The sequence below is a fragment of the Humulus lupulus genome, chromosome 5 (genome assembly GCF_963169125.1).
Source record: "Humulus lupulus chromosome 5, drHumLupu1.1, whole genome shotgun sequence".
NCBI lineage: Eukaryota > Viridiplantae > Streptophyta > Magnoliopsida > Rosales > Cannabaceae > Humulus > Humulus lupulus.
In genome coordinates, this window is record NC_084797.1 from 123,542,702 (window position 1) to 123,614,790 (window position 72,089).

At 40.0% G+C, this 72,089-nt stretch overlaps 1 protein-coding gene and 2 long non-coding RNA genes across 3 annotated transcripts; all 3 read left to right on the forward strand.

Moving 5' to 3' along the window:
- The first annotated feature begins 39,108 nt into the window (after positions 1-39,108).
- LOC133779439 (uncharacterized) lies at positions 39,109-45,529 on the forward strand. The gene is made up of 10 exons (XM_062219399.1): positions 39,109-39,201; positions 42,712-42,793; positions 42,986-43,026; positions 43,283-43,396; positions 43,704-43,818; positions 43,965-44,155; positions 44,244-44,360; positions 45,063-45,143; positions 45,268-45,406; positions 45,507-45,529. The coding sequence occupies exons 1-10, from the start codon at positions 39,109-39,111 to the stop codon at positions 45,527-45,529; spliced, it is 996 nt and encodes a 331-aa protein (XP_062075383.1).
- On the forward strand, positions 45,529-46,302 carry LOC133780594 (uncharacterized). Its single transcript, XR_009869436.1, has 2 exons — positions 45,529-45,905; positions 46,027-46,302. It is a non-coding gene; the product is annotated as an uncharacterized LOC133780594 (long non-coding RNA).
- Positions 46,303-46,509: 207 nt separating this feature from the next.
- On the forward strand, positions 46,510-47,501 carry LOC133780595 (uncharacterized). The gene is made up of 3 exons (XR_009869437.1): positions 46,510-46,571; positions 46,657-46,739; positions 46,890-47,501. It is a non-coding gene; the product is annotated as an uncharacterized LOC133780595 (long non-coding RNA).
- The last annotated feature ends 24,588 nt before the right edge of the window (positions 47,502-72,089 follow it).

Genomic DNA, 72,089 nt, shown 5'->3' on the forward strand with positions numbered 1-72,089 from the left:
CAACTCTGTCAACGTCCTTACTTGAGCCATTCGAGATTTAACTGATGATTCTGAGTCAGAATCGTCGTCAGATGTAATTGTATTTTTACTAGATTGACTTTGTTTGTAAGTTGGAAGAGTGGATTATCGGCGATAGTCATTAATGAGTGGGACGACGATGTCTCAAGATATTGCTTTATGGCTTGTAGTCTTCATTGAGTATCCTCACGAGACATATACACCTAAAATTGTCAAAAGTTTAAAACTAATTAGTAAATTGTTAATTAAATTGAATAATAAAGAGACTTACAATAGTCCTGGGAACAACGCCAAAAATATGATGTGTGTCATATGTCGTACCAAATTTAAATATTTTTATCAATTAATTATACCAGCTACTTTATTATAGCGGTAAATAAGGGTCGAACCTAAGAGGACTACTATTGAGATTATCATTCAAAATAAGAAGATCAAGAATTAAACAAGGGAATTGGTATTTAAGAATATAATAGCATAATATAATATAATATTAAAGAATAAATAACTAAGGATAATACGATTTTAAAGAAATTGTTAAGAATTACTATCCACCTTCGACAATCAATCTATCAACAATAATAAATAATATTCCTTATTCCCGATTAAACTATTAACCCTACAAATAATACTTAAGCAGTTAATTATTACAGTTTCCCTATTATAATTGTTTAAAGCTAAGTGCCTTTAATTAACCCTTTTTACCAAGCAATAAACCCATTAAGCATGCGATATATTGAACCCAGGAAAATAATTACACTCTGTGGAAACTATTTAATCTAGGCAACAAATTCATTAAGCATGTAATTCAATTAACCTAGGTTCTATGTTTCATCAAAATTAAAGTACTTGTCACAATACCTTAATTGCAATTTATCACTATACTTATAATCCTCATCTATTAGGTGAATAGAAATCCTAAGATTATAATAGAATAATGCATTATCCTAATTAGAGACCGTCTAAACAACATTTTACAAGATTCATGACATTCAAACAAAAAAATAGAAACAATTTAATATAAGGGAATATAAGGAATAAAATTTATCAATGCATTCAAGATCTCATGTCTAGGGTTTTGAAATAGCCCTTAACTAAAGAGAAAACTACTCCATAACCAATTTCATATTTATAACATAAATATTCAATGAAAATAAAGAAGTTTTGAGAAGAAATAAAAACTAGATTTATGAATATAAATGTAGATGTATTTTCTCCTGCTCTGTCGCTCTAGACTCTAAAGTTTACAATCCAAAGTTATTATAAGAGTTAACTCTAACCAGTTTTATAGCCCTTTTTGCAGTTAATGAGGCGCCTACAATCGCTGGGCTCTGTTGTTGTGTCTGCAGCCTAGGATGTGGCTGGCTACGACCGTAGCCTTTTTTCTGTTTTTTCGTTATTCTTCAGCTGCAGCCACTGAATGTATTTTAACAATAACTTCCTCGATATAATTTGGAATTGGACGATTTAAAAAGATAAGAAAAAAATTTAAACTTTGTAGTCCTAGAAATATTTCCAAAAGAGTATAGAAAAATTATCAAGATAAAGTATTTCAGACTTATAATTCAGATCTTAACCATTGCTTGTAACACATCCCAAATACATTATTTTTCACCCAAATGTCTTGGAAGTGCTAAAAACACAAAATTATACTTACTAAACATATATAAATAAAAAAGTAAGTGCATAATCGTAGAAGAATAACAAATTAAAAATAGACAAATTTGATACTTATCACTCACTTACACCATAACAACAAAGGACCTTCAACTATAATTGTAAGGTCCCAAATTTGTTAATAAGGCTTAGTGTCTTGATTAGTGTGTTGGGATCGCAATAAATGGTTTACTTGCATTATTGTGTGGTTTAATTACGATATATGTGTATCATTATTTAATTTCCTGAGTTATATTATAATATGTAGATATGCATGGTTAGGTGTATCAAATATGCTTGTTGGTCCGTTCTTATTAATAAGGGCATATTTGTAATTTTTGCATGTGAAAGGCATAAATGTAATTATGTGTGTGTTATGACTGAGACCACATTATTATGTGGGTATATTTGCTATATTGGGCTCGAGGTGGTCCTAGTGAGGGGATTAGCAGAATAGTCACAACGGGTTCAAATACCCGGCTCAAGGTGAGCATAGGGGTATTTTGGGAAACTTATTGTGTATTCGGGATTTACTGGGTAAAGGGTAGTTATTTGGCGATTATTTGGGTATGTTAGAATTAATTTAGGATTTATAGGACTACTCGAGGAATTAGCAAGAAACGTGGCTAATGACCATTTCGCCTTTGGGGGCGTTAAAGAGCAATAGTTGTCCTAGGGGCACTTGGGTCATTTTGGTGCCAAGGGATAATTTAGGAATCCACCAAAAACACTAATGGTACACTTAGTCACAAAATTCAGCTCAACACTTTCTCTCTCTCTCTCTCTCTCTCTCTCTCTCTCTCTCTCGTTGCTCTCTTCTCCTCTTGATAACTTGGTGAGCTTTGATTTTTTTGGAGAGGAAGAAGCTTGAAGATTGGGGACTGTAACAGAGTATGCTTTGAAGTTCGACCAGTTGGCTAAGTTCGTACAGAATTTGGTACCTACTAATATGGCAAGGAGAGGTCGCGTTGTATGGGGGTATAATGTAATGATAGACCGGGATGTCAAGATAACATTGGATCCAAGGACTACAACTTCTGCTCAGGTAGGGGAAAAAGCCCTTACTGCTGAGGGTGCTGAAGATCATATATGGAAGGAAGGCGCTGATAACTCTACAAAATAGAGTTATTTTACCACTTTTTATGTGTTAATTGTTGCTTAATTCTTGAGTTTTTAATTGATTTATTAAGTTTTAAATTAATTTTGAATTAATTGGGCTTATTTTGATTTTATTTATTTTTGTGTATTTTTATAATTATTTTGTTGTAAAATGTGTAGTTAATTATTTGAATTATTATTGTTAAGTTAGGGGTAAAAAATATTGCAATTAAATGTTAAATATAAATTAAGTTATAATTAATATTTTCAAAGAATTAACTTGATTTATTTTATAGTGAAAATATTTTATTATGATTTATTTTATGTTTATTTTGTTAGGGAATTTGGGGTATGTTTGTGTTTGGAAAAATGATAAAAAGCTAAAGAAAGAAAGGAAATATGACATTTTTAAAATGTCACAAGCCTAGGAAAAGGCCCACCACGAAGGCCCAATGAAGACCAATTCAGCCATCACTCTTCAGCATTCATCAACTTGCTTCTCCACGTCGCCACCTGTCCACTCTCCTCAACATTCAGCATATATCATTTCCCTCAAGTGACCATGTGCCTATCACAAGATGCCCCTTCCTTCAGCACATCAACATACACATATGCACATATCACATATGCCCAGCCTTCAGCATATAGTCTTCACGCCTGGCACACCACAATAAGCCCAATTTACCTCTCAAGGCCCAACACCATCCCATGCCTAAAGTAGCTGCCAAATAGCCACCAAAATGCCAAAAATCATATTTTTCATTCCCAATATTTTTCACTCAAATATCAATTCACTCTTCCCTATTTTTCTTACCTAAATAAACATTCCTAATACATTTTTTTACCCTAGCTTTTCACTAACATTTTACCCAACCAAACATTTCATCTTTCCAATACTCTTACACTTACTCTATTTATCCTACCACTTCCCAACACAATTAAATTAATCAATTTATTTATTTTAATTTGATTAATTTAATCTCCATATTTTGCCTATAAATAGAGTATTGTAAGACCATTTGGGGAGCTCTTCTTCTTCATCATCTTTTCAACATCTTCTACACATATTTTTCTCTCTTTTCTCTACCATTTTCATCTCTTGAAGAGCATGTCAAGTATGTTATTTTGTAATTTTTATCTAGTTATGAGCTTCTAATCTTTTTCAAAGGTTATTAAGATGATGATGAAGCAAAATGTAACTAGATAGTATTTTTTGTTGTATGTTGATTTCCCATTTGTACAACATTGTTTATGGATTTTTCTATCAAAGATATGCATTTTTCATCTATTATTGATTGTTAAAGTATATTACACTTAGCTCTTCATTATGCAAAAATATGATATTCTTTGATTAAATGTTTTTCATTAAATTGTTCACATCTAATTCTTAGAGCATAAGTATCATATTTTGCCTAAACATAATCTCTTTGATTTTTTGTAGTTTCATTAGGTTGTAACACAACTAATGCTTAGAAATTATATCTTATAAAAGTGAAGAAAAATCCTACCTTTTTGAAAGAGTAACTTGTGCTTGAATAGAAAATATATAGTGTGATTTATTTCAACTATATTAAAACTTGGGAATCAATATACTTATAAATACTATTGAACTTGCATTTTGTGGATTCTAAAATCTTAATAATCTTATTTTATATATCTCATTTGAAAACAATTTTTTCTATTTAATCTTAAATTTTTTTATTACTTGTGTTTTATTTTTCTAAAACAAAATCTCATCAAATATTTGGAACTAGGTTAGAATATTCTTGCTTTGTTTGAAATAGTTTCTTTTGATGTTAGTCAACTCCCATGGGTTCGACCTCGTACTTACATGAACATTATATTCCGAAACGATTCGTGCACTTGCGAGCTTAAATATTAAAACATCCTCTTTTGGGATCAACAGGCGCCACAAGGCGTGATGCTTGGAGGATGGTGCCTCCCTTCACTGGTTTTGGCCGAGGTAGTGGGTGCAATGAGTAGAAGAGAAAGGCCCCAGATTCTTTTGCTCCTCCTGGCCTAGATAGGAGGGCACTGGGCGCCTTTGGTGGCCGCCAGGGTGGGGGAGAGAATTGGAGAAGCTTCCCAGAGTGTGCATGGTGTAGGCGATGACATCTAGGAGAGTGCAAAGTCAGAGCATGTTTGATTTGTTGGAGTGTCAGTCATTTTAGGAAAGACTATCCACAAGTCAGGAAAGAGGAATCGAAGAGGAGCGACAACCTCACACTAGCCAGAGTGTATACTTTGACCCATACCGAAGCTGAGGCTAGTCCCTCGGTCGTGACAGGTCAGATTTTTAGTGTTGGTTCTTCATTTATTGCATTGATTGATTCAAGGGCTACTCATTCATTTGTATCTGCTAGAGTGATAGACTATTTGTGTAGACCTTGTGATCTGTATGCAAGGGGATTTATAACTTTGTTTCCAACCAGGGAACAGGTAGTCTCTAGGAGGTTGGTTAGAGCATTACTAATAGAGATAGACAGTCAAGTACCGTCTATGGATCTGATTGAACTAGTGATGGATGATTTTGATATGATTTTGTGGATGGACTGGTTAGGAAAGTATGGGGTGATGATTGACTGCAAGCGAAGGATGGTAACTTTTGAGCCCGAAGGAGAGGAACCCTTCATGTTTGGGGGGAAGGTGAGTGGACCACAAGTACCTACGATCTCTGCATTGAGAACTAGAGAACTTTTGTATGAAGGCGGCATAGAATTCCTAGCAAACATAGTAGATACCTATAAGGTTGTTTCAGTTGGACCCGGTGAGACCAGGTTGGTGTTCGACTTTCCTAATGTGTTTTCAAAAGACCTGCTAGGGTTGCAACCACACCGAGAGACCGTAATTGTCATAGAAATGGCACCAGGAGCAGAACCTGTATCGAGGGCACCTTATAGAATGGCTCTAGCAAAGTGAAAGAAACTGAAGATTTAGTTGCAGAAATTACTGGATCTAGGATTCATTAGACCTAGCTTTTCACCGTGGGGTCCTCCAGTGTTGTTTGTGAAGAAGAGGGATGGGTCCTTAAGAATGTGCATCGATTACCAAGAGCTAAATAAGTTGACTATTAAGAATAATTACCCCCTGCCCAAGATTGACGATTTGTTTGATCAGCAACAAGGGAAGACAATATTTTTTAAGATTGACCTTCGGTCTGGCTACCATCAGTTGAGGATTAAGGAGGAGAATATACCAAAGACCATGTTCCGTACGAGGTATGGACATTATGAATTCTTTGTCATGTCCTTTGGGTTAACCAATGCCCCAACAACCTTCATGGATATGATGAATAGGGTATTCATAGATAATTTGGATAAGTTTGTAATTGTATTCATTAATGATATACAGGTGTACTCCCAATCAGAGACAGAACACGAGCAACATCTTTGTTTGGTACTACAGAGGCTGAGAGAGCATAGGTTGTATGCTAAGTTTTGTAAGTGTGAATTTTGGTTACCCCAAGTAACTTTTCTAGGCCATATTGTGAGTAAGAAGGGGATTTTGGTGGACCCAACCAAGATAGAGGTAGTGATAGATTGGCCAAGACCGAGCAGTGTACTAGAGGTTAGAAGCTTCTTGGGATCAGCATGGTACTATTAGCGATTCGTTGAGGGATTCTACATAATAGCAACACCTTTGATTGAGCTAGCGTGTAAGAATACAAAGTACGTCTAGACAGATAGATGTGAGAACAGTTTCAAGGAGTTGAAGCGGCGACTGATTACCGCTCTGGTACTGAGTCTTCCATCAGACAAGGAGAAGATTGTGGTCTACTGTGATGCTTCGAGGTAGGATTTGGGTTGTGTATTGATGCAAGCAGGAACGGTGATAGCCTATTCATCTAAACATCTGAAGGAGTATGACCAGAGGCATCCCACTCGTGATCTAGATCTTGCAGCGGTGGTATTCGCACTGAAGGTATGGAGGCACTACCTGTATGGAGAAAAGTGTGAAATATACACAGACCATAAACATTTGAAGTATTTCTTCATGCAAAATGATTAGAATATCCGCCAAAGGCATTGGCTAGAGTTGGTAATGCATTATGATTGTGAGATTTTGTACTATCCTGGAAAGGCCAATGTGGTGGCCGACACATTGGGTCAGAGGGGTCTAGGGAAATTGTTTAGTTTGAGACAGATATGAGAAAAGCTAGCTGAAGAAATGACGAGAGTGAAAATTGAACTGGTAGTTTGTCAGCTCGCCAACATTACCCTTCAGTCCACACTTATTGAGAGAATTAGAGATGCACAGAAGGAGGATCCTCTATAGATGGAACACAGGGAGAATGTCTCAGCTGGACTGACTAGAGACTTTTCTTTTTCAGAGGCAGATTTGTTGAGATATAAAATTCAGATTTGCGTATTGTTGGATGATAGTATTAGGTGAGAGATTCTGGATGAGTCTCATACCACTCCTTATTCTCTACATCCGGGTACGACGAAGATGTACCAAGATCTAAAAGCTCTGTATTGGTGGCCAGGAATGAAGAAGGACGTGGTGGATTATGTGGCCAAGTGTTTACCCTGTCAACAGGTGAAGGCTGAACACAAAAGGCCAGCAGGGTTGCTGCGGCATTTAGGGATTCCAGAGTGGAAGTGGGAAGATATTACCATGGACTTTGTGGTTGGATTAACGAGAACAATGGGGCAACATGATCTTTTGTGGGTGATTGTGGATAGGTATACCAAATCCGCCCACTTTCTGCCCGCTACAACAAATTATATGGTGGAGCAGTATCCTGAATTGTACGTGAAGGAGATTGTGCGTCTCCACGGGGCTCAAAAATTGATAGTGTCAGACAGGGACCCCACGTTCACCACTAAGTTTTGGGAAATCATGTAGAAGGCTTTGGGCATGCAGTTGAGATTTAGTACAGCCTATCATCCTCAGACGGATGGACAGTCTGAGACGACGATTCAATTAGTAGAGCACATGTTGCGGGCATGTGTGTTAGATTTTGGGGGATCTTGGAGTAAGTATCTCCCTTTAATTGAGTTTTTTTTTATAATAACAGTTATCAGGCAACTATCGGAGTGGATCTGTACGAAATGTTGTATAGGAGGAAATGCAAACCACCCATTCATTGGGATGAGATGGCTAAGACAAATTATTTAGGTCCCGATTCAGTTGAGAGGAATAATGAGGCAAATGAGAATATTAGAGCTCGAATGCTCGTCTCCCAGAGTAGACAAAAGAGTTACAGACTTGAAGCGGAGAAGTGTAGAGTTTCAAGTCAGTGATTGTGTGTTTCTCTGATTTTCTCCTTTGAGAGGAGTGAAATGATTTGGAGTCAAAAGCAAATTAAGTCCTAGTATTGTTGGCCCCTTTGAGATTCGGGAATGAGTTAAAGAGGTGGATTACAGATTAGCCATGCCTTTAGCTTTATCAAGGGTTCACAATGTGTTTCATGTGTCTATGCTCTGAAAATACGAATCAGGTCCTGCACATATGTTGAGTTATGAAAACTAGGAATTGGATCAAGATTTGTCTTATGAGGAGAAAACGGTTCAATTCTTAGACATAAAGGACAAAGTCTTACGAAACAAAACCATTGCCTTAGTGAAAGTGCTGCGGAGAAATAGTAAAGTAGAGGAGGAAACATGGGACCTTGAGTCTGATAAGCGGGATCGGCATCCCGAACTATTCTGGTAAATTTCGAGGACGAAATTTCTGTAAGGAGGGGATAGTTGAAACGTCCCAAATTTGCTAATAAGGCTTAGTGCCTTGATGAGTGTGTCAGGAGGGCAATAAATGGTTTACTCACATTATTGTGTGGTTTAATTATGACATATGTGTATCATTATTTAGTTTCCTGAGTTATATTAAAATAAGAATAGATATGCATGTTTAGGAGTATTAAATATGCATGCGGGTCCATTCTTGTTAATAAGGGCATATTTATAATTGTGAATGTGGGATAATTTCCCAAGAAGAATTTAATGTAGAGATCATCATCGAAGGGTCATATGCTTAGCCATTTGTAAACTATCCCACAAGCCATCGCGACGAAGAATGAAATAGCCTCACTGTATGAGAACCAAGGATACGTAGGTGCTAGGATGCCCTTGGCTCACATAACGAGATCGAAGCCACAGGGGCCGCTATGTTCGGGGTCATGGGCGTAGCCCCTCACCTATGAGAAGCCTTCCAATAGTTGGGCCACAGGGAGGAAGGCTTTGTATATGGAGGCATCACGCTATGTGGAGATTTGCCTTCATAGATGCCTCCAAGTGAGGCCAATGTTATAGAGGGCCTCGCTATGCGAGGCCTAACCTACCTACAGGGCTGAGACGCGAGGGAAGGTTCGCTGCGCGAGGGGCTGAGATGCGAGGGAGGCTCACTGCACGAGGGGCTGAGACACGAGGGAGGCTCGTTGCGCGAGGGGCTGAGAAGCGAGGGAGGCTCGCTGCACGAGGGACCGAGACGTGTGGGGAGTCTCGCTGTGCAAGGGGCCGAAACGCACGGGGAGGCTCGCTATGTGAGGGGTCGAGCCGCAAGGGACAGCCGCACATGCAGTCGATTGCTAAAGGTTTCTTGCTAAGAAGACCCGAAGGAAGGTCTCACTGTGCGAGACCCTCGTAAGGCTCCCCGTGCATCACACGTTGGGATCTTTGGATGAAGGCACCCTTAAGGGCCAACCTAGCTATGCAAGATCTTGGCTAGGCCTCTAGGGCACCAATGTCACATGCCAATTGATTGGCCTGTACACACGTGCATCTCCAATGTTACGAACCCCTCACATGGCATGTTAATTACTCATTAGGTGGATATGATGGTTCGTTTATATATGTACAACGCACACCTATGAGGACATGACATCCACTATATGGCTAAACATCCAGGGGAAACCCATTATACCGTAGAGATGAATTCCTAAGATCAACAACACTTAGCAAAGTGGGAGAATTCTTGGAGAGATGATGTGTCTCTGATATATAAAATGGACCATTTGGTATAAGGTACGTATATGAGTACGAGGTATACAACCCTGAGGAGGACAGGGGCATGGCCCTGACATCCGCGTCTAACAAGTAGTGGTGGTACAAACCTATACAGAGAGTGGAGGAACTACCTGAGCCCCCTCAACCATATGCCAGAGTCAACACCACGATGTCGTGCACCACTACCCTGACAATGTACCTGTGGACGTTCTTGTCCCTAGGGACAACCTTGTATCAAGGGTCAATAGAGCCCATCTATAAATAGGCTTCGACCCCTCAAGTTAAGGGGTTGGAAAATTATTTGTACGCACAGACAATTAAGTATATACGATTTTTGCTCCATTATAGTTATGCATATTTGTTCCTTCAAGTTCTTTCCATTTTCTTCTAAGATATCTTTTGCAACACTGTTTGAGTTTTCTAACCTTATATCGTTGATGAGTTCTCATCGTCAAAAGTTTGGCACCGTCTGTGGGAAGATCAAGCATCAAGTCAACGTTCTTTTATCACTTCCAACAAAGAAAAATGCCAAGGCGTTCAAAATTCTTACGGCAACTACAAGATGTAGAGGTTCACCTGGACGGAGAACAGTTGAGGGACTCCAGGAAAGACCCTCCTCTGCCTGAGCATGGAGATATGCCGAAAGAACATCCTCCCCCAAGGGGAGAGAAGGAGGCCTCATCCCCGGCTGTTCGGCCCGACGGAGGTCGTCCAGAGCCGCCAAGGTACCAACGTTCTGGGCCCTCGGTGGCACCACACTCTGGCCACTGGGACCCAAGTCTCTCGACACGCAGGCCAGGTAAGAGTCCCTGAGTACACTCACTGAGTTCAAGCTCAAGGACACGCCTCTATGAGGATGAGATTCGCGAGTTACAAAAAAATAATTGAAGACTGGAAACCACACTAAAGAACATGCAGGAAGCTTTTAACAGCCTTCTGCAAGGAAAGAGCGTGAAAGAGGGGAAACCAATGTCCCTGTAGATGATGGTAGAACCCAAATTTCAACCAGAAACACCCCCCAGACAAAGTACCATGAGGGACCTAGGCCGACGAAATACCCCCAGGAGCAAAGGCAGAGGGACGACGCTGGTTGTAAGAACGAACCCGAGGTCACCTCTAAGGAGGCGCCACCAGACCTAAGAGAAAAGCTCAATGGGAGGAGGTCAGAAGTAAGGACGACACCTCCTATGGCCCTACCGAGCTGGGGGACTCCTTGCATAGGAGGCGACAGGAGCTAGACACCGAGATGAGGAGCCTTTGGAGCAAGATCGTCATGGTGTCTGGGGGGTAGATTACCGATGAAGAGTTCGACTGTGAATCAACCTTCACGCAAGAAATCCAGTTTGAATGGCTCCCGGTTAACTTTAAAGAACCTCATAGGACCCCATATGAGGGCACCTCAAACCCCAAATACCGCTTGGATGTCTTTAACGATTTAATGAAGCTTAGAGGGATCAATAGCAGAGAAAGGTGTCACTGAAGGGGCCTGCATACAAGTGGTTCAAGAGGCTGAGGCTAGGAACCATTAGGTCATGGAAACAATTTTTCGACGAGTTTCTCCAACAACATCATGCCATACGTGATTATACCCTGCCGGGCACTACCCTCGCTAATATAAAGCAAGGGGAAGGAGAAAGTTTGAAGAGTTACATCCATAGGTTCAACATGGAGGCGGCTAAAGTAGGAAGCCTGACCAGGGGAGAACTCAAGATGGTAATCACGGCTGGATTGCGCCCAGGCAGCAAACTTTGGGATAATATGCTCAACTTAGATGATTTCTACGAATGGGCACGAAGGTACATTTGTGTCGAAGACGGCCACGAGAACCTAAAGGCATCACTTGTCAAGCCCTCAGCCCCTGAAGGTTCGAATTACATAAAAAAGAAAAGGGTGTACAAGGGCCCAAGAGATGACCAACATAAGAAGCACAAATACAGAGGTAAGCCTAGGCAAACATCCCACTCCTTCTGCACTGACCTAACACATACTAGTGAGCATATCTTCATAGCGAATGAGAATCAGGTCCCCTTTTGGAGGCCCCCACCAATGAAGAGGTATCGGTCAAAGAGAGAACCCATAAAGTACTGTCAGTATCATAAAGACATTGGCCACACCACAGCGGAATGCACTCATCTGAAGGTGGAAATTGAGGAACTCATATGCAGGGGGTACTTGGGTAGATACGTCCGAAGAGAAAATGAAAGATCGGATGATAGACCACCCTCGCCGTAAGCACGAGATGTATCCCCAGAGGTGCAAGGAGAGGTGAGGACGATCTTCAGAGGACCAGGATTCGAAGGAGAATCGATAAAGGGGCGAGATAGATACGCGAAGGAAGCCAGAAAAAGTCCACCCCCATGCATGCTAAGCTTAGAACAACGACCCCCAAAAATATTTAAAGAGGAAAACGACTCAATAAACTTTACTGAAGAAGAAGTGCGGGGTGTGCATTTTCCACACAATGACCCCATGGTGTTAAGTGTACATCTAGCCAACATGAAGGTACATCGGGTTCTGGTAGACAATGGAAGCTTTGTAGACATCCTATAACGCCCGGCCTTAGAGAAGATGGGACTGAGCATCAACAACTTAAAACCCTGCAACGCCTTCCTGTATGGGTTCACAGGAGACTCGATACAACCCTTGGGCACAATCGAGTTGGCCCTCACCATGGGTGAGCTGCCTAGTCAGACCACTGTAATGAAATTTTTTGTCGTAGTAAGTTGTTCCTCGGCCATCAACGTGGTATTAGGGAGACCCTCCTTGAGAAAATTGAAGGCTATCACCTCGGTATACCACTTGGCCATAAAATTCCCAACTCCTGGGGGAGTAGCAAGCGTGAAAGGGGAACAGAAAGAAGCAAGGGAATGTTATAACATGTCCTTCTGCACAGTCATAAAGTCACCAAATATGGTGATGGTAGTACATGAGAGCGCAAACCCGCGTGAGTTCAACCCCAAAGTTACTGAGGAGATCAGAACTGATGGGTGGGCATACGTGCCTAGAAGGGAGCATCAGGTAAAGCTCTAGTTTTAGAACGCTAAATCAAAAGGGTTACCATAGTTAGCCCCCCAAAATAATTGCAAGTCCTCCCCTTAAAAGCAGCTATGAATTAGAGGGGTAACCTAGATGCCCTGATATGTAGTAAGAACAATGTTTCCATAGATACTTATGTACTTTGCTTATTTTGAATGAATATGTTTCTTATTGGCATGACACACTCCTCATTTACGTGAGCACATATATAACTCCCATGTACTTATCACCAATTGGAATTATCAAAGTGCAAGAGAAAAATTATCAAAGTGCCTGACGAGATAAATCTTGCCAACCACTTGGGGGGCAGATTATATAGCCAAAAAGGATCTTAAAAGAGACCCTTATAAAAAAAGAAAGGAAATAAGGAAGAAAACCTTGCAAGGCATCTCTTGAGTTCACGAGGATTAGCTACCCTTATGAACATCAAGAGGGTCAAAAGGTCCTACAAAAAGAGCCTCTGAATAAAGGTTGATACCTCCACGAGAGGAAAGGCCTCAGGAAGAGCATCCATCAATAAGCCTAGAGCGGCCACCAAACCGTCTAGCCAAAAAGGGTCCTAAAAGAGACCCTTGTAAAAATAGTACTATGCATAATGACGAGAAGGACTCTTCTCGTATGAAATAACAAGCGCGCATAAAGAGTATGAAAGGACCCTGAGAACCCAATGGGTTAACATGTCCTTACAAGTATAGTCAAGGTGCACCAAAAAGACTATTATCATCAGATCAAGGAAGAGATATGTAATCCACAAATAATAATAATAAGAGGGACTTACCAAAGCCTCTTAAATTTGATAAACAAAAATCAAAAAGAAAGGGGAAATAATATGGGGGATTACATGGCAACAACATATATGTGTACAGATAAGCTGGATGCAGAGGGATCTACAAGTTTCCACCCCGACCCTTCCACTTAGAGATTCTCTCAACTGCATAATCTCCAAATGGAGATAGGTCAACGACGGGGTTGGCCCTCCATACGGCATGCAGCGTACGCTTGACAATGTTGTTCTTGACGTTTACAAGCTGAGCCTCGAGCGTAGTAATCCTCTCATTTAAAGTATGGATGGTGGCTTCCAGCTTGGTGTTGGAGTGAGAAGTCGATGCAGCCTGGGCTAATGCAGCGTCTCTCTGGCGAACTGCCTTGGCCAGTTGGCCCTCCAAGTCACAGACCTGTACGGACAATGTATCCTTCTCTGCCTCGACCATTGAGAGATTCCCTATTGCCTCCTCAAGCATGTGTTGTAGACGTTGGGTTGATGAAAAGCTCGAAGCGATAAGCCGGTGGCCTAGGATAGAAGCCTAAGTAAGTAAAAAAACATAGAATAAAGCCTCGAGGGTCAAGCGATATCAAAACCAAAAAAAAAATATACATCGAATGTTTTGACAAATACCTATAAGGAGGCTTGCATATAAGCCTCTTCCAGCTCAGCTTCGGGAATGTCATGCAGGATCCCCACTCACCTTCGAAAATGTTTCCCTAATAATGGCTCATGGCTTCCCCGTATTGGCTTGCTAGAGGATGGCCTGGAGGAGTAGAAACATAAGCTTGACTGGGGGAAATGTGTGCACCAACCAAGACATGCTTTGACAGGGAAGGGCATAGGCTAGTTTGCATTGAGCTAACAAGTCCAGGATCTTCATTACTCAATCACGAGACGCCTATTTCAAGGTAGGGCTGACAACTCCTACGAGACCTACAATTAAGAGAAAAGAAATTAACGTAGTTAGATAAACCAGAAAAAAGGCAGAGTAAAAGAGAAATCTCTCATATACGAACCCAAGGTGGGAATTTTCTTACTTGAAGTGTTGAAGTGAGTGTGTTCGGTGGACACGCTTTGGGTGAAGAAGTAGTCAGTTTTCCACGAGCCCCTGTTTGAAATAGAGCCTTCCATGAGAGGAGACCTTGTATGGGCCATGGCTTTTTGGAGTTGATAGAAGCTGGGAGTAGATGGATTCGCCCTAAGGGTGTAGAGGTAATGGACCTCACTCATGGAAGGCCCTCTAGAGTGCAACTGTTTATACAACACATATAAGCAGCTAAGCATCACCCAAGAGTTGGGGGATTGTTGTAGAGGCGCCAGATCGAAATAGTTAAGTACTTTGACAAAGAAGGGGTGAAGCAGCAGAGCCCCACCAGATTTGATTATGGAGTCACTGAAGGCCACAAGCCCTTCGAGTAGCTCAGACGCGCGGTCCTCGCGCTTTGGGATTATGAACTTGAGATCTGACAATATCTGATGGGCCGTTAGCATGTTGGCAAGTTTAACACTAGTAAGGGTAGACCTGCTCGCATCTTCAGAAGTTTCAGAAGTCCTCTTCGGTATCTCTGGTACCTGGACAGAGACAGGCAATTTGTGAGCTATAGACTTTCACAAGGCCCTGGAAGATCCCATACGTGTCTTACATCTACCAGCACTCTGCTTGACCCTAGGGTGTAAGACCGAGGACAGAGGAGGAAGTGTGGGTGGGATTATAGAAAGAAAATCTGGTTCAATGGATTCATAGTTAACTCAGGGAGGGGACCCCTATGGCTGGAAGACTCATCAACAAAGAAGGAAAAAGGCTCGGGGGGCAAGTTTTCCTCTAGGCAGGCGATTTCAGAAAGGCAATCCTAAAGTGCTGATTATAGCTGGGAAACATACGTCGCATGCCATGGGGAGATTCCTAAACCCTTGTCACTAGTAATAGATTCTAGTTCCTTCTCCAGGCTGCGTGCCTTCTGTCTGAGGTAGGATAGTCTCTGTAGGTAGAGAATTCGCACACCCCCACGATTAGAGGGTCTGCAAACATCGGCCTAAGAGTCAGAGGATGACAACTCGATGAATTCAACATTGGAGGAATCTTCGGGAGATTACCTAGACGCCATGGGCCAGCTAAGACTCGAGGATGTATGTGGATAATGATAAAACTATATCTACAACATGAGTATGAGGGGTATAAGAAAAGGATCTATGTGTATGTACATGAAGGGCCATAAGAAAAGAGAATGAAAACCTCTAAAGAATGAGTGCATTACAGCCAATGACCCTACCCCCATATAATAGATAAAGGAAACATGTGTATCATTGGAGGAAGAAGGTATACCTGGGTGTGTATGTATGGATCCGCAGGTGTGCGAGGACAGACTTTTAGGGGTGTAAGGACGGCTGAGTGACAAGTGAGGGTAGGTCCTTAGCTGCAAGAGAATGCCTAGCGCCACTACAATGCAAACCTGATATGAAAATAAATAAGTAAAAAAAAGGAGGATGAATAAATGAAAATGGGCGAAAATTACCACAAGAATGCTTCTGTGGAGGATAGAACGTTGGAGCTCTTGGAAATGACTTAGAAGGAATACCACTAGGCTAAACAAGTTTTGGTGTGGAGAAGTGGGATCAAGTCTTGGAGGTATTTATAAGGAAATTCAAGGCATCATAGCCATTAAATCAAATCTACATGAATGGTGGAGATCAAGAGCGTTTGCAACCTTGGGATTCGCATTTGGAAATGGTTGGCCCTTATTCAATCTTAGGGACACACTTGGAACATCACAAAATTTTGTTGGTTTTTGTGTTTCTTTGGACACTGCACGAGGGGCTGAGACCCGAGGGAGGCTCGCTGCACGAGGGGCCGAGACGCTCGGGGAGGCTCGCTGCGCGAGGGTTCAAGTTGCAAGGGACAGCTGTACATGGAGTTAATTTCTAAGGTGTCTTCCTGAGAATGCCCAAAGGAAGGTCTCGCTGTGTACGAGACCCTCGCAAGGCTCCCTGTGTATTGTGTGTTGGGGTCTTTGGATGAAGGCACCCTTAAGGGCCAGTCTGGCTATTCAAGATCTGGGCTAGGCCCCTTGGGCACCAATGTCACCTGCCAATGGATTGGCCTGTACACATGTGCATCTCCATTGTTATGAGCCCCTCACATGGCATGTTAATTACTCACGAGGTGGATATGATGTTTCGTTTATATATGTATAGCACACACCTATGAGGACATGACATCCACTATATGGCTTAACATCCAGGGGAAACCCACTGTACCGTAGAGATGAATTCCCAAGAAATCTTGGAGAGATCATGTGTCTCAGATATATAAAATGGACCATTAGGTACAAGGTATGTATATGAGTACGGGGTGTACAACCCTGAAGAGGATAGGGGCATGGCCCTGACATCCGCGTTTGACAAGTAGTGGCGGTATGAACCCGTACGGAGAGTGGAGGCACTACTTGAGCACCCTCAACCATATGCCAGAGTCGACACCACAATGCCCTGCACCTCTACCATGACAATGTACCTGCGTACGTTCTGGTCCCTGGGGACCACCTTGTATCAAGGGCCAACAAAGCCCATCTATAAATAGGCTTCAACCCTCAGTGTAAGGGGTTGGAAAATTCTTTGTACGCACAGACAATTAAGGAATATACAATTTTTGCTCCATTATAGTTCTGCAAATTTGTTCCTTCAAGTTCTTTCCATCTTCGTCTAAGATATCTTTTGCAATACAGTTTGAGTTTTCTAACGTTATATCGTTGACGAGTTCTCACCGCCAACACTAATTTTGACCCGTGAAGGGAATAAATGTAATTATTTGTGTGTTATGACTGATACCACATTATTATGAGGGTATATTTGCAATATGCGGCTCAAGGTAGTCCTACTGAGTGGACTATCAGAATAGTCACAACATAGTAAAATACCCGGCACGGGGTAAGCCTAGGGGTAGTTTTGGAAACATAGCTTGTATTCAAGATTTATCGGGTAACTGGTAGTAATTTGGAAATTATTTGGGTATGCAAAAATTAATTGAAGATTTATAGGACTATTCAGGGAATTACCGAGAAACATGGATAATGACCATTTTGCCCTTGGGGGCATTAAAGATCAAGAGTTGACCTAGGGGCGCTTGGCTCATTTTGGTGCCAAAGGACAACTTAGGAACCCACCAGAAACACTAAGGGTACACTTAGTCACAAAATTCAGCTCATCATTTTCTCTCCCTCGTTGCTCTCTTCTCCTTTGGATACCTTGGTGAGCTCTGATTTTTTGGGAGAGGAAGAAACATGAAGATTTGGGATTGAAGCTAAGATTAAGTTGGACAACTAAGGAGGATCGAAATTCTCAGTTGATTTTTTTGTTGCTAAGCCTCGGGAATAGGGATCGTGCTTGGGATCGCCTTACACTGTCAGCTCGGGACTCAAGGTAAGAAAATTTTCTGTGCGCATAGAGCAGAGCATGGCCAGATTATCTATGCTTAGTGTTATGTGTAAATGTTAGTAATTTTTATGTCATATATGTGTTTGTGACTGAGCGCAAGGGTCTGGGTCGACAAGGGCTGGGATCGGCAAAGGCCGGAATCAACAATAAACATGCTGAATGCAGGACACCATGGCATGGCCATCTAGGGTGTTGTACTCACCTGCTCGGTTAGGACCGTGAAACTGTTGCCTGGTAATGCACCTTGATTGGCTTAGGTTGTTGTTGTGAATTGTAATGAATGTTTGTGAGATATCTATTGTGTTTGCTTAGTTATGTACTTATTGAAATGAATTGTTATATACTGTGGTGGGGATGTTTTCTTGATGGGCCTTGGCTCACGTGTGCTCTATGGTGCAGGTAAGGGCAAGGGTAAGGCCGACCAAGGCATGGAGAGGTGCGTACATGTTTGGCCTACCTGGCCACCACGGCTACGCTAGTTTTGAGGAACACTATGTAAATGTTTAATTTTGTCGCCTAGGTCACTGTATAATGACTTTTGAGTTGCAAATATGTTTTAGACAATATTTTGGGATCTCAGTGTAACTTTTTCATGATTTTAATGAATTTCCAAACCTTTTATATTGAATTTTCACTAAGTAAATCTTTACTTTAATTTAATCACAAATTTGGGTCTAACACCTTGATTAGCAAGTCAAATGCTCATTTTAAAACAACATAGTAACGACTTTAGGGTAGTAGGGTGCTACAATAATAACTTGCACTACTCTTAAAGTTTCCTATCATCTTTTCTCTCTTTAATTTACTTCTTTGTTTATTTTATTAATGAATTATCCATATGAGGAATTACTTCTAGAGTATTGTAGACCTTCCTGAGCCAAACCGCTTTCTTAGTTTCTTCACAAGCCGGTATATACTCAACTTCCATGGTTGAATCAGTAATAAACGATTGTTTGATACTTCTCCAGAATACAGGTGCTCCACCAAGTGTGAAAATTGAGCAATACATCGATTTATGACTGTCTTTGTCTAAATTAATATCAGAATCAGTGTAGCTTGTAGGGTTTAACTCACCCATTGAATAAACAAGAATATAATCTCTCGTTCTCCGAAGATACTTGAGTATGTGCTCTACTGTGATTTGATTGATAACGACTGACAATTCTCACTACATAGCATATGTCGAGCCTTGTACACAACATAGCATACATCAGACTCCCAACTGCTGAAGCATAGGTGTACTTTTTCATGTCCTCTTTTTCTTGAGGTGTCTTTGGACACTTCTCCTTAGAAGATGAATTCCATGTATGGTCGGTAACTAACCATTCTTGGAATTCTCCATTGAGAACCTTTCCATAATTTTATCTATATAATTTTCTTGAGAAAGTGTCAATAGCTTGTTCTTCCTATCCCTTAGGAATTGGATTCCCATAACAAAGCTGGCTTTGCCCATATCTTTCATTTGGAACTTTTCAGCTAACCACTCTTTACATTTAACAGTGTCTCTACATCATTTCCAATTAGTAGAATGTCATCCACATAAGGAACTAAGAAAAACACTACTCTTTCCTTTGATATATTTATATCTCCAAGATCTAGATGCTTGCTTCAATCCATAAATGGATTTTTTCAATTCACACATCTTATGATCTTCCCCTTCTTCATAAACCCTTATGTTTGTACCATATTGATAGTTTCATCAAGATAGCCATTTAGAAACACTCATACAAAAATAGGCTTTAACTTCGACTTTTTAGCTTGTTATTCTTCAGATCTCGTGGAGATATTAACCGAAGTTAATCCGAGCGAAGTTAAAAGTATTTAAAAACCAAAGTTAAAGGTATTTTTCCCTAAAAAAATATATCTATATTCATTTTATTTGATTATTAATTTGGTTTTTTATAAAATATTTTAATAAGTATTTTTTTAATTCTAATTTGCAATTATTTTAATATTAATAAATATATTTGAACATTCCAATAAACTTAAAATAAAATAAAATTCACAAACTATATAGACTTAATGTACATATATATACACATTCATACAAAAATAAAAGCTAAGTACCACATAAACATTTAAAGTGTTCATACAACTAAACATGTAAAGTTCACCTATGTAATTTTTTGAAATATTGAAAATTCTTAAGCATTAAATATTTTTCAAACAATTTAGCAGAATTTCCCCTATAAATAGGACTACCCAAACCTGTTAACATTCAATTTAAAACTAAAATTTGCAACAGTTCACAGAGCAGATAAGCATAATCATGTCAAGTTTATCAGAAATTGATGGAATACCTCACACCGAAAAGCAAAGCTTAGTCTTCATTTACAATAGAACTCATGTTAATCCATTTTCATCTTGAATGCTTGCCTTGAATTTTGGTGGTATCCATAAGCCCCCTAGTTCAAAGTAACCTTATCTAGTTAAGAGGCACGATAAGGTTACTTCAAATTAGGGACTTATGGTTATCACCACAGCACACAAATTCCCGATATCCTATTCTAAACCTACAGCCAAACCTAAAAAGTTTAAATTATAACTCTATGAATAAATTCTACATATTTAAAAACATGTTCAATTAATAAATACTAAAAAATTGGGTAGAGCTTCTTATGTTTCTATAGCTGTTATCCAGATTTCCGGATAGCGTTTAGATGGATAGCCTCGGGGAAGCAGAATTATCAAAGTTTTTCACGAAGAGTGATCAGGGCTCGCGGATGGACAGAAAGGCTTCGCCTCTCCCGTTTAGTGTCCTTCGGGGAAGGTCCTTCCAGGAGAAGCTCTTCAGGTTACCTTCGCGGATACAGTTCCGTGCCTCGCACGGAAGAAGACCAAGCGGTCGAGTCACGGAGGAGGCATAGTTGGAATGATACTCACCTGACACAGGATCCCGCCTGACAGGTCGAGGCTGCACACATCCCAGCACGCCTAAAAGTGCCTTTTCGCCTACTGTTCCGCTGACAGCCTGGAAAAGACAGCTGCCTTTTGACATTCCCCATATTTTCATGTAATTATACCTACGTAGAGCCTTGTAGCCATGCTACTAGGGTAATTGTATCCCCTATTTACGGCTGGTGTAATTAAGACTCATGGGGGCAGAGTAAAACCCTAATCCAAAACCCTAGCTATAAAGACCTCCTCATTTTACGATAGGAGGGAGGGCCAACAAATTACATAGCAAGAACTCTGCCAAAATCTCTCTAGCTTCATCTTCCTCAAGAGAACCCGAGAGAAACATTGTGAGTTGTGAGGTTCTTGTACACCAGCCATTTTACTGTAATTCTCTACAAGTATAATAACATCGACTCGTGGACTAGGGCTCGTTAACGCCTGAACCACGTAAAAAACCTGTTTATCTATTTATATTTCTGCACTTCTACAGTTCTTATCTTTTTATTATTTTGTTTGTATTCGTTTCCGAAAAACTCGGTAAACATTTTGGTGCTTTCATTGAGAGCTGTAGGGAGTTGTTAGTCAGCTCTTTTTCTGTGTACGTTTTTTGTATTCACTCCGTACTGAAAAGATGGTGACTACGAGAAAATCCGCGATTGACAAGAATGCTAGGGTCAACCCTGATACTATGATGGAAGATACGGTACAAAACGAACCCTCGGCAGCCCAGACCGAAGGAGAAAGTACCCACGACTCGGACTACCAAGGTGAAGACCCGACATCCCGCCAGGATCGGGTCAGTACTGAAGATACGACATACTTAGAAAACGAAGAAGAGTATGTCCGAGACGGTTACTACAAAGACGGCTACTACTACGAGAAGGATCCAGAACTGGTCCAAGTAGCCGAAGAACTGGTGGCCACTAAGGCCAAGCTTGTTGAGCAGGAGCGCGTCTCCGAAAAAATGCAGCGCATGATGGAGCGCCTCCAAAGCAAGTTCGGAGATCTAGGCGACTCGGACGAGGACGCCTCTGTTTTAGGTGGTGCTGATGCCACCATGCCGGATCCAGCCGCTGCTGGACCATCCAAAGCCGCCCCTAACAAGGGCAAAGAAAAAGTTGGGGAGCCTGTGCGCACTAACGCCCCTGCACCTCCTAAAGGCGTGAATCACCAGGCCGACTGCCCCCCCCCCCCCCCCGCGCGCAGAAGGTCTCTGGTGCTCCTAAGCCCAGACGTCCTTCAGCCCCAAGGGGGCACTCTGTGCCTAAAGGGCCCGGTGCTAAGGCACCCAGGCCTAGGGGAAGGAACAACTGCCCCAGTGATTCCGTCAACCAGGACGGTCGGGCTGCGGACACGCACTCCGAAGGTAGCTGGTCCACGGTGGACCTAAGAAGACGGTTGGAGGCCAAGTATGAAAAGGCCAAAGGAGAAAAGGCCCAGCCTCGCGAAGATGACCTGCGAAATCATCTCAACGACAAGCTCTGGGGACGTGACCTCCCGGAGAGTGATACAAAGAGACTCGAGGAACAGATCGCTACCTTGACCAAGCTGGTCCGGAAGCAAAGTGGGGCCCTATCAGACTCTGAGGAGGAAGACCCGGAACCATGTATTCAGAGGATCGCGGAAATGCCCCTCCCGGAGAACTTCAAAATGCCTCATATAGAATTATATGAGGGGAGGACAGACCCACGCACCCATCTAGCTAAATACAACAAGATGATGCAAGTGGCGCGCGTCAGTGAGGATGCCAAATGCATGTGCTTCTCACTCACCCTTACCAAGTCCGCGGAGGACTGGTGGAAAAGATTAGCTCCTGGATCCATCCACAGTTGGAAGGAGCTACAGTCCGCATTTAGGAGGCAGTTCATTGCTGCCTGGGACCACGACATGGAGGTTGGTTCCTTAACCAACATCAAGCAGCTACCCAATGAGAGCCTCAAAGCTTTCATTCAAAGAATGATGGAAGCTGCTGCTAAGACCAAGGTCAGCGATGACATGAAGCTGATCGCCCTTCAATCGGGGCTTACTGTCGGCTCCCTGCTATGGGGAGAAATGCAAAGGAGACGAGCAGAAACTCTGTCCGAATTCATATCAAAAGCTCAGGGAATCATCAACCTTGAGGATGCCTACCAACAGGCCTTTGGAGTTCCCCCAGCTCTGACGCCCTCCGTGATTGCACTGAGCTTTGCTTCGCATGCTCCCGCACCAGCCCTCACGCTTCCAGGAGCCCAGTTCACTCCAAGCGTGTATGGGCCTTCCGCGTCTGCTCAGACGCCGAGTCAAACCCATTTCTCTGGGTACGGAGCTGTACAAACCGGATGTAGTATCGCTCCCGGCCCGTCGCAACCGCAAGCGGAAGGCCCAGAACAAAATCTGAGCCAATCGCGGAATAAACGAGGCGAAAGAAACTCCAACCGGGGAGACCATTCAAAGAAACCCCGGAAGAACTATGAGCCCAAGTTCACGGAGTACACCAGTTTGATAGACTCACGAGAGAATGTCTATCGGGCGACCTGTAATATGGTCAACTACAGGAAGCCCCCGAAAGTGTCTCACGGAGGAAGGCGTCTGCGAGACTCCAATAAGAGGTGTGAGTTCCATGGAGACGTGGGGCACACCACAAACGAATGCCTTCAGCTGAAGGATGAGATTGAGTCCCTGGCAAGAGCGGGACACCTCGGTCAATGGGTGAGGATACCCATAATCTATCCCGGACAGGGAGTAGTTCACGGAGCTGCGTACTCTCCGGGGCAGAGGGGGACCGCTAGCGCTCCTGGAGCCGGTCACCCCCAAGCTCCTGGATCTCAGTTCCCAGCGCTTCCTGCTCCAACCTCTCCGGCACCCATTGCCATGTTGTCTCCAGGACCCGAAAAACCATATCCGCCTGGCCTTGCTCCGCCACCCGTTGACAGACACGTAGCCACCATTTCCGGAGGACCGCGCCTTGCCGGAAGCACCCGCAACTCCCAGAAAAGGTACTTGAGGGAGTTAGAACACACCGGGGAGATGTGCGCCTTGGTTCAGTCACCTGCTCAGCGCCCCCGAATGATGGATCTTCCCATCACCTTCATGGAAGATGACGCCCGACATGTGCACTTCCCCCACAACGATCCCCTCGTCGTGGAAGCTCAGATCGCCAATAAGAAGGTGTCACGGATCCTAGTCGATAATGGAAGCTCCGTAAACATCCTCTTCAAAGCTGCCTTCCACGCAATCGGATTAACCGAGACAGATCTGACCCCATGCCCCATCCAGCTTCAGGGGTTCAATGGGGATGCACTCATGCCGTTAGGCAAAATTCAACTTCCAGTCACCCTCAGAGGAGACCGCGACGCTTGTGCCTTCAAGCACTGCACATTCGTGGTGGTCGACTGCCCCACGGCGTATAATGCCATCCTAGGCCGACCGGTCCTAATCGATGTTGGGGCCATAACCTCGATACGCCACTTATGCTTGAAGTTTCCATGCGACAACGGGCGTATCGGCACCCTCCGGGGAGACCAACGAAGTGCACGAAGCTGTTATAACGTCTCCGTCCGATCCGTCTACACGGTCCAGGAGGCGATTGTTGCCGCACCTTTGGCGGAGGATTTACCAGAAACTGGGGGTGCCCAAGGGGCATACGTTGATGAACTCGACCCTAGAGTGGGGGTCGAGAGGGCGATAGAGCCGATGGAGGAAGTCGAAGAGGTGATCCTCAACTCGGGAGATCCCACCAAAGTCATTCAGGTGGGGAAAAACCTTCCATCGGCCATTCGAGAAAAGATCATGGCCACTGTGAAGAATAATCAGGATATCCTGGCATGGTGCCACGCTGATATGACGGGGATTAATCCTAATGTTGCGTGCCACGCACTCAACATAGACCCATTTGCAACTCCAGTTCGCCAAAAGAGGAGGCCGTTAGACCCAGTGAGGGCCGAAGCAGTCAAAGCTGAAGTGGACAAGCTGATGTCCATAGGCTTTCTCCAGGAGTCACTCTATCTCGTGTGGTTGGCCAACCCGGTTCTGGTCCCGAAACCCAATGGGTCCTGGAGAATGTGTATTGACTTCACGGACCTGAACAAAGCCTGCCCAAAAGACTGCTTCCCTCTTCCGCGAATCGATCAGATGGTAAACGCTACTTCCGGGTATGAACTCTTATCCTTCATGGATGCATACTCCGGATACAACCAGATCAAGATGCATGTCGTGGACCAGGAACACACCAGCTTCCTCACGGACAAGGGTGTCTACTGTTACGTGGTCATGCCTTTCGGTTTGAAGAATGCTGGGGCAACATACTAGCGTCTAGTAAACAAGATGTTCAAGGACCAGATGGGGAGGAACATGGAGGTGTATGTAGACGACATGATGGTGAAATCCAAGACCTCCGGGGACCACAGTGACGACCTTGAGGAAGCTTTCGCCGTGATCCGAAAGTACGGAATGAAACTGAATCCGAAGAAATGTACTTTCGGGGTCTCGTCTGGGAAGTTCCTCGGTTTCATTGTCAGCTCCCGCGGAGTGGAGGCCAACCCTGAGAAAATTAAGGCGTTCATAGATATGCCTTCTCCCCGAAAGCATAAGGATGTCCAAAGCGTTACCGGAAGGATAGCTGCTCTCAGCCACTTCGTATCTAAGGCCACTGACAAATGTGTCCCCTTCTTCAATGTGTTGCGAGGAAACAAGAGGTTCGACTGGACCCCCGAATGCAAAGCAGCCTTCCAACACCTCAAGGAACATCTAACTCGAGCTCCCATTCTGTCCAAACCTGTCGAAGGAGAGGTGTTGTTCTTGTACTTAGCTGTGACAAAGCATGCCGTAAGTGCCGCTCTCGTCCGGGAAGACGGCCGTCTCCAGCTCCCTGTGTATTACGTGAGCAAGAGGTTACTGGACGCCGAGTCCAGATATTCAATGATCGAGAAACTCTCCCACTGCTTGCTAATCGCTTCGCGGAAGCTGAGGCCCTATTTCCAGGCGCACACCATCAGAGTACTCACCAACCACCCTCTCCGGCAAGTTTTGCAGAAGCCCGAGTCTTCTGGCAGATTACTTAAATGGGCCATGGAACTGAGCCAGTTTGACATCCCTTACCAGCCACGTGTTTCCATAAAAGGCCAAGCTCTCGCGGACTTTATTGTGGAATGCTTAGGAATGAATGACCTCCCGGAAGATCCTGTCCCGGAACTTCCCACATGGAAGGTCTATGTAGACGGAGCCTCAAATGAAAAAGGTGCTGGAGAAGGGGTTATCCTAATTTCTCCCCAAGGACATCAGCTCCAGCGCGCCATCCGTTTCACGTTCCCAGCATCCAACAATGAGGCAGAACACGAAGCCATGCTAGCTGGATTACAACTGGCCAGAGAAGTCGGAGCCCAAAAAATCGAAGTATACAGCGACTCCCTACTTGTGGTAAACCAAATATCCGGAGAATACCAGACGAAAGGCGAAAAAATGGCTGCCTACGTGTCTCTCTCCCGTGGCCTCCTGCAGCATTTCAAAGGCTACCAAATCTGCCAGGTCCCCCAGGACCAGAATTCACTCGCAGACACACTGGCCAAGCTTGCAACAGACCCGGAGATTGAACAATATGGCCTAGTGCCCATCGGGCACTTAGAAGCACCTAGTACTGAGACACAGAGGGTAAATGCCATCATCGACCATTCCCATTCCTGAATAGGACCCATCCTCAAGTTTCTCACCACCGGAGAGCTCCCCACTAATAAAGCTGACGCAAGAAAGCTCCAATATCAAGCTCCCCGATACGTGGTTATGGATGGAAAGCTTTACCGCAGGGGGTTGTCCATACCCTTCCTTAGGTGTGTTGCCGGAACCGAAATCAGCACCATCATCCATGAGATTCACGGAGGCTTCTGTGGCGACCATACCTCCGGGCTGAGCCTCTCCAAAAAGATCCTTCGTCAAGGATACTTCTGGCCCACCATGAAGAAGGATTGTGTGGATTATGTCAGAAAATGTGAGCAGTGCCAGAGGTACGCCAAGGTTCCGCGAGTGCCGCCTACAGAAATTACCTTAATGACCAGCCCCTGGCCGTTCGCCGTTTGGGGCATTGACCTAGTAGGTTCCCTTCCAACTGGAAGGGGTGGAGTGAAGTATGCCATAGTTGCGGTAGACTACTTCACCAAATGGGCTGAAGCTGAACCTATGAACACGGTCACGTCTAAGAAAGAACTGGACTTTGTCATCAAGAATATAGTGTGTCGTTTCGGGCGTCCACGTAAAATTGTGTCCGACAACGGGAAACAATTTGATAGTGAGCATTTCACGGACTTCTGTGCTTCGCATGGAATCATCAAAATCTTTTCCGCAGTCGCCAGACCTCAAGCTAATGGGCAAGTGGAAGCAGTGAACAAAATCTTAAAGACCACGTTGAAGAAAAAACTCCAAGCATGCAAGGCTCACTGGCCGGAAGAGCTTCCGCGAGTACTTTGGGCCTATCGCACAACAGAGAGAACTTCGACGGGGCACACACCTTATTCCATGACCTTCGGTTGCGAGGCCGTCATACCAGTAGAAACTATGATCCCCTCTCACAGGCAGGACACCTACGACCCTACCCGGAACCACGCCCTTCTCCAGGAGTCCCTGGACATGATCGAAGAGCTCCGGGAGCAGTCACAGGTCCAACTCAAAATGTACCAAGGCAAGATAGCCCGACACTTCAACACAAGAGTCAAGAGCCGTACATTCGAAGTTGGGGACCTTTTCCTACGGAGAGTATTTCCTGCTACGCAGGATCCGGGAGTGGGAGTCCTCGGACCCAACTGGGAAGGCCCCTATGAAGTCCAAGAAAAAGTGGGCCATGGGTCGTATCACTTAAAGAGACTAGACGGATCTAAAGTTCCGCGCGCCTGGAACGCGGAGCACCTCCGCCGTTACTATCAGTAGGCCCCGGACTATCTAGTCGAAATTCCTTGGTGGACGTAGCAAAAATGTGAAATATGGAGATAATCCTCCCAGCTGTAAAACACATGCCTAACAGGCTAATTTAATAAAACACGGAGAGCTTCACTCCGCTTTTACTGCATTTTTTATCCCTTTGTTCCAAGCTGCGTTTTAACAAGTGACCACGCGGTCCGGAGACGTCCGGACCCCACGCTCACTTGGGGGGGTATACATGGCTAAGGCATAGCCATACGCCCCTTGAACAAAACATAAAGAGAACACCACTTTTGTGCTAGCATTGTGTTTGAAAATTTTAAATTGATTAAGCTTAGGTTGATTTGTTGCCATGAACATATTTGCATTACGTGTCATGTGTGCATTATGTGGTTATGTGAAAATTGCCATGAAAATATCTGCCATTATGCATCATGAAAATTATCTCCTGTGTAGCCCAGCGATGAACAGGACTGGAGGTTGGGGCACATTCAGAGAGCTACGCCGAAACACCCCCAACTTCCTGACAAGTCCTTCGTAGAATACTCCGCGACCGCTGAAAGCTTTTCTTCGCAAGCTTCAGCTCCGGGTCTCATAAAGTAATGCATGGCAAGATCCGCGACCGATGAGAGCTTTGCTTCGCAAGCTCCAGCTCCGGGTCCCGCAAGGCGAAAGATGGCAAGATCCGCGACCGCTGTAAGCTTTGCTTCGCAGGCTTCAGCTCCGGGTCTCACAAAATAATGCATGGCGAGCTCCTCGACCACTGCAAGCTTCGCTTCGCAAGCTTCAGCTCTGGGAGAAAATATAATCGATCCCCCAGTTACAGCAGGCCTTGCTTCGCAAAGCCCCTGCTCCAGTATCGCACATGGTAGGCGTGACGATTTCCTCGACCGCAACGAACTTTGCCTCGCAAGCATTCATGCCAAGTCCCTGAAGTCGGCCACCGTGAGGTCCGCAACGACAGTTAGTTTTGCTTCACAAATATCTAGCCCTAAGTCTAGCGACGCTCACCAAAAGAACTCCCGTTCCGGCACCATCCCGCGGAATCGTATTAAGTGTTGGCCTCGCAAGCTTTGTAAAGATCGCGATGGGAAGATGGAACGGGTCACCTTAGCCATCCCAGCGAATGGTATAACTACAAGTCCCGGGATTGGCTACTTACCATAGGAAAGCTGAGTACGATGAAAGAGGGAGTCTGGCCGTTGGAACCAAGAACCCTCCGTAATCTAGAAACTACGTGGGAAAAGACATAAGCCGTTGGAGCTTCAAGTTAGAAATGCATAGGTTCTGGCCGTTGGAACCTAAACCTCATGCGCCCCTACAGCAGTTTCTATCGTATAAAAGTCTCTACCCTAAGCACAAAATTAAACAAGGAACTCAGCAGAAAAGGAAAGAAGAAGTCTACAATTATTACAATGAAGGCCCTGCGGACCGGGCATCAGTAATGTTCCCGCAATTAAAAAAGAGTACAGGGAGCTTCGCCCCAAAGGAAAATAAAAAAAAAAAATTTATTATATATACACAAAGGATAAGACCCCTTCAAGCACTGGGGGTGGCAGCGGCTTCCACGACCGGGGCCTCGGAGACAGCGGTTTCAACTGGGGCTGGCGGAGTCGGCTCATTGGAAGGTGGAACTTCATCACTGGCAGGTTCGGAGGTCCCCGCCTCTTCGAGATCTTCTGCCTCAGGGGCTCTAGCAGGCTCGTCGATGTTATAAGTCTGGACGTACACCTCTGGGCTTTGATCCCACGCCTGTATCTTTTCCCTCATGGCGGCGGCGTCCTCTCCCAGGTAGCCTACTACCTCCGGGTTTATTTTCCAAAGTTGGTGCATGAGGACCACGTGGGATAGATTAATCGTTCTATTCAGCACCACCTCGGCATATTCCTTCTCCTTCAAGCGCTCCGCCTCAGAGGTCGCCAACTTTTCCTCCGCGACAGCCAATTGAGCCCTCAGTTTTTCCAGCTCGGCCTTGGGTGCATCCCGCTCTCCCTTAAGGGAATCAATCTCCTTGCGCTGCACCTTATTTTGATCCAGCAAGGATTGCTTCTCGGTCACATGCCCCCTGACAGTGAATTGCAAGGCTGCAATCTGTTTATCCTTCTCAGCAAGCCCCAACTCCTGCATAGACGCGAGATCCTTGCTCCTCTTATGATCTTGCTCCTCCTTGTGCAGCCTATTCTGAAGAGTGGCATATTCCTCGTTCCGCTTAAGGAGGAGATCATTTTTCGATTGCAAGCGGGCATCCAGGGTATCCTTCTCCTCCCTGGTCTGGGATAGCTCTTCCTGAAGCTTGGAGTTTTTGGCTTTCAAGTCATCCGACTGCTGCTTGAACTCATTCTCCGCGCTGGCCCGGTACTCTTGATATTTGGCAAGATATTTCTTGTCCGCCTCTTCTTCAGCCTTGCGCTGGGCCTGGTTAATCTTCTCCACAGCCTCCCCCTTTATGCTCTTGACCTGTTGGGTCAGTTTCTGCTTCTCCGCCTCCAAGGCCTGGCAAGCCACCTGGCTCTCCTCCAGCTGAACCAGAACTGCACCCACCTCCGGGAACGAGCGTTCCGCGATGAGAGAGGCCTGCAAGGAAAGACAACATAATGAGTTAAGCAGAACCAAATGTACTAAGACAAATGATCCCAGAACACACCAACTGATAGCTTACCCCAGAAAGTTGCTGCTTTACGGCATGTGTCAGCAACAGCGGGTCCTTACTGCTACTGATGGCCCATTTCTCAGAATTGAGCTCGCACAAGCTCAGGGCCATGTCCTCCATCATCTCCGCTCCGAACGGCGCCAATGCACGTCCGAGCCTAGGCACCAGCCTCTTCTCCAAGGCTGGGCCATCCAAAACCGCTCCAGCCGGGTGAAGGGATCTCACCCCTTCTGCCAGCTCAGCTCTCTTCACGGCAGACAGGTTGTCTGCCCTTCCCCGAATAACAGCCTTCTCGGCCTCCAACCGCCTCTTCAAAAAATTATCAGCCCGTCTTACACCCTCCAGGAGGGCAGCGGGGAAACGGGTTGGTTTCTGAGGGAAGTGGAACTTCAGGCCAGGCTGAGGAAGGCTTGTTTGTTGAGAAAGTGGAAGAGAAGGAGAAGAAGGAGACCCCGAAAGGGTGGACTCCCTTTGGACTGGAGGAGGAAGTAGACGGGGTATTAGGGACGGTAGCGAAGACACTACCGCCCCGGTTTGTTGTTGCTGCTGATGTTGCTGTTGTTTTTGCTGCTGCTGTGGCGGTGTTGGTTGTCTTTGTTGTTGTTGTTGTTGTTGTTGCTTTTGCTGTTGGGGTTGTGGTTGCTGTTGGGTGGGGGTAGTCTGGCGGGGACTGCGCGCAGCCCGGAGGTCTCCATCACCTCCGGGAGAAGATTGTCTAAGGCGTTTCTTCTTGTCGCCCTCAGCCTCTCCTCCGGGGCGCTTGCTCACCCCGGTCATCTTCGCGGGGAACACAAGACCTTCCCCCTCGCTGCTACTACTCGAGACCACCATGTTCTCGGAAGGCCCCTTGACAGGAGGCTTCTCCACCACGGGCACGATTGCCCTCTCCACCACCGGAGACCCTTGCGCCTCGCCACTTGTCTTCTTGGGTGTGGCAGCTTTACCTCCCCTACCAACTCTGGCCTTTCGTCCTTTCCCCTTGGACGGGTCTTGGCTGGTGGCGGCCTTCTTGATAAGTGAGGTAGCTCTCCCCAACATCTTTGCTTCGGGATGTTCTGCAAGAAATGTACGAAGCAAGGTTAACCAACCAGCAAGCGATGTGAAAAAAGATAAGCAGAAAACAAAACAAGCAACAACATAAAAGCACAAACAAGTCCACCAGCAGGGAACAAGAAACAAAAAAAAGAAAAGTTTGAAAGGGACGACCATGCACGAGAAACGTGGATGGCCTTCCCCGAGCAAAACAAGACACCGCTTCCTGCTCCAGGAAGCTCCCGTACTCCTTGAAGTCTGGGAATGACATGCTGGGGGAAGAAGGGTCAACCATGGTGACACCTTCTGGCAGACTACCATCACTCAAACACCCGAGGAGCTCATCTACCCTATCGCAATATCTGTCAAAGGGTATCCTACGCGGATCTAGCCTAAGGAAGCAGGGATCGAACCCCACCTGAGAAGTCCGGGAAACCTTAGACAGGCTGGGGGTGTGGATCAATCAAAAGCTAGTCTTACCTTTCCCGGTGGTACCAGCTCCCGGAGTCCCTTCATTTGGGTAAGCTGCGGCGTGGCGAGCCTCGATTTCTTCTTCCTCCGACTGGGGGTCGGGGAACCTTTCCGCCCAACTGGGGGATAAATTATTCTCGTCCTGGGCCGCCTGGCAGATCGCCTCGGACAGCTTCAGGGCAATCTGCTCCCGGACGTCAGCTGACACCTGACTTTGCCCCCTGCCACTCACTGGCTCAATATTTTGGAAAGAGGCGAGTAGCCCATACTCCCTCAAAGATTCGGTGGTCACAAGTCCTTCCACCTTCAGCTCTTCCTCCGAGAGCCCCTCGTAGAAGTTTGACCTCCTTATCATCTCCGCACAGCGAGGTGTCTGCGGAACGGCTTCTGCAAAATCCAAACACGAGTGTTAGAGATCCTCCCGGAAGGCAAACCAAACGTAAAGAAACAAAGTTAAGAAAGAGAGGAAGGAACACTTACCAGGGACTTTGAAGTCCAAAGATAGAGCTGGCACCCTCTTCAATGGGAAGCCATTCGTCAGGAACCAGTACTCCTGGAGATCTGGAACCCTCGCGGTATGACATGTGGGACACATCACGTCCGGATACCTCTCCAGCCTATAAAACCCCACCTTGTCTACATGACCTCTCATGGGCTGAGACTTCAGCCCATAGAAGTATAGCGCCTCCTCCGGGGTAGGGGCCTCCAGGTCCCGGGACTTGCAAAAGATATACCACCCCGCTAGAAGCTTGTAGCTGGGGGGAATCAACTGGAAGGGGGCAATCCCCGCCTTCACGCAGAAGTTGGCAAAATAATATCTTAGGGGCAAGTGTGCCCCACACACTATGTGTGCCCAGCTCCAGGCACCAAAACCATCGTGACTCTGGCTGGCAGACTCACCCAGCACCGACAGGCGGTGCCACATCAGGCCTGGGATGTTCTTTAGGCCTGCCTCTGAGGAATACAGCTCCAGCATGCCGTAGTTCCTGAACAGGTTCGGCCTCTGGTCCATCTCCCAGATGGAACTGTTGATAGTCGGTGGGCTAGCCGCGGCCACCTTAGCTTTTGCTTTCCCCTTTGCGCCGGCAACAGGGGAACCTTGCTCCTGGGCAGATTCAGCCTCTACCGCAGCGATGATTTGTTCCTTTGAGGTGTTCGTCACTGGGCAAAAGAAACAAAGAAGAAAACACTCCAAGCAGTCAGCACCCTTGTCATACCCTAACAGTATTAAAGGCGTCGGGGAGACCCTCCCCGAAAACTGCTTGGAGAGGCTCCCACCGAGCTTGCCGAGGGGTTGGCACCATGCCGCCCGGAGGACAGCAAGGAACCAGATTCAAACTTCGAGCCTAAGCCCGCCGAGAGAAGTGTTTTCACAGGGGAAGACACCCTAAAGGCGTTCACGCTTATGCCCTAAAATAACAAACCAGAACAGCACAAGCAGACGAGAAACAACTTTCCAAAAGCAAATCGTCAAAGCATGCAAAGAAATGACTTATTGACTCACATCAGTCACATGCCTATCAAAGCCCTATTCATGCATGCATAAAGATGACACCGGCAGAAAACTCAACCCTAACAACTACCAACAATCTGAGGTTTAGAAGGAAAAAGCAAAGTAAAAATACTTACTGGTATTTGAGTAGTTGAAGATTGAGGGAGTAACCGGGTCACTGCACCACACGAACACGTGAAGTAAAGGCTGCAAAGACAAGCAACGATTCAAACCTAGAACTTCGGTGAACAAACCTACTGCCAAATCGAAAGAAAAGTTTCTGGATTCCTTACCAAAAGAAGTGGCGAATTCGAAGGAAAGGGCTTGGAAGCTTGAGAGTTCGAAGATTTGGGAATCTGAGAATCTGAAAGCTCGAGAATTTGAAAGCGTAAAGAGGAAGAAGGGTCCGTTCCCTCGTTTTTATAGCAGGAACGGAGTCATTTCGAATTCCACAAATGGACGGTCCCGATCTTCCCATACCACATGCATCAGATCCGACGGCAGGGGATGAAGTGCCGGTCCCATTTATGACTCCTCGGATGGGAATAAAGTATTTACTTCCCATCATTGTACCATCTTGGGCCCGGTGTACCATTAAATACCGTCAAATCACTACTCAGACGCCTGACGCACGCACACTCAGCCAGTCGCCTCACGCACACGTCTTGGTCACAGAGCCATTCCCTGCATGACGCGTGGCCCTTGCCACACTTGAGTACTTGAGTTCAAACAGAAGAAATTTCCTTTTTTTTTTGTACTAACACTCAGACGGGAAAAAGGAACCCTTCCAGGAACACAGGAGGTGACCCCTCGCCTAATCTAGAGACCAGAACACCCGGAGGACTGTACAAGCTCCCGGACCTCTCAAGCTCCGTAACCTTGGGGGGTAAATGTTATCCAGATTTCCGGATAGCGTTTAGATGGATAGCCTCGGGGAAGCATAATTATCAAAGTCTTTCACGAAGAGTGACCAGGGCTCGCGGATGGACAGAAAGGCTTCGCCTCTCCCGTTTAGTGTCTAGCACACTCTTTCAAGCAACCGCGACCCGGAAGCTCGTCAATTCTCCCGGACTCCAGAAGGGATATCCTTCGGGGAAGGTCCTTCCAGAAGAAGCTCTTCAGGTTACCTTCGCGGATACAGTTCCGTGCCTCGCACAGAAGAAGACCAAGCGGTCGAGTCACGGAGGAGGCATAGTTGGAATGATACTCACCTGACACAGGATCCCGCCTGACAGGTCGAGGCCGCACACATCCCAGCACGCCTAAAAGTGCCTTTTCGCCTACTGTTCCGCTGACAGCCTGGAAAAGACAGCTGCCTTTTGACATTCCCCATATTTTCATGTAATTATACCTACGTAGAGCCTTGTAGCCATGCTACTAGGGTAATTGTATCCCCTATTTATGGCTGGTGTAATTAAGACTCATGGGGGCAGAGTAAAACCCTAATCCAAAACCCTAGCTATAAAGACCTCCTCATTTTACGATAGGAGGGAGGACCAACAAATTACATAGCAAGAACTCTGCCAAAATCTCTCTAGCTTCATCTTCCTCAAGAGAACCCGAGAGAAACATTGTGAGTTGTGAGGTTCTTGTACACCAGCCATTTTACTGTAATTCTATACAAGTATAATAACATCGACTCGTGGACTAGGGCTCGTTAACGCCTGAACCACGTAAAAAACCTATTTGTCTATTTATATTTCTGCACTTCTACAGTTCTTATCTTTTTATTATTTTGTTTGTATTCGTTTCCGAAAAACTCGGTAAACAATAACATTTCCTAATTTCATAAGTACCTATTAATTCAATACAAAGAAAAACAACAATCAACATACATAATTCCATCCTTATACCACCGTAACACACCAATTTTCCAGAACCTACTTCACTAATTTTCTAACTTAATTTGCACTAAATTCAATATGTTTAACTATAATTCTATAAATAAAATAAAAATACTTACTCACCTTCAAATTAATCTTCAAGTGAGTAACTGCAAATTCAAAACCAAAATACCGCCAAAACAATAATCGTCCTAAAAAGTTTAAACAAAAATAAAGTATTAAAATTATTGAGTTTATATATAACTAGTACTAAACATATTTAATATTTAATACAAACAAAAAATTAAAACATATTTATACTAATGACTCTTCAAACAAAATATTAACTTGATTAATACACCAAATAATTATTATAAATAATAATATTAAATTAAGATAAATAAAAAATTTATCATAAAAACATATTTTGAAGAATCATACATTTTAAAATAGTCAAATGCAACTCCAAATTAACATTATTAACCTTAAAAACTTATACATTATCAATATATTATAAAAATTATAATAAATCCGAAATAATAAGTAAAAAAAATATAAAAAATCATACAAAAAAATATTTAACGATCCATACCTATTTCAAAGCTCAAAAACATGTTTGGATGTTGAAAATCCATTCAAAAACCCAAAATAATTGGTGTTTTCGACCACCGCCCATACCCATTATAAAATTAACAATGTTTTCCTCTCAAAACTAAATATAACCAGTTTTCTATAATCTATATGATTTTTTTAGAAAAAATGATGGAAGAAATTGGAAGAAAACAAGAAAAATGATTGAAAACAAGTAAAAACCTCTTCTCTCTCACGATGGTAATGAGGGTTTTCGGGTTTGTTTTGCGTTTCAGAATGAGGAGACGTGTAGGTGGAAAATGGTTTTGAAGACCTTTACCTTTGCTCTTTTTAAAAAAACCAAAGTTAAATGGTACCCTTTAACTTCGGTTATTACTAAAAGACTGAAGTTAGGGTACCTTTAACTTCGGTTATTACGAAAAGACCAAAGTTAAAGGGTACCCTTTAACTTCGGTATTTAAAAAAAAATTGAAGTTAAAAGCTCTGTTGTACTATTCTTCAATAAAAAGGAAATAATAGGTTAATTCCTATGAGTGCTAAACCAAAAGGAGAAGTTAAAATTCTATTAAAAGCTTTAACTTTGCTTTTTATGTATTTCCCAACAATTCTATGTAAAAAAACCGAAGTTAAAACCTAATTTTGTAGTAGTGAAAATTTTTCTTGACGTTTATTTGCCATGTCTCATAATGATAAGTGGCTACTATGGATAAAAGAATATGTATGGATTTTTGCATGGTTATAGGATAAAAAGTCTCTTCATAATCGACACCCTCTTTCTATGTATAGCCTTTGGCTAGAAGCCTTGCCTTGCAAGTCTATACTTTCGCATAAACAGTTCTTTTCTTTTTTAATATCCATTTGCACCAAATGGGCCTGACATCTTCGTATGGGTATACAAGTTCCCAGATAGAATTGGAATACATCTATTCCATTGCTTGGTTCATAGCTTCTTGCCATTTTTCCTTTTTAGAGTCTTCCATTGCCTCTTTAAATGTCAATGGGTCATCATTGTCTGTGTTAGAAACAAGGATGTGTGTTTCATGTTCATAGCGAACAGGTTGTCTCACAACCCTCCCACTACAATTTTTATTATTTAATGATGATGATGATGATGGAATTTAATCAATAGTGAGTTCCTCCAAAACTACTTTGCTCTAAGGTTTATAGTTAGTCATACATTCATGCTTACGGAAGTTTGCATTTATAGAGACAAATACCTTTTGGTCTGTTTGACTATAAAAATAACCACCTCGTGTCTCTGGAGCATAGCCCAAGAAATTATACACTTTGGACCTTTTGAGTCAAGTTTCCCTTACTTAGGTGTAAGAAAATGACCGGGACAACCCCAAATGTAGAATGGCACAAACTAAGTTTGTTGCCTTTCCACAACTCTACCAGTGTCTTGCTTATTGTCTTAGATGGGACTACATTCAAAATGTAAGTCATCGTTAGAAGTGCATAACCCCAAAAATGTGAGAGAAAAAGATGAGTAACTTAGCATAGACCTAACCATGTCTTGTTTTTTCTATCTGAAACACCATTTTCTTGTGTCGTTCTAGGTGTTGTGTGTTGGGATAGAATACCATGCTCAACCATGAAATCTTTAGATATTTACCTATCTACTTCTCAGCTTCAGCTTTGAAGTCTTTCAACTTGCCAAAGGTTTCTAACTTCCTAAGCATTAGGTAAGTATGACAATATCTTGAGTAGTAGTCAATGAAAGTGACAAAAAACTCATAACCACCTCTAGCTTCTACATTAATTGGACCACACACATTGTTGTGTACAATCTCTAATAGTTCTTTGGCTCTATTGCCTTTTGCTGAGAAATGGTATTTAGTCATTTTGTCCTCTATACAAGATTCGCAAACCGGAAGAGTTCCAATAGTTAGTTCCCTCAATTTTCCATCTTTTGTTAATCTATTTATTCTTTCGAGACTAATATGATCTAGTCTTTTATGCCATTGATATGTGTCATCCTCTTTAGAAACTTGTTGTCTTCTGTTACCTTTCGGTTTAGCTACTTTAAACAACTCTCAAATTTTGAAACTATTCTTCAAAATAACAATCACATTATTATCAAAAGGAATATCAACAATTTGCTCATGGAACCTAGATAAAGAAACCAAGATTCTAGTAAATTCAGGAATAAAATAAACATTATGCAAAATAAGAAAATTATTCCCAAAATATAAATAGATTGTTCCTAATGCTCCCATTGACACGAGCGCTCCACTTCCTTCTCGAATAGTCACCTCGCCATCAGCAAGTACCCTTGATGACTCAACTATCTGTATAGAAGAACAAACAGGGTCAGTGGCTCCTGGATCAATGATCCAAGATGACATGTCATCTTCCACTATACAAGTTTGAAGTACAAGTAAATTAGATTTACCTTCCTTTTTCAGCTCAGCGAGATACTTGTTACAGTTCTCTTCTAGTGACCTACAACTCCACAGTGGAAACACTTCCCTTTTGGTTCCTTTTTTTTGGAGTTATTGTCATTCTTGTTCTCCATGGCCTTTGGTGTCTTCTTTCCTTTCTTGGACATATTTCCCTTACTCTTGTCCTTGTCATTGTTCTTCTTCCTATTCTTGGTTTGATCCTCAGAGGATGAATGTTTCTCTTCAGCGACATTTGCCTCTTCCTCTTTAGTTATAATTTTGTTAAGAGACTCAAATGTTTACAGTTCATTCAACAATTGGGTCATGTTGAATTCCAACTTATTCATAATATAGTTGGTAGAGAACACAAAGAAAACACAAGTGAGTGATTCAAGAATGATGCTTACTTGAATACATTCATCAATGACAACCATATGAACTTCTGCTTCATGCATCACGTTGAGCATGCTCTGGCCATGTTCATGCATGGAAACATCTTTTTTCATCTTTGTATTTGTGTAGGTTTTAGTAGCACTACACCAAATACCCATTTCCATAACACATGAATATAATACTAATAAAAAAGTATTATGGTAGTGTATTATATTGGGCAACACGTGAATGGGATATAAAATGAGTTATAGTGTTGGCGAGTGAGTGAATTTATTTAGAGGGAAACTAAAAATATATCTTTATTTTTTTTCTACTTCTCTCTCGTGTTCTCCTCTATCTTTCCCGAATCACTCTCCTCTATCTTGCCCAAATCACTCTCCTCTATCTTTGCCCAAATCACTCTCAGTATAGAGCTCAACAAACGTGCAGTGGCGATGGTGAATCGGAGAATGGCGTGGTTGATTTGACGAGAAGGAAGATACGAAGAGGTCCGAGAGGGAGAGGAAGGAGTTCGAGGAGAGGGAGAAGGCCTGGCTCGAGGCCATGGAGATGAAAAGGAAGAAGATTGAAGAAGAAGAAGAAGAATATGAGGAACAACGAAAGAAGGCACTAGACGAAGAGTCTCGGAAACAGCAGGTACTTTCTTATTTTCTTTACTTTCTCGGAGTATTTTGGTTTTAACAACTGTTTGGTTGCTGGAAAAGAATGAAAAACTAACCAAATTACCACTTCTTTTTGAAATTTTCTGGTTGGAAATTGCTGGATGCTCAACATACATGGGTGAACAAGAGTATGAATATACAGGAATGTAGGGCTAAATGTGTAACGACCCAAAATAGCTAATAAGGCTTAAGGGCCTTGATTAGCGTGCCAGGAGGGCATGATAGGATTTATGTGTGATTTTATGAGTTAAATGCATGGTTATAATTTAAAGCATGTTATATGACTATTTGTTTATCTGAGATGCATGACTATGTATATTAGTATGCATGTAGGCCCGGATCGTGTTAGAAGGGCATAATTGTAATTTTGGCCATGTTGGGCATAACTATATTGATATGTGATGATTGTTGAGACCACAGTGGTATGTGGGTGTATATGTGATTTGTGACTCGAGGCGATCCCAGTGAGCAGGCTAGCGGAAAGTCATGACGGGAATTTATACCCGGCTCGGGGCGAGCCTGGGGGTATGAACAGGAATTCAGTGAATAGATTGAGATTTATTTTGATGATGGGGGATACTTATTTGGTGGTTTATCAGGTGTTGGAAGGTAGCGGGAAAATATTAGAGACACTTGAGGATTAACGGGAATTGGGTAAAATGACTAAAATGGCCCTATTTGGACAAAAGGATTTAGAGTTAATAGGAAGGGCATTTTGGTCATTTGGCTTTTAGAGATTTATTTATGAGGCTTTACACTTAGGGGGGATTTTTAGAGAGTGTTGGCTGTGGAGAGAAAGAAAGAAAAGAAAGAAAAAGGAAAGAAAGAAAAGAAGGAAAACAGAGGGGTTTTCACAAGGGTCGGTTTGTGCATTTTTGCACCATTCTGCTCCATTTTTCTTGGAGCAAAGCTTAGTGGAGAGCAATGGTAGGCTGAGCATCAAGGACCTTGGGTTAGGCTTGAAGATTTGGCAAGAACACATCAACTTTTGAGGTAAGTTCTTGGAGATTTCTGTTTTAGGGTTTTGATGGTTTGAGCTGTGTTTTGAGCTGAGTTGATGGGAATTTTAGGGAATTTCTGGACAAACTTTGATGATGAACAAGCTAAGGAGGCCTAGGGTTGAATCATGGTCGAAATTTCATTAATGGTATGATTTCTAAGACTCTATCTTTGTGGTTTGCATGAATTTCTGGTTTAGGGTTGTTCATGGTAGATTTTGAGTTTTGGGTTGCTTGAGCTTGGGATTGGGTTCTTGGGATGCTTGGGATGAGTGTGAGGTGTTTATAAGCTTGATTTTGGGCTTGGAAAAGGTTTGGACAAGTTTGGGGTTGAATTGGTTGAAGGAAATCGCAGAAAAGCAATTTTGGGTTTTCTGGGCTGCAACTAGCGCTACAGCGCTAGTCAGTGGGCGCTGTAGCGCTAGCCCCTGTTCTTGGGGGGGGCATTCTGCTTGTAGCGCTACAGCGCCCTCTTTAGAGCGCTGTAGCGCTGCATTGTTCACAGAGGTGAATTTTTGGGTTTTGATGAGGGATTTTGACCTAGGGTTCGGGGCTTGATTCCGCCACTTTGTTTTGGGGATTTAGGACTTCCCGGGGGCTCGGGATTGGTCCCGAGGCTAGGTATTCGGAATTGAGGTTCGGTGTTGACTTCGGCCTATGTTTGTGCCTAGGTGTGCTCTAAGGCTCGGGTGGGATCGTGCTCAAGGAGTCAGGTGATCTAAGCTACTGAATGGAAAGGTAAGAAAACTATAACACCCGTAGGATAGGGCATGGGCCCATAGTGTGATTGCGGGGCACGGCCCTATATTGCATGTTGCATGATGAGATGATTGTCGGGCATGGCCCTATATTGCATGACATGTTAGGATGCAGACTTAAATGAATTGATATTTGTTTGAATGTTGTTGTGTTATACTATATGTGTGATTATAATAAACTGAACGGCAAGGGCCGAGAGCGGCGTAGGCCGGGTGCGGCAGCGGGGCCGGAAGTAACACTTAGCACATGGGATGCTATAGTCAGGGCAGGGCCCGGTGGATACATGTGTTATCCTTACGGTGTGAACCGATACCCCAGGCTTCGGTAAGGCTTCTTGGGCGGCATGGCCGTGTTTGCTTAGTCTAATGGTTGACTTGTTTATCTGTGGACTATCTGATATGATTAACTGTATATTTGCATATGTTATGTTCTGCATGAGTTTTCTTGCTGGGCTTCGGCTCACGGGTGCTCCGTGTTGCAGGTAAGGGCAAAGACTGAGTCAACAAACCATGAGTACGGAGAGCGTGAAGCGACGCGTACATGTTTGGCCTGCCCGACTGCTTTGGTTGGGGGTTTATTCGAAAATGGCTGTAATATTCTATGATTTTTTATAACTGATCAATTGTAAACTTATTTTAAGATGTAAATAGTTTTCAAACCTTATTTTGGGATCCCAAATGTTTAATACTAGAAGTTTTATTGAAACAACGCATTTTTCTAAGATTACAGCCTTGACCTTTAATTAGTCACACTTTTGTTTCAAAACCTCGGTTAGCGAGTTCACTGCACACTGTTTTGTCTTAAAACTCACTTAGTAACGGCTCTAAGGAAGTAGGGCGTTACAAAATGTCTGAGCAATTTTTCCTGTACGACTTATACAAACTCAGATATCATAGGTGAAGGCAGTGCCTACGTCATCTGGTTTGGAGATCTTTATGATATTCGACAATTTCCTTCCAGAGGACAAGATCTATTTGATCGACTATCAAAGAGTGAAAGAACTTAATTATCGTGTACTCAAATGCCTAGCAGAACGCACCCTTGCTAATCGGTATCAGGTTATGGTGTCAGGAGGTGATGGTTACGATTGAAGGAGTAAGTCTCAGTTGCTTTCAGCGGTTATGATGTGTTTTTCTTGTATAAGTTTTATCTGTTCTTGAAACTTGATTGTTACATTTCATAGGAAACATCTAAATGAAGACTACAGTCTTTTTTAATGTTTACTCTGGTTTCCTCTATTATACATGGTCATTTGAAGCTTATATCTCTTTGCAATTCTATGAACACCCATTATTTGGTCATTATTTTGGAGTTTTGAGATTTTGGAATAATTAATGAATCTTAATGACTGACAGCAATAAATTGTGAAAGTGAGAGAAATTAGGAACTGCTTCAGGAGAACCTGTTTATTAGTAAACTCCTTTCTTTTGGACCTTTTATGTTTCCACAGTTGTATTGTATTTGTATTAACACTTATTGACTTGTATGATAATCCTAGATGTCTCCTGGTGGTTTCTTGCAATGATTGTGTAGTTTCAGATTGGATGCATGTGATTTTACCTATAGCTATGGAAAGGGGAGTTTGCGTAATCACAAACATGGGTGCAAGTAAGAGTACAAAATGAAATTCTATGCAATAAGCAAACTTGGTTTTTTTAATTAGTCTTATAGATAAATGTTCTTACTATTGTTTCCTTTTCTGGGCAATGGATTCATTTGGTGCATAGGAAAAAGTTGTAGAAATAGCCAGCAGCCTGGGACTGAATGTATCTGTTGGTGCTGCTTATGAGGTTTCTGTTGGCAAAGCAGGTATTTCAAGTTACTTTTAGGAGGTACTTGGTGAATTGTAGATAATACGTTGAAGACTTTATGAACACTAAGTGCTACAAAACATTCAATTAAATCAAGGAATGTTTTATGATTTAATTATGTCTTTATTTTAATTGGATAACAATAAGTACTATATATCTTAACAAAATTTACATTTTGTTGTCTATGTAGGTTCGAGATCACCTCATGAGAAATCACATAGCATGGAAGGTGTAAGGTTCTACTACCTCTAATTATAACTTTGATTGGTAAATAATATTTGCATCTCTAAAGTTTGATATAATTGTGCCAGTTTCTTTCACTATAAAATGTTAGTTGTACCAGTCTATGGAACCCTTTTGCAAATTGGTCATGAAATATCTATTTGCTGTAAATTAAGATTGTGACCCATTAGCAATTTATAGTATTGTCAACTTTATGTGGTCTTTTGAGATGTTGGACCTTACCTTTCTAGTATGATTGATGAAGGGTATTAGCACATATCTTGGAGCAGCTCCCATTGTTGAATGTTTGGAAAAGCACCAACCTAATGTAGTAAAAACTTCTCGTGTTGCTGATGCTGCCTTATTTTTGGCGCCAATGGTATGAATTTTGTTTATTCTCATACAAAATTAATTACTCTTAAGATATTTCCAAGTAAAAAAAAAGGTTTTCTTTATAAAAATATAAAAAGCAGCAATGTTTCTTCCTTTCTTATCCATCTGTGTAAAACTGTTATTGGAAAGGTTGTAATATTGGGTAGTGAGATCATTGAATGGGTAATTTTACCTAAAAGTTTCATCACATCTCTTGATTGTGAGCAACATAACTAGAATTTTTCTTTACTAATTGTGTCATGGTTTGATTTAGATAGGATAATTTCTAAAGGATTCTTCTGTTGTATGAATAGATATATGAACTGGGTTGGAACTGGGACAATTTAGAACTTCTAGCACAGGGGTCTCTGGCTGGCCATCTTCTGGAGTGTGGTTGTCAACTTACTGGGGGATACTTCATGCATCCAGGTGACTTGTAAATTTAGTTTAATCAACGTTAAAAAAGGGGGCTTTGAAGGCAAAAGTGTAGCTTCTTCTTTTTTGTTATTTTTTATACAACAACTCTTCTTATATAAATATATATGGTCATAGTGCTATGTATTTGTTTCTTTTAGGTGACAAATATCGGGACATGTCTATGTCTCAGATCCTTGATTTGTCACATCCTTATGCTGAAATAAGTTATGATGGAAGAGTATGCGTAGCAAAGGCAGAACATAGTGGTGGGGTCTTAAATTTCAATACTTGTGCTCAACAACTTCTGTACGAAATTGGGGACCCCAGTAGCTATGTCACCCCTGATGTGGTAAGTCTGTGTTCGTATAATTCTATTCCGAATGAAATGGGAGAACAATAATTGACTGAGATGGTTATCTATTTGTCCTTAAATGCAGATTATTGGTCTTCAGAATGTTTCATTCTCTCCCTTGTCAAGTTGCAAGGTTCTTTGTGTTAGAGCAAAATCCTCTGCTGGTTTGGTCCCTGAAAAACTCCTGCAATTGATTCCAAAGGTGATGCTTTTAATGTTTCTAGCTAATTCATTATGTAATACATAAGCAGCAAATGGAGGTTTATTCTCTCCGTGTACCATGCTTGTGCTTGAAAGTTTTATTTGGAACTCTGGTGCATATTTAATCAGTAAAGAGAGCTCATCTTTCTATTGCTACCATTGAAATACCTTTATTTCAATAGTCTATGCAAATATGGGAGCCACTCTGATCTTTTATCACTTGCTTTGGTCAAAGACTGCTCATAAGTTCCAAGATCGTTATCCTTTGATGGTACTAATAGCCTGTGTTCTTATAAAATAAGGACTGTTGGTGTCAGTCAATGCAATCGATTCTTGGTTAATTTAGCACTAATACCATATCCAGTGTAATTGGTTACATTTATTGCATCATTGGCCTACATGTTTGGAATGTCTCTGTGCTTGTTTAAATTTAAGTCATTTTAAGTGCTCAAGCTATTGTTTTTTTTTACCATCTTAGCCAGCGTCATATTCCCTAAGATTATGCTATCAGGAAGGAGTTAACCTTTTATCATAGTGTTTGCCTTCACTATTTAAGTATATATTTCTCCTGTGACATGTGATCTTCCCCTCTCCTTTCTTTCAGTCAACAGTTAACATTAACCATATTTTTGCTCTGTATTGAAAACCCTTTTTTGTTTCTTGGTCTGTGGTTATACTAATGTGTTGTTGTCAAAATTTTCAGGACTGTGGTTGGAAAGGATGGGGTGAGATATCTTATGGAGGATATGAATGTGTTAAACGTGCAAAGGCTGCAGAATTCCTGGTGGATAAGTTTTAAGTTTGCCACGGCTATTTATTTATTATATAATAAAACTATTCAAATGAGGGAAAAAAAATGAATTTTTGAGTGTTTGCATTGTATTAATCTATAATTGATGTTTTATTAGGTCAGATCATGGTTGAAAGAAATATTGCCTGGCATCAACAGTTCTGTATTTTCTTATATAATTGGCGTCGATAGTCTAAAAGCAACTAGCATTGGTGATGACGCTTCATCTTCAGCCGCTAGTATTGATGTAAGGTTGTGTATGGATGGATTATTTGAGCTGAAAGAACATGCATACCAATTTACTAGAGATGTTATAGCATTATATACCAATGGACCAGTTGGTGGTGGTGGTATCAGGTCAAGTTCTTTTCAGCTTCTGAACCTATTTTCTAATTTACTAGCGTTTTAATGAGCTTACACATTCCTTGGTGGTTATAGATTCATCTCTAGATGCAATAAATCTTTGGTTCTTTATTTTCATAATAATTGGTTTCCTGTGCCCAAAACCGAATGAGAAGTTGTAGATTGAATTGTTGTTAGAGCTCATGAAGTTAGTTATTTACTGATTAGTGGTGCCTTCCTAAATATACAATCGAAGATATATTTAATAGAGATTGACCTTGCTATATTCACCTTTATATTATGCGTTTTCTATTCCCCGATTGTTGTGATTGATCTATTTCCACTGATTATTATTTTTTCTTTACTGACTGCAGTGTTGGACACAAGAGAGAGGTCATTCTTGAAAAACAACTGGTACTCTCTATGCTATATCATCTGTCTCACCATCGATTCCCAAAATTAGTGTTTAATCTCTCCTCTTTGCACACCACAATATGAACTTCTGAGTTGTGTTTCTCTGTTTTTGGTCATTAAGCTCAATCGTGAACATGTTGCTTGGAAGACATCCATAAAGCACACTGTAACAAAATCAGATCCTCCAAGAATTAGCCATGAAAACCTCATTAAAACTCCAGTTTCTCAAGGACCAGTAGAAGATGTTTCATTTTCTGAAAGTGACATCTCTCCTGCGCACTGTAACTTGTGGGATGATTTTAATTGGCTTTTACATTTGCAAGTGGAGAGCATTTTATGGTTCTAGTAGTGTCATCATGCCAATGCAAAATCATTTGAGGCCTTGGATGATATGAAGGTATTTCCTTTACCTAACTGTAATTTCATTCTTAGTTCATAGCTTTGAAATTCTGTTTCACATTATTGCTGCTCCTATCTAGTACTAGTCAAAGTAGTTTTTCTTTTCCTGTGACAACACTACTTCATGCTTCTCTTGCAGAAAAATTGTGATGTGTTAGACCTGAACTGCCAACCCAAGAGATCTAGCTATGGGTTATCTGAGGGCAAATTTATATTTGCTTGTTTTAACCAGCTATACAAGATGGATCATGATATTTTCAATACATGGTTAGTCGAGTGTTTATATTTGCATAACTTTGAATTGATTGAATCACAGCAATAACTATATTGATCCATGCGTCGATAAATGCAGGTGCAACATCCTTAAGCGAGTACCAAATAGTGCACTTTGGCTTCTCAGATTTCATGCTGCTGGCGAGTCGAGACTCTGCAATTGTATTGCCATTTTACCATTTCTCAAGATAAATTATTTACATGCATAATATTTTAATTATTCTTTGTTATTTATATTTCATAATGTAGTAATGGGTATTTATCTTACAAAGGAAAGATAAATTAGTAACTGATAAACTATTGGTGTTCCAGATGCTGTTCAAAGAGGTGTACAACCAGATCAGATTATTTTCACAAATGTTGCCATGAAGGGTGAACATATCAAGCGTAGTGCTTTAGCAGATTTATTCTTGGACACGTAAGCATGCTTAATACTTTTTTTCTATTTTTTTATTATTCAAGTGTATTTATCTTAGTACATTACAATATATAACTTTATTTTGACATTTGATGTTGCTATTGCTGATTGATTTTTCTATTGTTGTTTTGTTTCTTTATTTTTTTTTGGTGGTGTGTGCTCTGTAGCATTGCATTTAGTTAGCTTAATATTTAGCTCATATTTTCTTGAGTCGTTGCACCAGAATTCCCTTAATCAAGAGCCATATTTTGTTAGAAGTGAATCATGTCTTATTAACAGAATGATTTTTCAACTGGTTACAGGTCTTTCCCAGAGCTTGGACAGCAATTTTGATTTCTCTAGAAAATAGTGGCATGTGGAACCTTCGAACAAACAATCTAAACTCATGGTATCTAGGCCAGGAAACGTACATTAGTGTCGTAAACTCTGAGTTTGTGAGAGGAATTGCAGAAGCAGCAGAAAGTAAGTTCAATTCAATTTCGTTTTCTGGTTTTATATATGAGTTGCAATCAACATGAATTAGAAATGCCACAAAGAATAAGACAATAAAATTTTTACATTATGAAAAGAATAAATGGCTTATTTAGTCCTATTATAATCGTGCCACTGGTTTCTGTTGTGGGTCTTGGGCTCTTTGCAAGGGGATTCCTACTTGTAATGTCCAGAAAACTCTGTTACTTTAGCTTTTTTTATAAGCTAAAGCTATTACATTTTGCTTTGATTTTCCCTGAAAAAGATGCGATTTTTACCTGTGTTTTGGGGGTAACAGAAGTGTTTGTACATTAGTAACAAGGTTTTAGTTGCTGGCATAGTTTGGTGGCCATATATTTTCCCAATGTCCCCACTCAAGGGCCTTAAAAACAGAAAGAGGTCTTAGATCACTATTGGGTTCCATGATTAATGAGTTGATTGAGTAATCAAGATAATGATTTAGACAAAAGATTTGTTTTTTTTTAATCAACTGGGGCTCACTTTTGTGTTTGGTGTTCATCAGAGTTCCATGATACAGCCGGTAACTATGCATGATTGCAATTTAATTTAAGCAGTTGTGTTATACAGATTTTGTTGCAAATTGCTGTTCCAACTAGAACAGATGTTCCAGAGTGTATACTTTTGTCTAAATTTGCATTGCTTCTTCTTGTCTTTGCCTGATTTGCAAATAGTTTTATTCTTTATGTTTCCTTGATTAATTCAAGCCCTGGCAGAAGGACTAGCATCTGTTGCATTTTAGGAATTCTTCTTCTTTAGTAAGGAGAGAAAAACTCATTGGAATGTCTAAATTTAAGTTGAATTCCTTGTGCTAGATCCTTTAGTAGTTTAATGTGTTTCTATGTCTAAATTTGAGCTATAAGCTTTATGTTTTGAGTTCTAGGTTACTTCTGATTGTAGCTTGGGGTTGATGCAGAATAGTTTTCTATTTTGTCTCTCCATCTTTTTACTGTCATTGTTTTAAAATAATTTACTCAGTCAACAATGGTTAAGATTTCTTTTTTCAGAGTTAAACAACTTACCTTGTTTGAGGAAGTACACTTCAATTCTAAGTGCGTTTTGTTTGCTTTGTTGCTAAAATTCAATTAATACACTGTTTCATATTGCATTTTCACAGATCAAAAACTCACAAGCCAGGTCCATGAAATTGTTGGACGAATTAACGACAGATTTGGAACATTGACAGTTGTTCCAATACATCACTTGGTTCGTTTATGGCCATCTTAGTCAGTAATTACTATATGAATGGACAATTTATATCTCACTATATTCTTTTTGGGCTATTTGTTATTTGGACAAATGTTTTAAGTGTTGTTGACAGTTGTGTATATTGAACCGTATCTTATCATTGTTAGATTAAGCAATCATTCTTTTAGACACAATGGTTCTATATTTCAAATGGTATAGGCTTACCTGGTACGATTAAAATAGGACCTTGAGAGTGTTAAGCGTGGTATAGATCACATTAGTGACCCATCTATGTGGTATCTTGATGAGTAGGTCACATCATTGTGCCCCATCTTTGTTTTTTTCTTGAATTGGACCTCAGTTTCTCATGCCAGTGCGTCTACTAAATGTCTAAACATAAAAGCTAATAAGCTATATGTATTTTCATTCATATGATATTTATACACTCCAATTTTGCTATGATTATTTCTCACATGTTAGATGTAACTTTCTAGTTCCTAAGGAGTAACGATTGTGTACTCTTTCTGATCCTATCTTTCTTTCTTTACAGGATCACTCTCTTGATTTCCATGCTTTATGTGCTCTATATGCTGTCACAGGTACAATTTTTTGTTCTTTTTAATCTACTCTCAGATTATTTTTACTCCACAATGATGCATTCCAATTTTCTTACTTAATTTATTTCTGCGCATACCTTTTTTCTCTTGATTTCCTTATTGTAAACTTACCTGCCACCCTCTCTTTCCCTACTTCCTTTGGGGTTTGAAAAAGCTATCTTAAAAGTCATCTTTTACATCATATTAGCTATCTGTTTCTTTGGATATAAAAAATATCTCTGAATATTGTTGCTAAGAAACTCTGAGAATGAAAGACAGAGTGCTGAGGTACATGACAAGGAGATATTTAATATATTAGTTATTAGTTTTAGAAAGATCCCATACTTGTATTTGTGAAGTTATAGATGGACTATAATGAAATTTTATTTTTGTTCAGTGAACTAAATGATACTGTTGTTGAGGCGGAAATACGAATTTGAGATGCAACACCTGATTTTCCTAATAATGATGCAATTAAAGGCTATTTGCGTGCTAATAATCGATTGCTCATACTGGTATGATTTTATATGAAACTTCATTGTAGTGGAATTGTTACTCTCTGATACATTCACTCTCTATATTTATAGCATATGTAGTCTATTGGTTAGTGGTTACAAATCGTTTTGGAGATAAAATAATTAACTTTTGTCTACCCTTGAAGCCCAAGACCTTGATCAATTGTGTATTTGTCCATTACTGTACAATTCTGTCTACAAAGACAGCAGTTATTCTTTGGGAAAAGCTATCCTGGCTACTAAAACAGACATGCTGCATAATAGATTTTTGTTTGGTTGTTTATTCTAGGTGTCAATATCTCTATTTGTGTTTGGGTTTGGATTGTGTTAAAGGGATTTCCAATATCTCTCTTGATGTTTCAAAATAGTATTTGATTCATAACTAGAAGGGATCCTTCTCTGACAATGATTTTGGTCCAGAATTGTTGGTTAATAAAACTTCCAAGTTTAGTCTGTTGTGTTTTCTCTCTCTGTTTTTTTTTGGTAGTGGCTTCGATCATAAAGCACACTTTGCTAGGGGTGAGCATTGGGCGGGTTGGTCGGGTTACAAGACATTTTTACCCGTCCAATGTCATAATCGGGTTAGCAAAAGTGACCCGTAACTTGCCCAATTAAGAAAAAAAATTTAACCCGTCTAATAATTTGGACGGGTTGGTCGGGTTAACCCGCCCAAACCGAAATTGTATTTGGTTTGGGCGGGTTGGTCGAGTCAACCCGCCCAAACAAAAGTGGTAATTTTTTTTTTAACATTTTTGTAATTTTTTTTCTTTTAAATACTAGTACTAATAGTGTGAAGTTTATATTTTTAAGCTTAAAACAATATTTTAAATTTATAGTCAAAAAATTAAAATAAAACTTAATTAATTTATATATTTATTTGAATATATTAAAAATAATAAATTCTTAATTGGGCGGGTTGGGTTATATTGGGCGGGTTGATAATTATTTTCAACCCGCCCAATGTAACAATTGGGCGGTTTAAACTTTGGTCGGTTTATTCGGGTTGCGTTTTTTGACGGTTTTTTCGGGTTGGTTTGGGCAGTTTATTCGGGTTGGGCGGGTTGTAAAACTTTTTGCACAGCCCTACACTCTGCTGCTGATTTTTGTAGCTTAGTTTATTGTGGTGTTCTATTTGTGTTTCTCTTTTATGAGTTTCTTATGGCTTGTTGGACTTAGTATAAATACATGGTCATGCTCTTTATTTAATCTCTCAAACTATTTCATACTAATGAATTGGCACAACCATTTATGCTCCTTATTGCTTATTTTTTAGTAAGCCTTATCACATGTTTGCCTTGCGCACATATAATATGAGTGCCATCTAGATTCTAGGATATTGGATCTTATATATATCTTACATCATGCAGCTATGTTTATATGCACACAAGCATATGTAGTGCTCTTTATTGCTTCTTACATTATGCTATTATATTTATATGCATAGAATCATATGTTTATGATTCCACTGCTCTTAAGACCATTGAGATTCATTCATAGAGTGAATTTATAATAATTTAGGATCAAAATATTGTATTCTTCTGTGATTCTATAGTAGTTTATAGTAGTTCACGAGGTCTGTTGATTTATTGTTATGCACTCTACAATCGAATTCTTTATTTCACAATCTCTTGTATAGATTGGCAAACTTTGACTCATGAAGGGTGATTTTGGTGCCTTCAATTTGTACAGTAGCATGTTAATGATTTTTCTTTTTAGTATTTATCACTATTATCTCTTTTTTATTGTTGCTAGGTTCCAAAAGCTAATCTCAACAATTTTATTACTGTTATGGTTGGAATAGTATGGTACATATATAAATTTTGTTTAACTTCTCTATCGTTTCCTTCCTCTCTTTCTCTTTCACACATATACATGAACACATGATTTCATACTAAAAAAAGAACCAATGTCTTATAATTTAGTGTTTGGTTTCTTTGTTTGCTTTGGTGTAGTTGTGAATTCATTATTTTGTATGTGGTGTCCTCTCTTGGAAATAATTTCCATAGCATTTTTCTTGATGTAATTTGTGATGCTAGATAATAACAATAAAATATTTATTTGTTTATTTTTGCAGATGTGACAAGCGAAATAGAAAATTATACATAATTTTGAAGGCTTTGTGTTGGGCAGCTGTAGAATATTTTGTGCTGAAAGTAGTAGAATATGTTGAATATTTAAGACTACTTTAATACTTAAAGAACATTTTGTCGTTGATGACAGTGTTTAATGTTTTAAACTAATTTGTGGATTGTTAATACAATGTTGAATGTTTTTACTTTTTGTTATTTGAAAATCAAGTTCATTTGATGATGCTAGTATATATTAGAAAGATAATTTTAATTATATAATTTTTTTTTTAAATATAATAGAATAAATTAGTGTTATAATACGAAAATTGTGTTATAATATCTATTACAATAACACTTTTTATGCAAAGAATTGTTATATGCAAACTTCATTATATAACACAAATAATGTGTTATACTAAAGTGTAGTATAACAGAAAAAATGTGTTATACTAAAGTATAGTATAACACAAAAAATGCATTATACTAAAGTGTAGTATAACACAAAAAAAATGTTATACTAAAGTGTAGTATAACACAAATTTATAAGTATTGAAATGTGTTATATCATCGACTATATATAACATAATTAAACACTTATCTATTTATTAAAATATCACAGAAATTGTGTTATCGTTGACAATATAATAACACATCTGTATAACAATGATAAAGTGTTATGTAAAGTACCCTGACCTACGATAACATAGTCGGTCCTAACACATCAAAAAGTGTTATGGTATGTTTTGATAACACATTTTCGATGTTATTAAAAGCATTTTTTCCTGTAGTGTAGCCTCATGTCTACTTTGATCAGAAATGCTGCCAAAACATGACCTGCAGAGATTTCATTATCTCAAAAGCAATCTCCATGGGTTCATGCTTTGTTCTTAGAATATCATTAATGCTCACAAGCATGTAACACTTAGCCTTATTGTTGGATTAAATATAAGTATCATATATGTCCCGAACAGTTTTCAGGGCAGTGGCAGTGAGCTCTTCAGGACATTCCTCACTGAGGACAAATTTATATTTCTCACAAATCAACATTACATTTTGATTTGATTTTCATCTTATAAAATTATCCCCATTAAGTTTTTCAAGTGAAAGTAAAGCATTAACCGGATTGCCCATGTTTGACATTACTAAAAGAAAAAGACAAAATATTATAATTTGAAAATAAATATCAATAACTTTTCGAAAAGTAAACATGATGTATGAATGCAACAATTAAAACACATAAACTTAACATTTATTATTCCACAATAAAACTACCCGACAATTAAAGTGTTGCCTTAGGGGTTGATCAAGTTAATTTCACACGGTGTATAAGACACTCTTATCTTATTTATTTAATACTCAAAATAACTCATAGTTTCTCTTTTAAAAATAAAGTACTGCTTGTTTGGTCAAAATATAATTCTCCACTACATAAACTTAATTGCATCTTTGTGAGTGTAACCCATTATTTTGGAATTTATGATTTAACTTAGAGAGTGTCATCTTAGGGTCATTAAAACCTAAAATACATCAGTCTTTCGTATCTTCGTAAGAAGCCAACCTTGATATTAATATGACCAGAAACCTTCTTTAGGGGACGGAAAAAAAGTCACCTCGAGGCCCTAATCATATTTCCCAGTGTTGTACTAATAATGGAGGTCATATGTCACATTGTGTTGTGCACCAAAAAAAAAATTTTGTTATTAAAATTTTGTGTTGTTAAGTGTAGTGATTAATTTTATTTAAATGTTTGTTTATTTTATTTAATTGTTTGTTTGCTTTATTTAATTGTTTGTTATTTTATTTAATTGTTAGAATTGTTGGTAGCATTTTTGTGAAATTAATCGTTAAATGATATGTAATTATTTTTATTTTTAAAATGTGATTATGTGAGATTTGGTTGAATGCACTAAGGTGCATGGTAGGTAGTGATGCACCCTCATGATTGAGTATGTGCATGTGCATGGTTGCATGGTGTGCATGAAATAATTTTCTACACATTGATTTCCTTTTATTGGTTTATTTATTTTTATTTAATTAAGGGATTTAAAAGGAAATGGAAATAAAGAGGCTTGTGTTCACACAAGAAAAATATTGGGAAACAAATGGTGAGAAAGGATGGAGTTGTCATTTTTTAATTCCCTTAACCTTAGACCCAACCTCAGTAAAATGGATATAACATGGGCTGTGGATATTCGATTTAGACACAACTGGTACCGTTAGAAAGCTAATGAAATTATCTAAATTTTTTGTGAATATTATTTTTCCTAAAACGTAGCAGAAACGGGTCAAAACCCAATCCCAAGTCTCAGCACCCTAGAGTTACGAGAATATAATTATTTCCTTTAATACACATGGACAACCAAGGAAGACAAGAGAGGAATTAGTGTGCTTTCAATTATAAAATGGATTGATTGACTGAGTATAATTTTTAATTGAATTATATTTTGATTTAGGGAAAATAAAGGAAAATGATAATTACATTTTCCTTAGCTAGGTTTTGATGATTGAGGCATTTAAATGGAAAATAAGAAAGAGATTGAAGGCTCATTTGGCTTGGTGGCTGCTGTGTGCTTAGAGAGAAGGAAGAGGGAGAGCTCATGAGTTCTAGAGAGAGAGGTGGAGAAGAAGAACATGAAGGAGAAGAGAAGGAGAAGAAAGAGGAGGCCAAGGCTAGGGATCCTAAGGTATGGGTTAAGGTTCATAGCATTATATTTTGTCTCCTCTACATCTTGATTCTAAGCAAGGAAAAATGATAGTGATGATAGGTTTGGATTTTGTTGCAAGAGAATTGGAGGCTAGTGTTCGAAATCCCTAGGGTAAGTATTTGGGTTCATAGTGATGTTAATTTCTACCTCTTCTTGAATCTAAGATCTTTCTTTTCCTTTTCTTCATGTGGGTTTCGAAACCCTAGGCTTGAACAAGTGGTGGCCATAGTTTGGGTTATGGTCACTATTGTCCTTGAGTTATAGCAAGAGAGGTAATGGGAATCTTTTTGTCTTATGGTTATTGTTTTTATCTTTGATTTCTTGTGGTTTGGAGAATATTGTTTGAGAATGGTGATTCATTGTTTTGTTCTCCTTTGATATATTAGATGATTAATCTTATTGAAATGTGGTGTTGATGATATGTTGTTTAAAGATCTTCTATGATTTGATGATGGGTATGTTTTGGCTTAAAGACTCTTTGTGAAAATATACAAAGGTTTTAAATTGTGATCTATAAAAATGATGATAAATATCTCTTTTAAAAATAACATGAAAGGATTTGATTATTTTGGATATGGGGATTTCGGCCTAAAGGTGATATTCAAAAGCATGAAGGTTATTTTTATTATGTTTTATGTCAATGAAAATCTTAGAATCATGATAGGTTGTTGTAAGATTTTAAAAGGATACATATTGGTTTTGTTTCTTTTAGAATACTTGCATGGTAGTAATATGACAAGAGTATATTTAGACAAGATCAAAGATGATTATTTGTTTATGACTTGTGAGTATGTTTCAAGGTGGTTGATGAATTATTGTATGCTAATTGTAAATATTAAAATCATTAAAAATGGTGTAGAAACATGCTACGGTTTGAGTTGGAACATTGTTATTAAATATGTATGAATTTGTGAAATATGATGAAAAGAATTTAATTTCATGATTAAATATGCTTGCTGATTTTGTGTATAATTGGTGAGAAATTTGGTGAAATAATAATTTGCATGCATAAGTAATGTCCCAAATACTATGTTGATTTTATGAAATTAAAAGGGTATTTTAAGTCATAATAAAATGATATTTTTACTCAAATAAATACCTAGAGAATTTTTATATATTTTTAGAGAATATATGAGGTTTTAAATTCAATATGGTGATTTTAATGATAAATATGATTGCTGGAGTTTTTGTTAAAAAAAAAATGTGAAGTGTGTTTTAATAAGAGGAATTTGATTAGTATTTGAAATAAATTAAAACCCTAGACTATGGTAATATTAAAAATGGTATTTTTAATATAGTATGAGTGTTTATTTTAATAGTTATGATCTTTCTTTATTTTGATTTAGAAAAAAATAAATTGAATTTAATTCACTTGTGATTTTTAAATAAATTTAATGGTGGCTAAAAGTTTAGTTTAATAATTCAAGCAAAAATATTTTTTCCACACTTAAAATAATATTTTTTTCACATCAATTATGTAACACAATTAATTAAAATTAAATTGATATTTTCTAAGGAGACATGGTAATCATAGGTATTTTAAATAAATTCCAAGCCTTTGTTATTTCTTTGTAATTTGAAAATAATAAATGGATTTATCACATATATTTATTTTAAATGGCTAAATAAAATTATTTTTAAAAATAATGTCTTGAGAGATTTAATCAATCTAGTAATTTTAAGAAGATAATTAATAGTAAACAAAGCATGTTACAAGTCTATTTTTAAAACGATAGAAGTAAGACGCATAGAATTGTCGTTTTAAATGCCACAATTACGCAACGTTCCCACGTATGCATGTTACTGCAAATTCACTTTTACGTCCAAAATTATGTCTATTATGCAATCATGTCGTTTTTATAGAAGGATCATGCATGCAATATAGGTAGAATGAGCATTATTCTTTTTAAGACCTTATGTGTAACTAAGCATATGTGTATGTTGTGTGTAACTCTTACCATGTGTGCATGGCTTGTGCACACATGAGTTATATGAGAGGGAAAAATAATAATTATGTGAAGCTAAGGAATGTCGTTTTCATTATGGCATAGGCTCGTTGAGAAGTTGTGGTTTCACTTAGCTTGGACCTGAGGTAAGGAAGTTAGATAGAATTTATGATTGTTTATGCTATGAATGGTAAGACTGTTTGTATGAATGAAAATGTTATGAGTTATGAATTGCTATAATGTGATGATATGTTGGCTTGTTTGAATCTTGTATGATATGAATGGATGTTAGCGTGATGAACGTGACACATCAAATAAAGAGGTTACTAAGGATATGAAGACGTAACCGAGTTATATGTAATGGTTGTTAGCGTATTGAACGCGACACAACAAATGGGTTACTAAGGATATGAAGACGTAATCCGTGTTACTAAGGATATAAAGACGTAACTCCAAGGGCGGACGAGCCGAGGTTATTCAAGGACCTGAGACTCTTGTTTACCTCAAAGGGTGGCATGGACAAGTTAGTGGGTCATGTTCACAAGGAATTGTTTATGTTTATGATTATGTTATAATGTTTTGTGATGTTATGATCTTTATGATATGATGATGACGTTATGTTGACGTGAATATGTTTATGATTATGATTTTGACACCATTTTTATGATGATGCTATGATGTATAAAGATAAATGAAAGTGCTTGGAATTTGTTGTATCTTACTTGCTTATTGTTTGTACTTCCTTACTGGGCTTTTAGCTCACCCCCCTTACTTTCCCTTCCAGGTAGCAAATAGGTTTCTCTATGGCATGCGTGGTGATGTGGGGAGTTCTGTCATCCTGGTGTGTATGGCGTGGGGCATCCTATGGACGAGAAACGATCAATTCTAAACACCATTTTCTTTTAATGATGTTACGTTTAATGAGACTTTTCAAACTTGTCAGTGAGACTTAAACTTTTGGATGTTTTAGAACTTTGCATGAAACTGATATTTTCTTTTTATACTATTAGGCCCAACTTGCATGTTTTCAGCAAGACCCCACTGAAACCTTTATAATAAGTGTCTTTCTATTATAAACCAATGAAAATGTGAATGTTTTATTAAGTACTAGTTTAGGGCGTTTTACACATTGAGATGTCAACCTTCTCCTACTCACTATTTTAGAATGTTTGTTAGAATCCAGCAACCTATTATAGAGAACCCGCACATTCATCTTGTTGTTCCTGATTGAATCAGCCAGCCTCTGAGATGAGAACAGGTCCCTCAAATTAGCAATCTTCTTCCAGTACCAACTCACATCCTGCTGTACTTTATAGCTCCAAAAATCTTGCCCCTTAAGGTAAATGGAGTCTATCCATTTAACCCATAATAAGTCTTGCTTAAAAGCCACAGCCCACATAAATTTAGCAAGAAGAACTGTGTTCCAAGTAACCCCATGCTTAAAACCAAGACCCCCCATGCATTTAGGCTGGCAAACTTGATCCCAAGATGTGAAATGCAATTTGCAACGGTTGCTATTAATGTCTTTACGCCCCCAAAGAAAATTTCTGCAAAGCTGGTCTATGTCCTTAAGGACACTCTTTGGAAGAATGAAGATGCTCATCCAGAAAGTCCTAATACTCAGAAGAAAAAAGTTAATAAGCTGAGCCCTTCCTGCAAATGAAAGGTGACGACTTGACCAATTGTGAAGATTCAATTGAATCTTTTTAATTATCACAGCGCAATCTCCCGCTTTCCATTTAGTGGTACGAAGCGGTACACCCAGATATCTGAGAGGGAAGTTCCCCTTATTAAACTGAACTTTCCGCATCAGATTTTTCATTTCACAGTCAGCCACTCCCCCAAAGTAGACTTGCGATTTTTCCATGTTGGCTGAAAGACCTGAAACCGAGCTAAAATCATTGAAACAGTCCTTGATAATCTGCACTGACTTACTCTCACCCTTGCAAAAAATAACCAGGTCATCCGCAAAACACCATTTAACTATTGCCTTTACTATAGTGTGATTTACCAAGTTTTAACTAGTTTAAGACTTAGTAGTTTAAATGTAATTGGTTTAACTAAAACGAGATGCATGATTAATTAAAACTATTTGTGGTATCATGTATGGCATGTAATGGTGTAACGCCCTGGATAGCCAAGACCGTTACACTGTGTGTTTATAAAGTGCTAGACTTGCTAATCAAGTCATTTAATTTATAATGTGTTATTGAAACTATGAAGGAACTTAGGTTAAAATGTTTTGATCTCAAAAGTCACATTTTCATAAAGAAACATTTCCTGTTTACACGGGATCCCAAAAATATTAGGATAAAAGACCGTTTACAAAAGACAAAACGTTTAAATACAATATCAAGCCATATTAAGGCAAAACAAACAGTTAGGCAATCCCTGTCCTGATCCACTCCTCGACCATGGCGATCGAACAGTTGGCTATGTACATTCAACCCCGCAGCTCTCCATCTCAGGACTGGTCCAACTTGCCTTTGCTTTTACCTGCACCACGTAGCACCCGTGAGCCAAGGCCCAGCAAGAAAACACAACAATAGAGCATAAGCAATCAACAGACAAATCAATATCTCATATTGCATCACATATTCTTAACCATATCAACATTCAGAATAGTCAAGTATTCAGCATATTAAACATATCAATTTATAGCATACACAAAATCACATATGATAACTAGGGTTAGCGCCCTTAGGCCGCACCCTCCGTTATCCCACTGACTCCGGCCCGCTTATACCGAGCTAAGTGAATATTAAGTTGTCCTCGGCTACCAGTGGCCAAGCCGTGTCCTGTACAAAAATATTGTGTACGGGACCCTTAGGCCGCTATCACATGTCCCATGGCATAATACCATCATTGGTATAATACAAATATCGGGAGCACTTAGTCCCATCACAAACATATAATCGAGTGCAGTTTTCTTACCTTTCGATTCGCTAGTGTTGATCACTTGACTCCTTGAGCACGATCCCTCTAGAGCCCTAGCGCTCACCTAAACACAACCATAGGTCAAAGTCATCATCAAACCTCAAGTCCAAAACCTAGCCTCGGGAACAATCGCGAGCCCCCGGGAAGTTCTAGTTCCACCAAACAAGGTGGTGGAATCAAACCCCAAACCCTTAGTAAAAAACCCTTGAAAATAACCCTAAAATCCCTTTCTGAAGATAGGGTAGCGCTACAACGCTCATTGGAGGGCGCTACAGCGCTACAAGCAGAACCAAAATACCCTCAGCATGCATGGCCTAGCGCTACAGCGCCCAAAGGCTAGTGTTGTAGTGCTAGTCACAGACAAGCAACAACTCATTTTCCCTTCTTGCAATTTCCTCGAGCCAAACCTAACCAAAACTTCTCCAAACCTTCACCAAACTCAAAAACAAGATTATTAACACACTCAACTCATCCCAAGCATCCCAAATACTCAAAACCCAATCACATGCATCCCAAATCTCAAAATTCACCATTATTGCTCACAGACTTCAGAAACTCAGCAAAAACAATCAAACATTCAAAGTTTAAAGCTTAGAATTTCATACCTTTAATGGGAATTCGATTACAAGACAACCTCTACAATGCCTTAGCTTGCTCTTCCTCAACCTTTGGCCTGAATTCCCTAAAGTTCCCATCAAGTCCAGTTTATGCACCATAGGTCAAAAACTAAAACCAGAAACTGAAGAAGCTACAAAGTCTTACCTCAAGTGATGGTGTGTTCTTGCTTAACCCCTACCAATTCTTCAAGCCTAGCTTAGGATCCTTGATGCTCAGCCTAACCTAGCTCTCCTCTGAGCTTTGCTCCAAAAAAACCCAAGAAAAATGGTGAGAGAACCACAAACAGACCCTAGAGAAAACAACTCTGTTTTCCTCCCTTTCTCTTTTCTTTCTTTTCCTTCTTTTCTTTCTTCCCTCAGACTTCTATAGTATTTTACAACTTCCACTAACATAAAGCCTCAGTAATACCCATCTTTGAAAAGCCAAATGACCTTAATGCCCTCCCTTTTAATTCTAAACCCTTTAATCCACTTAGGGGCATTTTAGTCATTTCACCCAATTCCCGCTAATTCCTCGAGTGTCTCTAATATTTTCCCGCTTACTTCCCAATACCTAATTAATCACCAATAATATTCCTCGATGTCAAAATAGACTCCAATATACTCACTAAATTCCCATTTATACCCCCAGACTCGCCCCGAGCCGGGTATAAATCCCCGCCATGACTTTTCCGCTAAACCGCTCACTAGGATCGTCTTGAGTCACAGATCACAAATGTATCCACATAATAATGTGGTCTCAAAAATTATCACATATATCAATACAGTTATGCCCATAATGGCCAAAATTATGATTATGCCCTTTTAACCTAATCTGGGCCTACATGCATACTAATACACATAGTCATGCATCTCGAGCATTCAAATAGTCATATAACATGCTTTAAATCATAATCATGCAGTTTACTCATTAAATTCGCACATAATTCCCATTATGACCTCCAGGCACACTAGTCAAGGCCCTTAAGCCTTAATAGCAAATTTGGGTCGTTACAACTATTCCCTCCTAATGAGAATTTCGTCCTCGAAATTTACCTGAACAACTCGGGATACTGATCCCACATTGCTGTCTCAAGCTCCCAGGTCGCCTCCTCGACCTTACTATTCCGCAATACTTTATCTTTTCGATCCAAGATCTGAACTGGTTGCTCTTCATAAGCCAAATCTATCTGTAACTCCAAATCTTCATACCTTAACACATGAGTCACGTCTGAGACGTACTTCCGGAGCATAGAAACATGGAATACGTCATGAACTCCAGACAACGATGATGTCAAAGCTAATCTGTAAGCCACCTGACCAATCCTTTCCAGGATCTCAATAGGTCCAATGAAAATAGGGCTTAGCTTACCCTTCTTTCCAAATCTCCTCACCCCTCGCAGAGGTGAAGCTCGAAGGAATACGTGGTCCCCAACCTGAAACTCCATGTCCCCAACCCTCTACAAATCGTCTGTAGTAACCTGCCAAACCAAGAAAACTCCGCACCTTTGAGGCATTCCTTAGCCTCGGCCAATCCCTAACCGCCTTTATCTTAGATGGATCCACCTTAATCCCATCTGCACCTACGATATGTCCAAGGAATGTCACTTCGGGTAACCAAAATTCACACTTCTTAAGCTTGGCGTACAACTAATGCTCCCTTAACCTCTGAAGAACCTGTCAAAGATGAAGCTCGTGCTCTGCCTCTGAACTGGAATACACCAAGATGTCATCGACGAAGACAATAACAAACTAATCCAGGAAATCCTTGAACACCCTATTCATTAGATCCATAAAAGCTGCTGGGGCATTGGTCAAACCAAAAGACATGACCAAGAACTCAGAGTGTCCACACCGCGTACGGAAGGCCGTCTTAGGTATGTCCTCATCCTTGATCCTCAGCTGGTGATAACCAGATCGAAGATCAATCTTTGAGAACATCGCCTTACCCTGCAGCTGATCGAACAAGTCATCAATCCTTGGTAGGGGATACTTATTCTTGACAGTCAACTTGTTCAATTCTTGGTAGTCGATGCACATCCTCAAAGTTTCGTCCTTATTCTTCACAAACAGAACTGGAGCACCCCATGGCGAGTAGCTAGGCCTGATGAACCCCAAATCCAAAAGCTCTTGCAGCTGTATCTTTAATTCTTTCAACTCTGCCGGTGCCATTCTATATGGTACCCTCGACACTGGCTCTGTCCCTGGCGCCAACTCAATGACAAACTGTATCTCTCTACGCGGCGGCAATCCAGGCAAATCCTCAGGAAACACATCCAAGAACTCGCAAACCAATCTGGTCTCCTCCGGTCCTACTGGTGAAACTTTGGTGGTATCCACCACACTAGCCAGAAAGCCTATACATCCACCCTGTAACAAGTCTCTGGCTCTTAATGCAGATATCCTGGGTACGCGGGGTCCATGCACCGCTCCCATGAAAACAAAGGGATCCTCGCCCTCCAGCTCAAAAGTTACCATCTTCTTCCTGCAGTCAATGGTAGCTCCATATCTAACCAGCCAATCCATACCTAGGATCATATCAAAGTCCTCCATACTCTACTCAATCAAATCTACTGATAACTCCCTACCATCAACTATCACTGGCAGTGCTCTAATCCACCTCCTAGATACTACCAGCTCTCCTGTAGGCATAATAGTCCCAAACCCTGAAGTACTATACTCACTAGGTCTACACAGTCTATCAATCACCTTATCAGATACAAACAAATGCGTAGCACCAGAATCTATCAAAACAGTAAAAGGAGTGCTAGCGCTAGAAAGCTGACCTGTCACCACCGAGGGACTAGCCTCGTCCTCCGCCTGCGTCAGGGTGAACACTTGAGTTGGAGTCAAGCTGTCCACCTTCCCTGTATCTCCCTTCTTCACTATCGGACAGTCCTTCCTCAGGTGTCCTTCCACCCTGGACACATAGCAGGCCTTAGCCCAACACTCGCCCGGATGGCGTCTCCTGCACCTCGTGCACTTAGGATAAGTCCTCCATGTACCACTGCCTCCCTGGCTGCCACACTGAGTACCCCGACCTCTCCTATCAGAACCAGGAGCGATCGAAACCTCAGGGGTCTTCCTCTTCAAATCACTGGGGCCTCTGCCCTACTTGAACCAGAATATGGAGGCACCGCCCTGTGGCCCTCCCTCCTCACTGCACTCTCTCTCCATATCTTGTTCTCCGCCTCCTCAACGGTAAGAGCCTTCTCCACAGCCTGGGCATAAGTGGTCCCTCCAGGAACTGTGGTAATTCTCACATCTCGGGATATCATAGCATTCAACCCTCTGATAAATCTGTCCTGCCTAGCTGCATCAGTAGGCACAAGATCTGGTGCGAACTTCGCAAGTCTGTCAAATTTCAAGGCATATTCTGTAACTGCCATACTGCCCTGAACCAGCCCCAAAAACTCATTTATCTTTGCTGCCCTGATGGCAACATTATAATACTTCTGACTGAACAAGTCTTTAAACCCTTCCCAAGTCAATGCAGTAACATCTCTGGTCTGTGATGCCACCTCCCACCAGATTCTGGCATCCTCCCTCAGCATATAAGTGGCACAGGCCACCCTATCATGTCCTTCTACCCTCATGAAATCAAGTATGGTAGTAATCATAGTCATCCACTGTTCAGCCTTCAGTGGATCTGGTCCTCCCTCAAAGATCGGGGGCTGTTGCTTCCTAAACCGCTCATACAATGGTTCCCATTTGTTCCCAACTTCAACTGGCTGCACTACAGGTACCACTGCCGGTGGCACAATAGGGGCAACACTCCCAGATGGAGCCTGCTGCCGCAGAATTCAGATTTATTCATCTAGGCTCTGAAGCCGAGCCTGCATGTTTGCCATTAACTGCTGCCAGTTCTCAGGGACTTGCAGAGGGGTCTGGCCCTGACCATCATCTCTAGCCCCAGACCTGCCGGCTAGTCGCGTGGATTTTCTTGGACACATAACTATCCAAGTCAATCTACAATCAACTACTCGACAATTAGGCTATGATGACAGGGTAATAATCCTTTCATGATCCATCACTGGAACTCGAATCATTCACAAGCAATCAATTTATAACAATTCATCCAGATATTCATTCACATGCACAGCAGTGCTAATAAGCATGCCTCAATAACCTCATGCAATAGTCAAGCGCCAGGCCCTATCAGTTTCTCATGCTCCCTATTAATCAAGCAGATATCAACAGTCACATCTTATTCAAATCATTTAAACACATAATCATATATGCACAATTACAAAACCCTGAGTTGAGCTTGTCTCTCGCGGCGAATGTACATATCCAGCCAGTCTTCAGGACCCATAAACCTAGGACGCTCTGATACCAAGTTGTAACGCCCTGGATAGCCAAGACCGTTACACTGTGTGTTTATAAAGTGCTAGACTTGCTAATCAAGTCATTTAATTTACAACGTGTTATTGAAACTATGAAGGAACTAGGGTTAAAATGTTTTGACCTCAAAAGTCACATTTTCATAAAGAAACATTTCCTGTTTACACGGGATCCCAAAAATATTAAGATTAAAGTTCATTTACAAAAGACATAAGGTTTAAATACAATATCAAGCCATATTAAGGCAAAACAGACAGTTAGGCAATCCCTGTCCTGATCCACTCCTCGACCATGGCGATCGAACAGTTGGCTATGTACATTCAACCCCGCAGCTCTCCATCTCAGGATTGGTCCAACTTTCCTTTGCTTTTACCTGCACCACGTAGCACCCGTGAGCCAAGGCCCAGCAAGAAAACACAACAATAGAGCATAAGCAATCAACAGACAAATCAATATCTCATATTGCATCACATATTCTTAACCATATCAACATTCAGAATAGTCAAGTATTCAGCATATTAAACATATCAATTTATAGAATACACCAAATTACATATGATAACTAGGGTTAGCGCCCTCAGGCCACACCCTTCGCTATCCCACTGACTCCGGCCCGCTTAAACCGAGCTCAGTGAATATTAAGCTGTCCTCGGCTACTAGTGGCCAAGCCACGCCCTGTGCGCAAATATTGTGTACGGCATCCTTAGGCCGCTATCACATGTCCCATGGCATAATACCATCAATGACATAATACAAATATCGGGAGCACATAGTCCCCTCACAAACATATAACCGGGTGCAATTTTCTTACCTTTCGATTCGCTAGCGTTGATCACTTGACTCCTTGAGCCCGATCCTTCTCGAGCCCTAGCGCTCACCTAAACACAACCATAGGTGAAAGTCATCATCAAACCTCAAGTCCAAAACCTAGCCTCAGGACCAATCCCGAGGCCCCGGGAAGTTCTAGTTCCACCAAATAAGGTGGTGGAATCAAACCCCAAACCCTTGGTCAAATACCCTTGAAAATAACCCTAAAATCCCTTTCTGAAGACAGGGTAGCGATACAGCGCTCATTGGAGGGCGCTACAACGCTACAAGCAGAACCAAAATACCCTCAGCATGCATGGCCTAGCGCAATAGGGCTAGTCATAGACAGGCAACAGCTCATTTTCCCTTCCTGCGATTTCCTCGAGCCAAACCTAACCAAAACTTCTCCAAACCTTCACCAAACTCAAAAACAAGCTTATTAACACACTCCACTCATCCCAAGCATCCCAAATACTCAAAACCCAATCACATGCATCCCTAATATCAAAATCCACCCTTATTTCTCAAAGACTTCAGAAACTCAGCAAAAACAATCAAACTTTCAAAATTTAAAGCTTAGAATTTCATACCTTTAATGGGAATTCGATTTCAAGACAAACTCCAAACCTCCTTAGCTTGCTCTTCCTCAAACTTTGGCCTGAATTCCCTAAAGTTCCCATCAAGTCCAGCTTATGCACCATAGGTCAAAAACTAAAAACAGAAACTGAAGAAGCTACAAAGTCTTACCTCAAGTGATGGTGTGTTCTTGCTTAACCCCTGCCAATTCTTCAAGCCTAGCTTAGAATCCTTGATGCTCAGCCTAACCTAGCTCTCCTCTGAGCTTTGCTCCAAGAAATCCCAAGAAAAGTTGTGAGAGAACCACAAACCGACCCTAGAGAAAACAACTATGTTTTCCTCCCTTTCTCTTTTCTTTCTTTTCCTTCTTTTCTTTCTTTCCTCAGACTTCTGTAGTATTCTACCACTTCCACTAACATAAAGCCTCAGTAATACCCATCTTTAAAAAGCAAAATGATCTTAATGCCCTTCTAAACCCTTTAATCCACTTAGGGGCATTTTAGTCATTTCACCCAATTCCCGCTAATTCCTCGAGTGTCTCTAATATTTTCCCGCTTACTTCCCAATACCTAATTAATCACCAATAATATTCCTCGATGTCAAAATAGACTCCAATATACTCACTAAATTCCCATTTATACCCCCAGACTCGCCCTGAGCCGGGTATAAATCCCCGCCATGACTTTTCCGCTAAACCGCTCACTAGGATTGTCTCGAGTCACAGATCACAAATGTATCCTCATAATAATGTGGTCTCAACAATTATCACATATATCAATACAGTTATGCCCATAATGGCCAAAATTACGATTATGCCCTTTTAACCTAATTGGGGGCTACATGCATACTAATACACATAGTCATGGATCTCGAGCATTCAAATAGTCATATAACATGCTTTAAATCATAATCATGCAGTTTACTGATTAAAGTCGCACATAATTCCCATTATGGCCTCCAGGCACACTAATCAAGGCCCTTAAGCCTTAATAACAAATTTGGGTCATTACAAATGGACTAGCACATTATTATGTTATCAATCAAACATCAATTAACATTTATTTAAATAAATAAAATATATAAACAATAAATGATAAATCGAGTAGCTATTGAGTATTTCTAACTTTACAATCTTTGAAGGAATAGAAATTAAAAATTAAAAAGTGGGCTTCTACTCAATTAAAGAATTCTAATCTAATTCTCATTCTTTTATATTCATCTTCATAATCTTTACGAATTTATAAGGCCCATTAATGAAAATAAATTCCTAATTATATAACCCTTTATTATCTTTTTAATTTTGTTGAATGCAAATAATTAAAAGAATCATATTCAAATAATTATTTAAACTTAAGATTTTAAAATCTTAATCAACTAATATTTTATTTTTCCAATAAAAATAAAATAATGAACTATTCAAATTAAAATAATTAAATAAATTAGTTAAAAAAATGATAATTGCTAAAAAAATAGGGATTTGTTGAGCACCTAACTTGGCGCTCAAGCTAGGGCCGACTATCAAGGCAAGGAGGCGTAGGCGCAAGGGGCTTGGCCGGCAGGCATAGGCGTAAAGGGCTCTAGGGTGTGCGCCATGGGCGCTCGGCAGGCAGGCACAGAGTCAAGGGCTTGGCAGGTATACCGCGGGCCATGGGCGCTTGACAGTAAGGCGTAAGGGGGTAGGGGCGCTAGCCGTCAGCGGAGGGCTCAGGCCTTGTGCCTGTTTGGTGCATGGTTCGTGTCCCATTTGTTTTTTTCCTTTTCTCCTAGTTACCAAAATTTTTACAATACTAATTCTCAAATAAAATTACGAAAATTCATATGCCACAAAATGGCTTACATAAAATCTAAGAAAATTAAAATTGAATTCCTAACAAAATAGTACCATATAATTAACAATTCATCATTCAACAACACATTTATTAAAAAAAAAATCCATCCATTAAATATATATATCATCCTACACATAAAAAAGGCAAGAAACCCATGAGCATTTAATGTATGCATATATGTAGATCGCTCTGGTACCAATTGTAGATATTAATTTAGAAAATCAGGGACGCAAAGGAAAGGGTGGTAGTATTAAAAATCATTAATGCCGAGTGAGGATCAAGACATATATCTATCCATTAAATCTAGACAAAAATAAGAATAGGAGAATGACTCTTGTATTCTATCAAGAGTCCTTGAGTGATTTTGTATAATCAAATGATCTTCCAATCCATGCGAAGACTCACAACAAAGTCTTTCAAGACATTCCTCGAATACACAAGGACGTGTGTGGGCACATGAGATTCACTGGTTTGATTATTTTAGGTTGTCTAGATGTTCTCAACACATGAGATCTAGTGAGTTTGGAGAAGAGAAGGCTTTACTTATGTGTGTGATTAAAGATCGCTTCTTTTTAAAGACAATAAAATAATTTTATTTTGTTTTAATTTAATTAATTTAAAACTGATATGTTACATTTTATTTTAATCAAATTAAAAGAATAATTAAATAAACAAATAATATTTGAATTTTAAACAATTCAAAATTCAAATCTCAAGGACACGTGACACTAGAGTGTGGCGCCAATCACTATTCATGCACAGTGAGTGGTGTGTAGCACACTCCATTGTAAATATTTTTTCTCATTTGTTTGTTTAATTAAAATTAAGACAATATATTTGTTCAAAAATAATATAAATATTATTTCAAAATAAATATCAATTAATTCAAAATTAAACTTATCTTAAATTATATATTTTGAGTAATTATCTTATACTAAGATAATATTATACTCTATCTAATATTAATCCAAACACTGATTAAATTTCATCTCAAGTAATATAAAATTTTCAAATAAAAATTAATTATTAAAATAATTAATTAATAACACATAATTACAACTTTTCAATGGAATATTAATTCATTTGCAATTTAGTCATTTTCTTCAGAATCTTACATGTGACATTCTTACCATTAACATTGTCCTACAGAGGCAACTCGAGGACCATGGACCTATAATACTAAGCTCCAATAAACAAGAGTATTAATTAAAATATTTAATACATAATCTTATTTATTAATTCCATTATTACACCCCTGTAAATATGAAATTGCACTCTTAGTAATAATAAAATTTTAGTTAAAGAGTCATCTCTTGTAGTCCATTGATATAATTATTGATTCGTTTATTAGAGCTAGTAAAGAATTACCATTTTACAATTCTAATTACGTCTTGTTCCTTAAGTACTATTAATTAATGAGTGAATAATTATTCTATAATTATATTATAGATTTGAGATCAATAACTATTCAATCTCAGAATTAACCCTTAAGGGAACCAATATTTGATCCGTTAGGAAAGCATGGATATCATTATTGTAAAATCATATTCCCAGCCATTCAAGTTATTGAATCTCCAAAACAAAAGTCAATAGCCTCATTATATTAAGATACCTTAATGAATGAATCAAAAGATCCAATAAATATGAATAGGAGTTCATGACTACTCAAGATATAGACTGATCAACAAATAATCATCTTTTAAGATATGAATTAAATATTTATGTTAAACGGTAAGTTTATAAAGAAATTAATTCACATTGGTCGTGCCATATATAATCATAATTACATAGATTACATTTACTAAGATGTATATCCACATCAGTACTCCGAATCTATATTATTGGCATCCAACTATATTCTTAGTAAATCAAACTAGAAACCATTGATTAAAGATTCCTTGCTATAATATGTTGTTGACTATTTTATTCATTATATATGATCTTAAATCTCTTGTACGCATACAAGATCATATTCTTATAAATAAATATGAATTTTTTTAATATTTATGTATATATTATTCTAACAATAATTTCAAGAATCAAATATAATAAAATTGTACTTTTATTTAAATCAATATAAAATATCTTTTCACATGCTTTTAGGGCACCAACCATAACATATGTAACTCTCAATTCTCAAATCTTAAATTATAAACATAAGTCATGCAAAAGATGACAAATCATTCACAAGCATCAAACATAAATAACAAAATTCAATATAGAGATGAAGAAGAAATCATAATGTCATCATAGATAATAATAGAGATTATTTAATGTGACTACATAAAAACCCTAGAAAAGATGTTTAGTTCATCATTGTAATATAAATACACCCATTGAATTTAATAAAGAGTGCAAAAAGAAAGGAGAAGAAAGAAAAACGCTAATATGAATCCAATCATCGAACTTCCAAGATGCCTTCAATGTAGTTCCCCTCTAATTGATGTGTTTAGCCAATTCTCCATGGCCTCCCCATCGCTGCCCTAGCCTTTTGGACGTCAAAAAGATCACTTATTTTCAAATTTAAAAATAAAACACATCAAACTATACAAATCTATCAAAAATGGGCATATGGCGACATAACCCAGCCCTTCAAGGCGACATGTCGCACAATTTATAAAAAGAAACAAGTCTTTTTTGTAGGGAGCTGGCAACATGTCGCATGGAGCTTTAGTTACAAAGTTCCTAAATCGTTTTTTTTCTTACTCTACCTCGCTCGGTAAATATGCCTTGCTTTTCATTCTTACTCCAAATGCAATTATTAATCATGATTTTCAAAGCTGAGAAAGATCTACAACGTTGTGTTTTATAAGATATTCAAGAAAATGATGGGAACATAGTCAAAATCAGGCATGATGATCTCATTTGGCCACAAAATCAGGCTTATTCATGCGTACTTGTTGATAAACACTTCAAATCCACATAAAAACATGAGGTAAACACAATAAATCAAAGTAAAAGACTTAGGAATGAGTGTATAAAATACACACTCATCACACTCCAAACATGACCTTTGCTTGCCCCCGAGGAAAGACAACAAAACACTACTAAGACACTCATATATTAAATAAACAATAATTGATCAAGTCTCGAAACTGTGAAAATCATGCAACTATAATTTTCATCAATGTCAATCATCACAATGTCAAGAATTTCAATTTAAATATTTATTTATCTCACTTTTCAGTCCACTGCAAGTGTGTGCATAGTCATTCTCAACAAATCATCAATGCTTAAAGTTTGACTCATCACAATTACTCTTGTCATTATGTTATGTTCCATATGATTTTTTTTCTCACTACTCTCCACTAATGTAGAAACATACATGCTCAAAATCAAAATGACTTAATAGGCTTGTAACATATGGCTTAAGTGAAGATAAATGACAAATAATAATTTAGGCTCACTTACACCATAACCACAGAGAACATTCCACTATAATAACTTGCACTACTCTTTAATTTTCCAATCCTCATTTTTCTCTATAATTTAATTCTTTGTTCATTTTTTTTCTTCATATGAACTACACTCCTCCCAACTCATTTTCTTTATCGTATATTTTTTTTTCACAAGGAGTGCAACTGTGAAGAATAAGAATAGTAATAATTAAACTAATGCTTATGGTGTAAAGATAAGATAAGGAATATGAATTTATCAAGTATATAGCCTATATTGTGTCATTACTACTACAAAAAAGGTCATATAGGGCCCTCCAGAGGTGACATGAAAGGTTTTTCATGACACCACTGCATGGGTCATGATAACGAGTGTCGTGAAATGTCGACTTTTCACATCCTTCAATGAACGACTTAAAAAAATTATTCACATCCCAACACTAGGCGACGTGAAAAGTGGTCCATCTAGGTCACACCATTCACGTCCATCATTGTGGGACGTTGAATCCCAATTTTTTTTTTTATACATTTCACATCTCCCTTCTCCTTAAGGGAGACATGAAACATTATTTATATATTTTTTCTAATTTGGTAGAAGGGAGACGTAAAACATTATTTAAATATTTTTTCTAATTTTGTTATTGGGGTTAATTTGTTGTATATATAATAATTATGAAATTTTTTTTTATATATGTAATAGTGAATTAATATAAGTAAAATTAATTTTGTGCATGTGATATTTTTCATTAATAAGAAAATATTTACCAATTCTGTTTTAGACATATAATAAAATTAACATATAGTGCATATTGTTAATTTTAATATATATTACTATATATATAATAATTGAAAGAAATATACTTAAAATAATATTAATGATTTAGATTCTTGGTAGCATATCTTGTGCCCATTATTGTGTCTTCTCATCAATTTGTGCTTCGGTATATTAATCTCTAGTGAGCTAAAAAAAATAAAAGAGAAAAATATTAATGAAATTGATAAAATTTATTTTTATAGTTTTAATGATTATAATATTTGGTAATACGTATAAATTATGTATTTATGTACCTCCTTCAAGTTACTTTTCCAATCCAAATCCAAA

What these genes read in the sequence shown, in the direction of transcription:
- LOC133779439 (XM_062219399.1), top strand. Translation starts at nt 39,109, where the DNA reads ATGGAGATGAAAAGGAAGAAGATTGAAGAAGAAGAAGAAGAATATGAG. An exon ending in AAGAGTCTCGGAAACAGCAG is followed by an intron (nt 39,202 to 42,711) that starts GTACTTTCTTAT and finishes TTTGGTGCATAG; the next exon opens with GAAAAAGTTGTAGAAATAGC. An exon ending in GGTTTCTGTTGGCAAAGCAG is followed by an intron (nt 42,794 to 42,985) that starts GTATTTCAAGTT and finishes TTGTCTATGTAG; the next exon opens with GTTCGAGATCACCTCATGAG.